Source organism: Humulus lupulus, chromosome 8 (assembly GCF_963169125.1).
Source record: "Humulus lupulus chromosome 8, drHumLupu1.1, whole genome shotgun sequence".
Classification (NCBI taxonomy): Eukaryota; Viridiplantae; Streptophyta; class Magnoliopsida; order Rosales; family Cannabaceae; genus Humulus; species Humulus lupulus.
This window is the reverse complement of record NC_084800.1, coordinates 123,564,255-123,636,343: the sequence shown is the minus strand read 5'-3', so window position 1 is coordinate 123,636,343 and position 72,089 is coordinate 123,564,255. Positions and strand designations below refer to the sequence as shown.

Below are 72,089 nucleotides of genomic sequence, written 5' to 3'. Positions count from 1 at the left end.
GTGAATAACAATCCTAAGATGATAGTAGAACACTACAAAACCCTAATTAGTGGCCATCTAAACAAGATTTTACAAGATTCATAACATTCAAATAGAAAATCATCAATGCATTAAAGATCTCATTCTAGGGTTTTGAAATAACCCTCAACTATAAAGAAAACTACTCCATAATCACATTCATATTCACAAACATAAATATTCAATGAAAATAAAAGAGTTTTGAGAAGAAAGAAAAACAAGATTGAAGAATGTTTATGTTGATGTCTTTTCTCCTCCTCTGCTGCTCTAGCCTCTAAAATTTGCAATCCAAATTTGTTTTCAAATTTAAATCTAATCTCTTTTATAGCCCATTAAAAATTACAATTAAAAATTAAAATTTTAAGAAAAATGCTATCGCAGGCCGCGACCACTGATTCCTGGTGGCCGTGGCCATGAGATGTTTCTAGGCAGGCTTCGCATGGCTGCCGCGGCCAAGAGATTGTGGTGGCCGTGGCCATAGCCCAAAACATGCTCGCGCACTTTTTCTTCATAATCTTCAACTTTAAGCTCGAACTTCGGGTTTAGGGACTTCTAAAACACTTCAAACTTGTCCCAAAATTTATTTTCCCGAGTTCTATCATTACACATCCATTCCCAACCACAAAATATATCAAATTCATCAATAATACCTTATAAAATATTTTATGGCTTAAAAATCAAAGACTCGTAAAACAAATCTAAGAACATCTAAAAATACTTGAAATTAACATTGTCTAAATGCGAAAGGATAAAAAATATAATATCCAAAATACCCTTATAAGTGGGCCAAAGAATTAACCTCGAAGTGTACCTTTTGAGTAGCTATGAATTGTATTAAGAAGGCGATGGAGAGTATGAGCCAGGAATGAATGGATCTTGGTTGGTGATTCTTGAACCACTTATCTGCGGGTCCTGTCAAGGTCAACGGGAAAATGTGGCGTTTAGCGTCCTCGGAGACTCGGTGGACCGACATCAATATGTTAAACTTAGACAGATGGTTGGAAGGGTCTGTGCCTCCACTGTAGGGAGTGATGCTTGACATCTTGAAGCCTCGAGGTAACCGGGCTTCAATAATGTGTGGATCACAGGGCTTCCTATCCTCTTCTTTCGAGTCGGAGTCATGGCCTTGTCTCTAGGACATCTTCAGCATTATTCTCTTAAAAATCTCCAATTCTGCATGGAGAAGGTAATAGTCTTGGTTGGCACTCTGTGCTGGATGTGCCCTTTGGTCGGGCATGGCTTCTCTCCTCCAAGCATTAAGATTGTCTTGAAGGTCTGGCTGTGCCTGTCTCCCAGGGAGGCCCTGGTTAGCAAAGATTGTTACAATGTGTATTTTAAACAGTGCTTAACTCGCTAAACGAGTCATTAGGCTGTAAACATGCATCTAAGTGTGATTAACGGTCTAGGGTTAAAAATTTCAGTCAAAAGGAATGTATATTTCATTATAACATTAAATTGTACATGGGATCCCATAATAACATTTACAAAGTTGTTTACAGTTCCAAAATGGTTAGTACAACTCAAAAGTTACAATCCGCTGACCTAAGTGGCAAAAATAGGGTTAAACCCTAGTTCCTCTGAGAAACCTTGGCCATGGTGGTCAAGCGGTCGCATATGTACACGTCGCCACCTAAGCTCTCCAACTCATGGCTGATCCAACTTTTCTTTCCCTCTACCTGCACCATGTAGCACCAGTGAGACAAGGCCCAACAAGAAACTTAAACATGCTCACAAGCAATGAATAACACAATTCCATATCATAATAATCATGCCCAGCAGTAATAACCCTACTCATGCATGTATAACCTTCATATCAATGACTACAATGTCATAAGGGACCAAATGCCCTAAATAAATGATTCAGTGATTCATATCGGGGCCCATTGCCCAAGTACATGACTAATAAGTCACACTGAGGCTCAACACCCTAGAATCTGGGACTAATAAGTCACCCTGGGGCCCATTGCCCTATCCTCTGTATAACCAGCCTTGAAGCTGGTCCAACGTACATGGCGCTATAATTTTCTACGACCATTTGGTCATACAAGCGTTTAATGTGCTTCTGATTAGGTCTAATCATATCAACCAACATTCAACGTGCTATTTCCGCCCTTGACTCATTAATCAATGCTTTATGACCAGCGCTCAACGCTATTGTCATCCTTGACTAATAAGTCAATGCTTTTCTCAAGTATATAATGCTAACATGCATTCGTCATATAACCAACATCCATATATAGAGCAATCAACATGCATCATCAATAATCATAGGCATAATCATAATCATGCACATTTATAGGGGCCAATGCCCAATCAAGACTATATTCTGCATTCGGGCCAAGCCCTAATCATGTACATCACACAATGGGTGCAGTTTTGTTACCTCAGATCCGAGTATAATGTAAAATAAGAACGACCCTCGAGCACGATCCTAATCTTGAGCCCTTAGCGATAACCTAGTCATAAGAAAATATAGAGCCCTGTTAATTACAAATAAATAAAGGCTTTCGAACCAAGTACTAGCCTTCGGGACCTCGAATTCTACCAAACTAGGTAGAAGATTCGATCCCGAGCCTATAGGTTTAAAATCCGATCATAAAAACCTGAGCTGACCAAAAAGGACCAGGTGGGCCGCGACTTGCCCCTAAGGGCCGCGGCGTGCCTCCCAGACAGAAAGCAAAGGGTCGTGACACGCCATTAAGACAGAGCCCCCACCTTAGGCCCTGGGGTTCGCACGGGCTGCGACACCTAGGAACACAGTTGTAGTGCGCCCTTGTGAACCCAGCCATCCCTGTTCTCCTCAGCCCAAAACTCACCAAAAATCAAAACCAAACAATCCCAAACATCACACCTCAATCCCAGCAACAAAACCCAGGTTTTAACACATTCAAAACACTAACAAAAACCCAATTCACAACCTTAAAATTCCAAGCTTAAGAACAATCAAAACCATAGCAAAATACCAACCAAAAATAGAGTTTATAAACTTTACCTCAGTTGTGAATCACACTCCTTAAGCTTCTGTAATTCAATCCTAAACCCCAAGCTTGAATTCTCTAGCCTTGCCCCAAAATCAAACCGAGAGAGAGAGAGAATGATCGATGGAGAAAGAGATAACTAAGAGTTTTTCAAAGCTTACTCCACTAGATTCTGAATACATATCCTCCTTTAGGCTAGGAAATGACCATTATACCCCCTAAACCAAGCCTAGGTCCTTTAATGCCCCAAGGGCAAACTTGTCATTAGCTAGTTGTCCCGTTAATCATAATTAACATCTCAAAATTCCCGTCACTCCCAATATCCTCAAATAATTACCAAATAATTTCCCATTACTCGCTTAGTCCCAGTAATGTACTAAGTACCAAACTATCCCTAGGATCACCCCAATCCCGGTATTTGACATCGTTATGATTAAATTGCTAACTTGCTTCCTAGGATCGCCTCATGCCGAGTATCTTTAATAGATCCACATAATAATGTGCTCTCACACATATATCATATATATATACACAAACATACAAATGCCCTCAATGAGCCAAAATTACGAAAATGCCCTTCTTATAAGGAAATGACCCACATGCATGCAAATACAACAATATAATAATATAACTCACATAATCATGCATATAATCACATAATAACACAATAAACCAATTATTTCCCTCCTGTCCCCCTAATCAAGGCACTAAGCCACATTAGGGAATTTGGGACGTTACGACTGCTTTGTTCCTACGAGCGTTCAAATCATCATGGAGGTCAGGCTATGCATTGTGGCTACCACTATCCTCAGGGTATCATACCTTGATTTCCCCCTCAGAGTCAGCGTATTCGTTATTAACCCAGATGCTAACTCCTTGCCCTCAGTTAGCGAAGACGTTTCTCCTATTAGCCCTTTGTCCATGGTTCCTTTGGGGTTAGCAAGGTATCAGATGAACACCACCTCCAGGCCTGGCGCAATTTTTCATGGGGCGCCTAGAAGAAAGGCACTGGGCTCTACAAACACTAGCGGATTGGTGGTATCCTCGGGTGCCATGACATTGAGAGTCACTGGCCCTCCTTGAGACATGAATAAGCTCAGAAGCTCAACTAGTCCTTTTTCTCTTCTGAGAGGGCTCAACTTTTTCTTTCCCATGAGCTTGAGGCACGGGGGGTGCTCTAGCTCCATCTAGGTGCATAGGTGGCATGCCAGTTGACGAATCTTGCGCTATGTCAGTGTGGTTCTTGGGAGGCACGCTCACTAGTGGAGTAGGTGACACTCCACCTGGGTGTGTGAGTGGCACGCCAGTTGGCTGCCTAGGTGGTACTTCGCCATGAGGGTCCACTTATAGCCCTTGAGCCACCAAAGTGACCTTCATGGCATTAACCACCTCCTGTAAGACAGCGATATTCCCCTTCTGGGCCTCTATTTTTTGTTATTGGAAGTCTATTTGGCCCTTGAGGGGCACCACTTCTGGTGGCTTCTTTGTGTAAAATGACTGCGTGTAACGACCCAAAATCACTAATATGGCTTAAGGGCCTTGATTAGTGTGCCAGGATGGCATAATTAGTTTATGTGTGAATTTATTGATTTAATACATGATTATATGATAAGAATGCATGTGTAATTATATGAATGTTGAATTGTGATTAAATATTATAAATGTGAGAACCACATTATTATGTGGGTAAATTGGCAGCGTGCGACCTGAGGCGATCCTAGGGGGCTAGATAGCGGGAAAAGTCACAACGAGGCTTAATAGTGGACTTTGGATAAGGTAGGGGTATTCTAGGTATTGGTTAGTGATTTAGACTATCGGGTTATGAAAATAAATAATTGGAGATATATTTGAGGTTAGGATGTCTAGGCGGGAATACTGGAGAAATTTACTATTTTGCCCTCAGGGACGTTTCCGGTACCCCGAGCTTTGGGATTAGCTTAATAGCCTAAGGATAGACTTGTGAAGACTTTAGAAAACACTAGATAGAAATTAAACCGACTCTTTCTCAGACTTCTCTCTTTTCTCTCTCTTAAGGAAGAAAAAACACTAAAATTTCAAGGGAAATCAGCTGAATCTTGGGGAAATTGAAGGGATGAATTAGAGGTTTAGCTCAAGAGCCAATCAAGAACTAAAACAGAGCTAAGGTAAGCAATGAATTTTCATTTTCATGGTTAAAAATTTTGAGTAATGGCTGAGTTTTAAATATTTATGGTTTTGGCATTTAAGGTTGAATTTGAGGCTGGAATCTTTGAAGTTAGGTCAGGGAACTCTTGGAGAAGTGATTCTGCAGCTGAGGTAAGCTTTAATCCAAGGTTTAATGGTTGAATTCTAGTATCTCCATGGCTGGTTTTGAGTTCTTGAGTTAGGAAGTTTCAGTAATCGAAATGGGTTTTTGATGGGTTTTAGTCTAGTTTTCAGCTGGGTTGTGTTGTTGGGATCTTGTGGGAAGTTTTTGGATAATTGAGTTGTAGATTTGGGGTGGTTTTGAGTGAGTTTGCATGAGGTTTGGGAGTTAAAAATGGTGGTTTTTCTGGGTTCGAAGGGGTCGGGCTGCGGCATAGTTCTTGGTGAGTCGCGACCCTTCGAAGCTGATGGATGCTGAGGAAGGAGGACGGGCGGCGGCATGGCCTAAGTAATGCCGCAGCCGTTACCTGTTTTTGGGCATTGAGTGGTCTCTGATTGGGATTTTGGGATTTTGAGATTCTAGGCTTAGGAATTTAACCTAGGGTGCTCGAGATTGAATCTTTTACCATGCTTGGTGAAATTTAATGTTCCGGAGACTAGAACTTTGTCTAGAAGCTCATTTAAGGTTGTTGATGGTATCCTTTACCTTGGTTGTGACTAGGTGAAAAAGGCTTACGCTCGGGAACGGATCGTGCCTGAGGAGCGTTGCTCGTAATCCGAAACCGTAAAGATTAAAGGTAAGAAAATTGCACCTGGTTGAATATATGTGATGGGACTAAGAGTTCCCTATTGAGTATGCTTGAATAGATGGTATTATGCCATGCAAGCTAATTAGTGAACCAATGGCCTAAGGGTGCCAAGGGTTACACTAGCGCACAGGGCGCGGCTTGGCCACTGGTAGCCAAGGACAGCTTGATATGCACTGAGCTCGGTTTAAGCGGGCCGGAGTCAGTGGGGTAAACAGGGGGTGCGGCCTAAGTTGTCGGCCCTGATTATTATGAGATATAAATGTTATAAGTGTTTGTTTGCATCCATGATTCTGAGTTTATGCTGAGTGGTCAATGTGGATTATGTGATGAGAGTACATGCTTACTGTGTTTGCTATCTGTTATTACTGTTTATGTTGCACATGTTTTCTTGCTGGGCCTTGGCTCACGGGTGCTACGTGGTGCAGGTAAAGGCAAGGGCAAGCTTGATCAGCCTTGATTGGAGAGCTCTGTGAGCGGAATGTACATGGCCAGCTGCTCAGCCACCACAGTTGAGGTTTAGGCAAGGACGCGAGACCCAAAGATTGTCTATTTTGCCTTAGTATGGCTAATATTTGTTTATGTACTTTTGGAAGTCTGTAAACCTACTTTTAACTCTGTTTCTTTTGGGATCCCGTGTATATAACAGTTTAATTTTATAAAATGAAACTTTTGAGACCAAAACCTTTTTAACCCTAGCTCATACATGTTTAGTGACACGTTTTTAAATTAATGACTTGATTAGCAGGTCTTGCACCTTTATAAGTACACAGTGTAGCGGTCTTGGCTATCCAGGGCGTTACACTGAGAGTATACAATGTCATAGTAGTCGCCTCCGTCCTCACCGTCATATCCATTATCTTCACCACAGCCGTTGTCATGGGCAACCTCCGGGTTAGTTGGTGGAGGTGGTTGGTTGGGCTCTCCTCCCTCAGCGATGGTGGGAGGCTGGATTTTTTTAGTGGCATTCTGTATGGCAGTCACCAAGTCTAAATCTTCGAAGCTTTCTTCAAGCTCTCAATGAAAACACCAAAATGTTGACTGCCTTTTTTGCTATCAACTAATTAAATAAAGCTTAAAGAAAATGCAAGAAGAACACATGGATTTTACATGGTTCAGGTTATTAATTAATGCCCTTTAAAGCACATGTATTGAACAATGTTTTATGAAATAAATAATTGAAAGCATATGTGTTGAACAATGATTTTTTTGTATATATTGATTATTTATTATTATAGTTAGAATAATATTATATGAATATCTGAAAATTCCCATGTTCGTTATTGTGATTACAATCTTGTATTGGTACGAGAGGATTAAGATTGTAGGGAACAAATTTAAATAGTTCTCAGTAGAACAAAGTTATATGGAATCTTTGGATCAAATGCTATAAGTCCGGTTCACAAGTATTATGAATACATATAATCTAGATCCGGATTACTAGTGTAGTAGGACATCTTAGTGGAGGTACTTTATATAAAGCGGTTATACATGAACATGACTTGGTATGTTATTGATACTTAATAATATCGTAAACTTTATAAGTATTAATTAAACATATCAATAAGAAGATCATATACAAATTGATCTTAATCCTGAAGTTATTATGAACTCCTGTTTATGTTATATGAGTTCTTTGATTCACTCGTTATGGTTTGTCAAAATGATCAGGCCAAAAACTTTTATTTTGGGAACTCATTGATGTAAATGGCTAGGAACATAATATAAAGATATGGAATCTATATCTTTCCAAGAGGAATTGAATAATGGTTCTCTTAAGGGTTGACTTTTGGAGCTGAAAGGTTATTGTGCTCAAATTCATAATTCAGTTTATGAATTAACATTCACTAGTAAAGTTAATGGCACTTAAGGAAACAAGATGTAATTAAAGAGGTTAGTCATTTATTAATTTCTACTATAATTATGAACCACTAATAGAGGATTGAATTGTATGTAATGATTAAATCGATGGACGCTTTTTATACTTAAAAGTACTCAATAAATAAATGTCTATAATTACAAGAGTGCACTATCATATTTTTAGTAGAATAATATTGAGATTAATAAATTAAGGTTATTATTTTAACGAGTTTTAATTAATAATCTAAGTTTATTGGAGCTTGAAATTATAGGTCCATAGGTTCCCGAGATGACTCTATCAACACTATTCAAGGTAAGCGTTGAAATTGGGAAAAATCAAGGAAATGACATATTTGGAAGAAATTTGTAATTCGGGGTCAAATATGCAATTGAGACAAATTAATTAATTTTAAAAATTAAAAAATTAGTTAATATAATTTTCTAAAATAAAATGGGAATTTTAGAAAATAGCATTTAAATAATTAAGATAATTAATTTTAAATTAATTAGTTTTATTTATTTAACTAATATGAAAAGATATTTCTGATAATTCAAATTGGATTTGAATTTGAAATGATATTTATTCGTTAATTAATCTAATAAGATAAGTTATCAGGTTTAGATATTTTTGAATAAATAATTAAATAAAAGTGGTTGGAACACATACCTAAAATCAGGGATCTGTTACATGCCAGATACAGTGCATGGATTGTAGTTGGCGTGTAACAGAGATTCAAGAATTGATATTGATTTTCTTTTATTTATTTAATAATTGGTTTATAATTTGAATTTTGAATTTAGTTCATTCTTTTATAAATCTACCAGATAGAAATTGTTTCAAGAAACACTTAAGTGAGAGAATATTCTAGAGGGAAAATTCTAAGCTTTTCACAGAGGGAGAAAAATATAACGTAATATTTTCCTATCCCTGAAAATTGTCTCAGACTTAATATTCCAAGATCTCATGAGTTGAGAACATCTTATGAATCATAAAATTTCCCACCATTACTCTACATACCCACACACATACTGAGGTGTAGAGATACATCTTGGAATATCTGGTTCTAAGTATTCACAAGGCTACTTTGGATTGGATGCTCGTTGGAGTTACTAAAAGATAGAGAGGATTCTTGATTGTTCTACAACTGGTAAATCCTCATCTTTTTCTCTCCTTGATTAATGTTTTGCATTTTAATGGATCCGATTATTTAAAGACTGTTTAAATAATTTTTTTTTGAAATCTCTGGGCCCACCACCCTGTGCTTTCCGTTGCGCATATGGTAAACCAATTACCAATAATTGGTACTAGAGCAGTCATTAATATCTACATACATTAATTTCGTTGCAAGTATAATATGCTTTCTTATATTATTGTAATATGTGATGAATGGATGGATGTTTTTTTTGATGAATGCTTGTTCTTAAGAGACGTTAATTATATGGTATTTTGGGTTTAGGAATTGTTCTTATTTTTTTCTAGATCTACAAAATTGTAAACCATATGGGCTATAGAATTTTTGTAATTTAATTTTCTGTATTTAAAGTTATTTGCAAAAAGTTGAATCTCGAGCCCCTAAGCTTTATGAGTGCTCGAGCCCTTTTGGCACCCTGAGCGCCTACGGCTGCCACACCTCAGTGCCACCCTTGTCGCACCCTTGCTCCTGCCTAGGCATGCAACAACTGCACTTATCACCTTTGTGGCTTAGTGCGTTGGTGGCTCTTTGAGCCACCCCACCAACCCAAGCCCCAAAATTGCAAATCATCACCACTTGGGTCCTTACCCGAGCCATAAGGTGGTTGGTGGTTTCCTTGAAATTGTGGGCTTGATCCAAATAGTTAATTGAAATTTTAAAATTCTAATTAAATTTTGAATTAAGTAGTCCAAATTCAAAATGGACCTAAATGATCTACTGGTCTTTAATTAGCCAAGTTCAGTATTTTTAAAAGATTGTTTAAAAATTATTGAAGTCATTTATAATTCAAAATTGGTCTTGATGACATAAAAATAATAGAAGGCCCAAAAGATGGAGATCAAGCTTCTACATGAAGCCTTGGTATTATTTTCTAATTTATTGCAAGTGCTGTAATTTTTCTAAAAATACCCAAAACACCCGGCTTGCATTTATTTATTTAAATGTTTGAATGTATTAAATGCGTTTAATATCATTTTCATGCATTATAGCATGCCATACATATTACCCACACAATATCTAATTAAAGCATGCATTTCATATCGAGTAGAAACATGTTTTGATTAGGAATGTCATATGTGATTATATGCATTTAATGAATCATATAATTAATCTGGATTAATCTAGAACAAAGTGATAAACTCATTTGAAGTGTTAATTTTAAGACCTATTTGATAATTAATTTTATTAGATAGGAAAATGATATTCTAAATAATTTGAGAATTTATTGACTAGATAGTTTAATGGCCTATTTAGTAGTCTGATTAAATATTGTTTAATGATTAAATGCTTAATGGGATTAGTACTTATTAGAATATCATTTGGTCAATTAGTTGGATTAATTTAATTAATTAAAAAGCATAGGAAGTTTTGAGAAAACACATGTTCTAAAATAGTTAGTGGGAGAAGGAGTCATAACAATAACTCCTATGGTTTCCATTATTAAATAACATCGATGTTTCATGGAATGGACCAAGAGGCACCTTTGTTTGCGTCCCCCTAAGGATGGTTTCTGACTGCGTTATTATTCAATGTTAACTTCTTTAAAGAATATGATTGAATGATGTATTTCTAGTCTGACTTACCCTAAGGCACACTTTTGAGTTAAGTCGTTAATCTAAAATAATGGGGTTACATGGACAAAGGTTTACGAGGCTTTCGAGTAGACTGTTTCATCTTGACCAAACTAGCGGTTGTTCGTAAGTCAAAATAGAAAATAGTTGATTTTAAGTTTTTACTTATGGATTTGAGAAGTGCCTCAAAATTAATTTGAGATTAGTCTGACCTACCCTAATACTGGTCCATTAATTTTCAATTTAATTTATCGTGGAATTAATAATAATTTTTTTATGTGTTATTTAAATTTGTTGCATTCATGCTGATAAGGGTATTTTGGATATTATATTTTTTATCCTTTCACACTTAGATAATGTTAATTTCTAGTATTTCTAGGTGTTCTTAGCTTTGTTTTGTGAGTCTTCGATTTCTAAGCCATAAAATATTTTATAGGGTATTATTGATGAATTTTTGTGGTTAGGAATTGATGTACAATGATATAACTCGAGAAAATGAAGTTTGGGACGAGTTTGAAGTGTTTTTAGAAGTCCCTAAACCCAATGTTCGAGCATAAAGTTGAAGATTATAAAGAAAAAGCACGTGAGTAGAAATTGAGCAGTGGTCTGGCTAACTTTATTCCAGGTCGCGGGCTGGGAGTCAGAGACTAGTAGGCGCGACCACCATAAAATCCTGGCCACGGCCAGCGTTCGTATTATGCCAAGAACAGTCCCGTGGACGCGACCACCAAGAATCACTGGTTGTGGCCTGCGATAGAATATTTCTTAAATTTTGATTTTTAGATGTAATTTTTAATGGGCTATAATAGGGATTAGAGTTAACTTTCATAATAACTTTAGATTGTGAATTTTAGAGGCTAGAGTAGCAGAGGAGAAGAAAAGACATCACCATCTACATTCTTCAATCTAGTTTTTCTTTCTTCTCAAAACTTCTTTATTTTCATTGATTATTTATGTTTGTGAATATGAATGTGATTATGAAGTAGTTTTCTTTGTAGTTGAGGGTTATTTCAAAACCCTAGACATGAGATCTTGAATGCAATCATAAATTTTATTCCTTCTATTTCCTTATATTAAATTGCTTCTATTTTTCTAATTCAATGCTATGAATATTGTGAGATCTTGTTACGTGACCAACTAATTATGGTTTTGCATTATTCTACTATCATCTTAGGATTTTTATTCACATAATAGTGTAGGATTCTAAGTAGAGTGATAAATTGCAATTAGGGTATTGTGACAGATATCTTGATTGTGATGAAAAATAGAACCTAGGTTAAATGAATTTCAAATTTGTTGGCTAGATTAACTTGTTTTCATAGAGTGTAATGCTTTTACTAGGTTAAATATATTGTATGATTAATATGTTTATTGTTTGGTGAAAATGATTAATTAATAGCGTTTAGCTTTAATTAATTATAATAGGGAAACTGAGATAATTGACTGCTTAAGTGTTATCTACGGGGTTAATAGTTTAATTGGGAATATGGAATATTATTTGTCATTGTTGATAGATTGATTATCGAAGGTGGAGAGTAATTCTTGACTATTTCTTAAATATCATTTTATCCTTAGTTATTAAATCTTTAAGCATTATTTTATTTTATGTTTCAGTTTTTTAAACTAAACCCCATATTTAATTTCTGTTTAGCTATTATTTTGAATAATAATTTGATCGTAGTCCTCATGGGTTCGACCCTTATTTACCGCTATATTGAAGTAGTTGGTATAAGTAATTGATAAAATAAATATTGAAATTTGATACGACATACGACACACATAATTTTTTTGGCGTCGTTGCCCGAGACTATTGTAAGTCTTTTTATTATTCAATTTAATTAACTACATACTAACTAGTTTAAACTTTTGATTTCAGGTGTATATGTCTGGCGACGATACTCAAGAAAGACCGCAAGCCATAAAGAAATATCTCGAGACATCGTTGTTCCGCTCTTCAATGACTATCACTGACAATTCACTCTTTCAACATTCAAGGAAAATCAATCCAGTACAAAGACCATTACCATCTGATGACAATTCTGACTATGAAACATTAGTTAAGTCTCATATGGCTCAGGAAAAGACGTTTAAAGAGTTGGCAGCACTGAATCTAGACCATCAACCTCTGTGTATTCAATATTCAACGTTGGACGTTAATTCTGAACTTAAGTCGGGCTTCATACATTTGCCACCCTCATTCTATGGGATACAAAGAGGAGACCCAAATAAGCATCTGATAGAGTTTCACATAGTTTGATCTAGTATGAAGCAAACGTTACTAACTATAGAACACACAAAATTAAGAGCCTTTCCATTTTCATTGAAGGATGGTGCAAATGAATGGCTCTATTACCTTCCTCCTGGAACTGTTAATACCTGGAATGAAATTAAGACGTTGTTCTTGGAGCGTTACATCCTAGCATCTACGGTTGGTAGTATAAGGACGGAAACATGTGGCATTCGCCAACAGATTGGGGAGTCATTATATGAGTATTGGGAGAGATTTTAGAGGCTATGTGCTAGCTGCCCCCACCACAAAATAAGTGAACAACTCCTAATCCTATACTTTTATGAAGGACTATTTCCATTGGATAGGAGCGTGATTGATGTAGCAAATGGGGGAGCAATGGTGGACAAGACTCTTGCTGTAGCGAGGAGATTAATTTCTAATATGGAAACCAATTCCCAATAGTTTGGAGTTCTTCACGAGGGTTCAGTTAAGGGAGTAAATGAGACAAACTCTAAAGTATAGCAGCAGCTTGCGCAGTTGACTAGTATAGTTTAACAAATAGCCACAGGTCAGTAAGTGAGACCTTGTGGCATATGTCGGTTGGTGGGGCATCCTACTAATGCATGCCCCACACTTCAAGAGGACGTTAGTGAGCATGTAATTACAATTGGGGGGGGGGGGGGGGGGGGATTCTAAGGGAAACCTAGGCAAAGGCATGACCCTTATGCTATAACTTATAATGAAGGGTGGATGGAACATCCTATTCTTCGATATGGGAATCAACAACAAGCCGTACCTACTAGACCACCAGGGTTTCCTCACCAACAAAGGCCTCAACAAGTCTATGCACCTCATCCTCATCAACCCCCTATCTCATAAGCTTAGGATCCATCAATGGAAGATATGCTAAAAACGTTAGTGGCCTCCAATATACAGACTCAAGTATTTCTTCAAAGCGCTCAAGCATCCCTGAAAAATCTAGAGAATACTACGGGTCAAATAGTCACTTCATTAGTCAAAGTGAGCTACAAAATCAAGGAAAGTTACCTTCACAACCTGTTAGGAATCCAAGGGAAAACGTTAATGCCATCACATTAAGAGACGATAGGACTTATGATCCACCTACTATTCCATCAAGTTCAAACAATGCCATTGCCTCCTACTCTATCTTCCCAACAAGACAAAGATGAAACCCCAACCACAACACCAAAGCCTAAACCAAATATTCCCACGTATGTCACTACTCCTCCATTTCCTAGTCATTTGAGAAAGACAAAGAAAGATGAAGCTGAAAATGAAATACTAGAGACTTTTTGCAAGGTTGAGGTAAACATTCTCTTACTTGATGCCATTAAACAAATACCTCAATATGCAAAGTTTTTAAAGGAGTTATGCACCAATAAGAGGAAGCTAAAAAAGAATGAGTAGGTTAGTGTGGGGGAAAATGTTTCGGCGGTTTTTCAAAAGAAACTTCCACCAAAGTGTAAGGATATTGGAACCTTCACTATTCCTTACACTATTGGAAGTAAAAGGATTGAAAGATGTATGTTAGATGTATGTAATGCCTTACTATATTTATACCTCTTTGGATTGGGTACCACTTGAAGAAACAAGGGTGATCATTCAATTAATTGATCATTCTAATGCCTATCCTGTAACGCCCTGGATAACCAAGACCGTTAAACTGTGTGTTTAAAATAGTGCTTAACCTGCTAAGCAAGTCGTTTAAACTTAAATGTGTAATTAAAGACTAAGTCAAGGTCAAGCAATAAAAGATTTGGTCAACAAAAATATTATTTTTCATTAAAATATTAAGTTTGTACATGGGATCCCAAAAATTAGTTTATAGACTTGCAAAAGGTAATCAGATATAATTTAGCCGCCTTAAGCGCCAAAAATAGGGTTTAACCCTAGTTCCTCCCAAGTTATCTCGACTGTGGCAATCAAGTAGGCTGCATATGTACACACCACCCTAGAAGCTCTCCAACTAATGGCTGGTCCAACTACCAACTCCCTTACTTGCACCACGTAGCATCCATGAGCCAAGGCCCAACAAGAAAACATAAAACAACATGCACAACTGGGAAACAATATAACAACAGTAATATAATTCACCAGATTCAACTAACAATAGAATATACGCAACAAACTCAATATAAATACTCAGCTTAATCAAACGTATAAATACATATCATCAATCAATACAAATAGTTAAGCGTGAACCACACTTCTGTTTATTGTATAATGTCCAGGCCCAACGCCCTTAGGCCGAGTCCCCTAGCTTATAGCCAACCTCGGTACCCTTAGGCCAGGCTGTGTTCCGCACGCTTGCTATCGGCTCTTGGCACCCTTAGGCCGACCTATAAACAGATATAATCACTGATGCACAATGCATAGCAAGTAATCATTGGCATCGTATACAGGCATTCCAATAAGATATTCTCAGCTACTGATATGTTCATGTTCATAATATATTCATACAAAGGGTTTAAGCCCCAATCACAACTCGGGTGCAGTTTTCTTACCTCAAGTCCCGAGCAGTTAGCATATGGTAGCCCCGAGCCCTTGCGGTATAACCTAGTCGCAATGCGATAATGGATAACCATAAGATCATAAACCATTTAAATGCTTTGGATTCAAATACTAGCCTCCGAGACCTCGATTTCTACTATTCTACTAATCTGGGTAGTAGAAATCATCCCGAGAGCTTAAGTTTAGGTTTTCGAGCCACCTCGAGCCTTAAGACAAACCTAGGCTAAAACTCTCTAGGCGGGCCGCGACCTGGTCCTGAGGGTCGCAGTGTGCCTCAAGTCAGAGGTGTAACCTCTGATTTTGGGGGGACGCGGGCCGAGACTTGTCCCCTAGGGTCATGGCGCGCCTAAAAATTAGCAAGCCCTCCCAGGGCATTCTGTGCACGCGGTTCGCGATGCCCCTGCGAACCCAGAATTCCCTAGGTTTCCAGTATTTTTTCCAACTTCAAATGCCTAGAATCAAATTTAATTATACACCCAAATCCATACCAAGTCCAGAATCCTTATCTCTATAGCATAAACATCATAACCAACCTATAACACCAGTTCATTCTCCCTTAAATTCTAATTTCTGAAACCTACCCAAGCTCCCTTAAACAAAATCAAACTCAACAAAATTTCAGCAATTAACATCTAAAATCTTACCTCAATTGTCAGCCTAATCACCTCAGAAATTCTTGACTGACCCTAGCTTTGATTCTCCAGACTTTCCCAGCTCAATTTCCAGCTTAATTCCTTGAGTATTCTCCTCCAAAACTTCAAAGGCCCCTTAGGCTCTAGAGAGGAAATGAGAGAATGTGAAAGAAGAAAGGGAGAGAGAGTTTGAGGTTATCCTAATGATTTTGGTGGGTTTTGGTTACTCTTAGAGCCTCAGCTGAATACACCCTTTAACTAAAAATGACTAAAATACCCCTTAGTTAACTCAACCTCTCCTTTTGCTCATAAGGGCAATATGGTCATTGACCCCAATTCTCGCTAACTCCTTGAGTTGTCCTATAAATTCCCAATTAAATCCCGACATGCCCATTTAATCACCAAATACTTACCCACTACTCAATAAACCTAAAATATACATTAAATTCCCAAAATACCCCTAGGCTCGCCCCGAGCTGGGTATTAATCCCCGCTGTGATTATTCTGCCAATCCGCTCACTAGGATCGCCTCAAGCCATATACTGCAAATATATCCACATACTAATGTGGTCTCAATCATTTACTCACATATATTAACATTTATGCCCACATCCAACCAATATTACAAATATGCCCCAACTATCAAGAATGGGCCACATGCATATTTAATACTCATAAACATGCATATAATTATACTCATATTATCATATATATCATGCATGCCACATAGTCACGCATTTAATCACTTAATCACACATATATCCAGTTATGCCCTCCTAGCACACTAATCAAGGCACTAAACCTATTAGCATTTTTGGGACGTTACAACTATCCATCCTTATTGAAATTTTTTCCTCAAAATTTATTCAAACACTCTAGGATACAAATCCCGTAAATCTGACTGTAACCAAAGAGTCTAGTTCTTTACCTTTTATCCTTCAGTAACACTCTCATTTCAGTGACAATCTTATTCCATAGAACCTTACCTCATTATCATAATTCCATTAGCTTTTCCTTACGCAATAACTCCCGCTGAAATCCTAGGGTCTCCTCACCCCATCAGCAGTGATTATCATACATTTCATTCCTTGACATTGGCACCAACAACATTCAAAAGCCACCACCCATACTAGGGTAAGGCTAATCTGTAGGCCCCTGACCTAGTCCTTGGTAAGATCTCATAAGCCTTATTAAATCAAGAGTCAAAACTCCTCTTTCTTTCCCAAAATATCTTATCCTTTCTTGTCTACAATATTTGGAGAAATACAAAGTCTCCTGTCCTGGAACTTCATGTTCCCATGCTTGAAATTTTTGAACTCTTATGTCATTTTAGATAGGCAGACACTTCTTCCCTAACAATCCTAATAACCTCATTGGTTTCTCCGAACCAATACTGAACCACAATATTCTTTGTCTTTCATTTCATTACTTGGAACAAGCATTTCTTGCTCTCTACCTTACTGTATTTTATGCAGAGTCACCCTAGCCTTTGACCGACATTCACCACTGTGACTATTCAATCAAGGGATTGTCCTTATCTCAATGCTCCAAACACTTGCACATTCGATGTATAATTCTTCAAAATCTGAGTCACTTCTTCAAATTTCCAGTCTATATAAAGGTAACCAACAATTCTAGGTTTCAATCTTATACTTTTTTTCTTCTACATTCTTTTCCAAAACATGGAAAATAAAGGGTCTCAACCTGACACTATCAACTTCGGTGTTCCATGGAAACATAGTCTTCTGTCGCCCAAATGCCTTATTGTGTCACCCGTTCACGCAAACCAAAGTGTGTTAACTTAATCTGTTGAGTCGCAACCATTCATGTCCAACCTTCTTAAATATCTTTTTACCTTCCAATATATGAATTTTAGATCTTAAATTGTGGTACTTTTGCATAAATTCATAGACTTGTTCATATAGTAACATGATTAGGCTCATTCAATTATAACATGTCTGTTTGCACTATATGTGGTATTTTTGCAATTGGGCTTAGATGCATATAGTGGCCCATATGTTTGCTATATATATGGATTTTGCCAAATAAAATATTCATAAAATGATAGGTTTTATTTGGGCCCATTAAAAAATGTAAAGTTTAAATTCCTCTCTTGTGGGTGATTCCACTTGTGAAGGCTTATTTGCTTTGCATGACTATAGTGGGCCTAATCAAATAATAACAATTAATGAAACGAAGGTTTAAATTCCCGTCTTTTGGACCTTGTATGGAAGTATAAGGGCATTTGTAGTGGGAACGACATACTGGACCCAACCCTCCTCCATACAAGCCCAATTGTTAATGTCCATTTACCTGAGTTGGACTTAATTGTATAAGTTCATTATATTAGTTGAACCTAAATATTGATTAGCAACAAATTAATTCTAAATTAATTGAATTTGTTTCAATGTGACACTTTAGAATTAATAGGAAATTATAGGACTTTGGTTTTAAAAATTTAATCTTTTCAATTTTTTGGAGAACCATAGTCATTAATTTTCTAAAAATAAATAATAAAAATACTATTTTTAATTTTATAATGAGCTTATTTTAAGAATTATATTCGATCTCCACCGTTGGTTTAAGAAGGTAATAGCTTAATGGGGCCTCGAGACACTTTGATTCGCCCCCCTGCGGAAGGTGTTCATTAGTTATTTTGACAGTTAGTGTAATGACCCACTAATCTAGACTATTTAGACCATTAACGAATCTATACATAAAACTTACATTTTTGCGGAAATACCATAATTTATTGAAACTTGTAGAAACAAAGGTTACTTTCATAAAATAAGTAGGATATGGGTACCCATTGTCTTTAAAACAAAAATAACTTAAAGTAAAAAGAGTTACATAGAAAATGCGGAAAATACATTTAAAACCATAAAAACATAAACAAGACTACATCCTCGAATCGAATAACGCTCGGCCCCTTGACTCCATTCACCATCGATACACATCCTCTAAGCGTCACGAATCTTTCCGCCTCTAAAGCTTATTTCCTGCACATAAACAGAAAGGAATGAGCCTAACGCCCAGCAAGGAAAAAAAATCTAACACATAGTCGTACACATCAATTTCATAATAACGTAAAGACATATCATAACACATAATACACTTATTATAATGGCCATTATTACTTGGGGTCCCATAGACTAAACAAGCATATGCCCATGGGATTAGTGGGGTCCTACTAGCTAAGTAGGTCATATGCCCATAACCCATTTGGGGTCTTGTTAGTCATATGGGTCATATGCCCAAGCCTACAAACATACATACATGCATAACATATTCATAACATATTCATAACATATCATAACATAACACATAAGATAACATAAACATAAACATATAGATTCTAGCCTATTTTCCTTACCAAAGTTACCGGGATAAAATGGACTGAGTTGGGACTTTTTGGAACACTCCTAAAACCATAAGAAAGAGTAAGTCTAAAGAAAGGAGATGAAATGAAAGAGATGGAAAGACTAAACCATAGAAAACATACTTACCGACTTATATGCTTAAAAGCTTGGATTCCCTAACCAAAATAAGAATAAGGTTAGGGGACTGAGTAGAAGGTTTTGAGAAAGGAAATAACATAAAATACAGAAAGGAACTAGAGTTTTGGGTTTACCTCAAAGATTGCAAGATCAATCTAACATCCACCGAAATACTATAGCACTCACTTCCCAAAGTTTTTGATAAGCTTATGATGTTTAAGCTTATAGTTTTTTTTCCCAAACCAAGTGTTTACACTCTCACACTCACTTAACACTAGCAGCCTCTGAACTTAGAGCAAATGGTGAATAATGGCTGGGTACTAGGTCCTATTTATAGAGTTTGGGAATGAAAATATCTTGATTTTACTTGAATAAAAATAATGGCTTTTTAGGTGAAAATCATTTGAATAATCGTTCAGCAGAGGCTGAAGACTCGTTTGAAGGAGTTTGAATGGCTGAAAGGAAAAGAATTCAAAAGAGTTTGAATTCATGCTGAAGGAGGCGATATATCGCCCCCTGTAGGCGATATATCGCCTGGGCCAGTATGCCCGAGGCGACCGTGCATCGTTTCGTGTTTTCCGTATCTACGTGCTGCGACATATCGCCCCCTATAGCTGCGATATATCGGCACTCGCTGAATAATGAAACACGAAATTACACATTTTTAGCTAAGTTTGAATGGAGTAAACAGCCTTGACTAAGCCTTTAACGTATTCAAAGCTGCTGACTGACCCTATATCATTCAAACTTTACCTTAATTTAATTAAATCCTCAAAAATACTTAATCCTTAATTACCATTCATAACATGTGCTTAAAATCCTATTGGTTGATGTCTAAACCTTATAATATAATAAATATAATCTTTAATATCAGTCACATTAATCAAACCTTAGGTTATACTTAATATTCTTAAACTATAGATTAAACTTAGAAAATCTATAAGTACTACTATGAGTGTCCAAATAATTCCCGGTCTGAACCAAAAATCCACAGTAACAAAGATAATGTTATAAATACTATCATACTATTATCTATCTTAGCTAAGTAAAATTCTTGGACTCTACAGTTAGATTTCGAAAGATAGATAATTATAGGTCAAATTCTACTAGACTCACCCCTACGGTGACTACTAGGACTAAATCTGTGATTATCGAAACTGTGGGTCTAGCTCATAAAATAAGAGAATTGTTCTCTTATTTTGATCAAATAGTAGGTTGTTAATAATGGTGTCCATTATTAAATAAGTTTACAACTTTATCTAACTAGTGGTATTTTTGACTCTCACCAACCGAGACAAGGATATCATAGATTTGTTAAAAACCTAAAGAAATAGAGATATGATTATTTTGGTATTTTTTTCTCATATCTTACATACTTCTGGTATATGTTGTGATATTTCTTGAAATTTGTTTGAATAAGAGTTTTATTGAGCAAAGTGATTGATTTCTATTTTATTGATAATAAGTAGCTTTTAAGTATGGCTGTGTCTACTCCCATCCTTTCTCAACTTTCTATGGAGAAACTCACTGGAGAAAACTTCCTTAAGTGGAACCAAAACATCAACATTAGGTTGATTGGTGACAACTCCAAGTTCGTCATGATTGAGGAGTCCCCAAAAGTTCCAGCTGAAGGAGCTATCAAGTCTATGAGGGATAAGTATGAGCATTGGAAATCGGCTAACAACAAGGCAGCGTACTACATGTTGACTAGTATGGTCGACACTCTCAAGACAAAGATGGAGAATGTCGTGATGACCTACGAAATCATGGATAATCTCCAAGACATGTTTGGTGCAAAGTCTGCGCAGACTCGTTTTGAGGTCACCAAGAAATATGCTAATGCTCGGATGGCACCTTCTCAACATGTCCACGATCATCTTATCAACATGACAAACTAATTTCAGGAAGTTGAACTGCATGGAACAATAACAAATGAGGAAACTCAAGTTGGCTTAATCCTCAGCAGTCTCTCTCCAGCTTTCCTGCCGTCCACCACCAACTATGTGTTGAATAAACTCAACTATGGTCTGACGCAGCTCATGAATGAGCTTCAGACTTTCGAGTCTATCAGGGGTGGACTTAGTAAGGGAGGAGAGAATAAGACTACTGCTGTTGCTTTTGATCCAGCTAAGGCTGAAGCTAACCCAGCTTCTTCTTCGAAAGCTGGAAACAAGAGGAAAGATGGAACAAACAACAACCACAAGCCTACAAAGGCTGCAAAGACGAGTGCACAACCTAGTGCATAGACGCCTAAGGGGATAAACAAGAAAAAAAATAAAGGTAAAGATAAATGCTTTCACTGCAAAGAAAAGGGGCATTGGAAACAGGATTGCCCCAAGTTTCTAGCAGCAAAAAGCAAAGGTAATGATTATAGTTCATTTATCTTAGAAACATGTGTTTTAGAGAGTGATAAATTTGTTTGGATTGTTGATTCTGGATCTACAAACCATGTTTGTAACTCTTTACATCTTCTTGAATCGTGGGAGGAAGTGGACGAAGGCAGCTTAAGGATTAAAGTTGGGAACAGAGCATTCGTTGTGGTCCAAGCTAGAGGAAGAGCTCGTCTGAAGTTCAGAAATAAATACTTAATTTTAAATGACGTATTTTTTATTCCAGATTTTAGTAGAAATTTAATTTCAATTTTCATGTTGCAATTAGAACGATTTGTTATGACTTTCGTAAGTTTTATTATATCTATTTCTTTCAATAGATCACAATTATGTATTGCATGTTTCGAAAACGGGCTTTATATTCTATGACCTAATGAACCCCTCGCTCTTAACAATGATTTATTCAAAGTAACTGAACCTAGGACCGATAAACGTCAAAAGACCAATAACAATAACATGACGTATTTATGGCACTTGAGACTAAGGTCACAGTGGCTATGATGGAATTCAAAGATTTACAAAGGACGAGCCTTTGAGGGAACTCACCTTAGGTGAATTACGTGTCTGTAAATCTTGTCTAGAGGGAAAATTGACCAAGCGTTCATTCTCTGCAAAGGGTGATAGGGTCAAAGAACCACATGGACTTGTGCATTCAGATGTTTGTGGACCTTTGAATGTACAAGCCAGGGGTGGTTTTGAGTATTTTGTCACTTTCATTGACGATTACTCTAGATACTCATGTCTTTACCTAATGCATAGGAAATCATAAACATTTTAAAATTTTTAGGAATTCCTAGTGATGGCTCTAAACCAATTAGGTAAAACGTTAAAGATCTTGCGATCTGATAGGGGTGGAGAATATTTGGATACGCAGTTCCAAGACCATTTAACTAAACTTGGGATTTTATCACAACATACTGCCCCAGGTACTCCGCAACAAAATGGTGTAGCAGAACACCGGAACAGAACTTTATTGGAAATGGTTAGATGCATGCTTAGTTACTCAACTCTACCAACTTCGTTTTGGAGACATGCAATTGAAACTGCGAAAGAAATTCTTAATGTCGTGCCGTCTAAATCAATCCCGAAAACTCCTTTAGAACGCTGGAATGGTCGTGAACCTAGTTTACGCCATTATAGAATCTGGGGTGTCCCGCCCACGACCTGAGAAAAAAAGAAGGAAAGCTAGAACTGCGAACTGAAGTTTGCATGTTTGTTGGTTATCCTAAAGGTACTTGGAGTGGACTTTTCTATAGACATTCTAAAAATAAAGTGTTTACTTCTTCGAATGCTACTTTTCTAGAAAATGACTATGTCCAAAACTTCAAACCACTCAACAAAGTAGTTTTAGAGGAGATGGCTAAAGAATTGACTCCAACCAATGTTCTATCGTCATCAATGCGAGTTGATGATGAAATTCCCACTCTTCATGTCCAACTGATGCAAGTCAAATTAAATGAAGAAAGTACCACTGTTCCTGAGCAAACAGTCACAGAGCCTCATCGCAGTGGGAGGGTTTCTAGGAACCCAATTCGCTATGATTTGGATGGTGAAACCAATATGGTTGTTGGTGACACTAGTGATGATGATCCATTGTCTTTCAAACAGGCAATGGCTAGCTCTGAAAAGGAACTATGGCTCAAAGCCATGAAATAGGAAATGGCGTCCATGTACTCAAATTCCGTCTAGGATCTTGTGGAAACACCTAGTGACTTTAGGGCCATTGGGTGCAAGTGGATCTACAAGAAGAAACGAGGTGTTGATGGAAATATCGAGACTTATAAAGCTTGATTAGTGGCAAAGGGTTATACCCAAAGAGAAGGCGTGGACTATAAGGAAACATTTAGTCCGGTAGCCATGCTCAAATCCATTCACACCCTCCTATCCATAGCAGCCACTCTCGACTGTGAGATCTGGCAAATGGACGTCAAGAAAACTTTTCTTAATGGAAAGATTGACGAAGTCATTTATATGGATTAGCCAGAAGGATTTAAAGTAGTTGGACAAGAAGGAAAAGTTTGCCAGCTGAATAGGTCCATCTATGGACTTAGGCAAGCTTCTCGTTCCTGGAACCTTAGGTTTGATGAAATAATCAAAACTTATGGCTTTGAACAAAATATTGATGAGTCTTGTGTTTACCAACCGAAGGCAAATCATATAGTGGTATTCTTGGTTCTTTATGTAGATGATATCTTACTCATTGGAAACAATGTTAAGAAATTATCAGATGTGAAGAATTGGCTGAGCACTCAATTCTAGATGAAGGATTTGGGTGAAGCAAGTTATGTTCTAGGTATCCAGATCATTAGGAATAGAAAGAACAAACTCTGAGCTCTATTTCAAGCAGCTTACATAGATAAAGTGCTTGAACGTTTCTTAATGACAAATTCCAAGAAAGGACATTTACTGTCCTGCCATGGAATTCATCTTTCAAAGAAACAATCTCCTCAGACTCCAGAAGAGGAAGATGCAATGAGAAAAGTTGCTTATGCATCTGCAGTTGGATGTTTGATGTATGCTATGTTGTATACTAGACCAAATATCTACTATTTAGTGGGAGTAGTGAGCAGGTATCAGTCAAACCCAGGACCGGAACATTGGATAGCAGTTAGGCATAACCTGAAGTATTTAAGGTGGACTAGGGATTATATGTTAGTCTACAAGGGTGGTGTTCTGAACCTTGTAGGCTACACCGATTCAGATTTTTAGACTGATGTCGATGACAGGAAGTCTACTTCTGGAATGGTGTTTACTCTTGGGGGTGGAGTTGTGATATGGAGAAGCGTAAAGCAGACTGCAATCTTAGATTCCACCATGGAGGCCGAGTACATAGCCACATCAAAAGCAGCTAAGGAAATAGTCTGGCTAAAGAAGTTCTATTCAGATCTTGGTGTTATTCTAGAAATTGATAAACTGCTTGTGTTGTTTTGTGACAATACATGAGCGATAGCCAACTCAAAAGAACCTCGTAGTCACAAGAGGAGTAAGCATATAGAAAGGAAATATCACATTATTCGAGAACATGTGGCCAGGGGGGATGTGAAGGTTATGAAGATTGCATCAGAAGACAATCTTGCAGATTCGTTTACAAAGATACTACCAGAAGCTACATTTGATAAGAATATCAAGGAAATGGGATTAGTATAATTAAGGCATTAGTTTCAATTAGTGCAAATGGGAGTTTGTTGGGGTTTTATGCCCTAATTAAAACCCAATTTCATTGTAATGTCATTTATTATCAATATATGAATAGATATCAATTTTTGACTTGGTCAATCACTTTGTTCACATGTTTTATTGTCATGATTATTTGTTTAATATAAACTTCTATTAAATCCTGAGCATATAGTTAATCATATTTATAGTGACGTAATCACAATGGAATATAAATATGATTATATGATCAAAATAAGTTAGTCCTAAGATTAGTTAGTGCACAGGATTTACACTGCTTGCCAATCTACGATATGATCTACTTACACATTACAGTGTTATGTTCTTTCCAGAACATTAGCAAAGTAGATAAGATCGGATGTATTTGTTATCGAACAGGACCGATATTGACAATAGATAGGATAAGTGAACATACCGTTATTATCTATTCAATTCATATCATATAGTTGACCATAGGTCAATTCAATCTCAATTTTGAGTGGTTAGTTTTCTAACTGATTGTATTATTTGAGTTCTTTGACTTGCTCGTTACCATCTTACCCTACGGACTAGCCCATACTTACATCTTGGGAGTGTTAATTATAGATATGAACATCTATAGCATCTGATGATGAAATGAAACGATGGTTTCCTTTTAGTTTGGTTCAAGGTGCTAAATGATAGAGATCTCATTTCAGTAATTAATTTTAGTTTATTGAAATATCATTTACAAGGAACTAAGTGTTTTAAGGATAAAATACAATGAGGGGTAAAACAATATTTTTGTCCCATCTCATTGTAGAAAGTCTATAGAGGATTGAGTGACAATTATGGTTGTAACAATGAATAATTAATAACGTGTCTATATTGCTTATAGAACGTTCTATGAATTCAAGAGTGCAATTCTAAGTCTTTAGTGGAGTCACAAGGAATTAATAAGTTAGTAAATTTATTAGTTAGATTTATGATAACTTATTGGAGCTTGATTTCATAGGCCTATGGTCCCCACTGTACCTTGGATAAAATCATCTTAATAGTCTCAATTAATTGATTTAATTATCAATTAGAATGATCAAAGTTGACCAGGTCAATTTTGGATAGTTTCATAGAGTTATACAATTTAGAGAAGAAAAGAGAAATTATGGCATATTTATTAATTGAGAAAAATTGGTATCTAAATTAATAAATAAGTTTAAATCAAGGTTAAAATTATGAATAATTAATTTGATAAAGGATTTGAATAATTATTTAATTAATTAAGTCAATAGAAAATAATATAGGCCTTGATTTTAAGTCCAACACGCTTATAATTAAATGATAAATTTCACGGGCCTAAAGCCCATGATAATTTAGACCTAGGGCTAATATTATCTATTATTTTATTAATTTTTAAATTAAATTAAATGGCTTAATTTAGTCTATAAAAGGAGTGCTAAGTGAGAGATGAAATCAGATTTCTGAAACACAATTTTCTGATAGGTTTTAGATTTCTCTAAACATAATTCATTTACTAAGCCTTATTGTTATTTTCTCTTCTTCTCTCTATATCTATCTCATGTGTTGAGAATTTCCCACTCTAGTCTAGGTGATTCTAAGGATACTTTGGAAGGCTATGAAGAAAATCGAAGATCGGTTTAGTTTCTTGGTAATACTCTGCAACAGAAATGATACAAGGGTTAGAGAAAGTGAAGGAAGAACTCTATTATTCTGCTGCGTATAATGTAAGTATTCTTATCATTATTTATCTTTGAATTCAATTTTAGAAATATGTTCTAGGTTGTCTCATATTAACTTGTTTAATATTAGATCTACATGAAAATAAATAAAGATCCTGTATAAGTTTTCCTAACAGACCAGTCCTCCCTTCTCTAATCTCAGGCAATCTGCACTAACGTGCTTAACTATTCCATGTAGAAAACATGCATTATATTAGTGTCCTTCCAGATGGTGTCTCTCACATCAGATGTATACTAAATAACTTTACTAGGCCTCATCACCGCCTTGGCAGCTAACTGTAAACTATAACCCTTCCTGTCAAAACCAGGAATAGTAGAACTATCAGGGGTCCTTTTCTAGTTACTGGGCATCTGCCCTTACATAATCCCACAAATGGGAATACTATTACCTGCACTTCTTTCCATACGACATTCACACTCCATATCTCATCCCTTATGTCTTTAATAACAAGGCCCTCCCTATTGCCCGAGCATAGATGAAAATCTCATGCACTGGAGCGACCTTGATGCTCTAATCCATCCCAGAGTTCAGCCCTTTAATAAATCGTTCTTTCCAGCTACATCTGCTTGTATCAAATCAGAAGAAGATTGACCAACCCATCAAATTCATTGACATACTCTGTCATTGTCATACCATTCTGAACTGAATTCATAAACTCATTAGTCTTCTCAGTTCAAACTGCATCACAATAGTCTCTTCTATCAAATCACTGTTTGAATTCCTCCCAACCCATCATGACAACATTCTGGGTCTGGGGCATAACTTCCCACCATATCCGGGCATCCTCTTGCCACATATGCATGGCGCAACTACTCTATCATGACCTACCATTCTCATATCATCAAGGACAAAGTTAATCACGCCCATCCATTGATCAGTTCTTGAGCAAACCCAAACCTTCCTCAAGAACTAGAGGATAATGCTTTTAACGTTGTTCATACGATAACTCTTATCTGTTTCCATCCACAGGTTGAACCAACACTAGTGCCCTTACTATCAAGACATACGAAGTACCGTTTCCCCGACAGAACCCGCAGTCTCAACAATCTAATCTCCTTATCCTGATCTAGCAGCCTTACCCACATACCAGGAAACATCTACTGCGAATTCCATGGGCAGATGGAGGGTTCCAACCCTAACTATCATCTGCAGCTCCCATTCTAACAATACCAGGTCCGATTAACTATCTTGAGTACATACATTCTGAATCAGTCAACAATCACCGATCTAACCCCTCAACCCTGATGTTCATACCCAGAATCATCCCACGGGCAAATCCAAATAATCACATTAATCACACACACAATATACATATCAAAGAATCAACCTACGTTACTCACCCATTAATTATCGAATCCCATTACTACCAAATATACTCATACACATCATGCTTTCTATACTATCACGCAGATAAGGCATATATGTTCAATTTAAACAATTAACCACATAACCATGTCATTAAGTACCTAACCATGAGTCGAACTTATCTTTAGCTGCGAGTGTACACACCCAACCAGTCTTTAGGAACCTTCAAACCTAGACCGCTCTGATACTAAGTTGTAATGCCCTGAATAACCAAGACCGTTACACTGTTTTTAAAATAGTGCTTAACTTGCTAAGCAAGTCGTTTGAACTTAAATGTGTAATTAAAGACTAAGTCAAGGTCAAGTAATAAAATATTTGGTCAACAAAATGATTATTTTTCATTAAAATATTAAGTTTGTACACGGGATCCCAAAAATCATTTTACAGACTTGTAAAAGATAATCAGATACAATTTAGCCGTCCTAAGTGGCAAAAACAGGGTTTAACCCTAGTTCCTCCCAAGCCATCCCAACCGTGGTGATCGAGCAGGCTGCATATGTACACACCACCCCTGAAGCTCTCCAACTCATGGCTGGTTCAGCTACCAACTCCTTTACCTGCACCACGTAGCACCCATGAGCCAAGGCCTAACAAGAAAACTTAAAACAACATGCACAACTGGGCAACAATATAAAAGCATTAATTTAATTCACCAGATTCAACTAACAATAGAATATACACAACAAACTCAATATAAATACTCAGCTTAATCAAGCATATAAATCATTCTCATCAATCAATACAAATAGTTAAGCGTAAACTACACTTCTTTTAATTGTATAATGTCCTGACCCGGTGCCCTTAGGCCGAGTCCACAGGCTTTATAGTTGACCTTGACACCCTTTGGCCAGGATGCGCTCCGCATGCTTTCTATCAGCTCCCAGCACCCTTATGCCAGCCTGTAAACAGATATAATCATAGATGCACAATGCATATCAAGTAAATACAAGAATGCCCAATAAGATATTCTCAACTAGAGATATGTTCATGTTCATAATATATTCATACAAGGGGTTTAAGCCCCAATCACAACTAGGGTGCAGTTTTCTTACCTCAGGCCCCGAGCAGCTAGCATATTGCAGCCCCGAGCACGATCCCTAATCCCTGAGCCCTTGCGGTATAACCTAGTCACAATGCGATAATGGATAACCATAAGATCCTAAACCATTTAAAAGATTTGAATTCCAATACTAGCCTTCGGGACCTCGATTTCTACTAAACCGGGTAATAGAAATCGTCCCGAGCGCTTAAGTTTAGATCCCCGAGCCACATTAAGCCTTAAGACAAACCTAGGCTAAAACTCTCTATGGGGGTCATGACCTGGCCCTGAGGATTGCGGCGCGCCTCAAGTCAGAAGTGCAACCTCTGCTTCTAGGGGGAGGTGGATCGCGACTTGGCACATAGGGTTGCGACGCGCCAAAAAATCAGCAAGCCCTCCCAGGTAATTCTAGGCACGCGGGCTGCGGCGCCCATGAACTGGGTCGTGGTGTGCCCCACCCAGAATTCATTGGGTTTCCAGTATTTTTCCCAACTTCAAATGCCTAGAATCCAATACACCCAAACCCATACCATGTCCAGAATCCTCTCTATAGCCTAAACATCATGACCAACCTATAACATTAGTTCATTCTCCCTTAAATTCTAATTTCTGAAACCTACCTAAGCTCCCTTAAATAAAACCAAACTCAACTGAATTTAAGCAATTAACATCTAAAATCTTATCTCAATTGTTAGCCTAATCACCTCAGAAATCCTTGATTGACCCTAGCTTTGATTCTCCAGACTTTCCCAACTCAATTTCTAGCTTAATTCCTTGAGTCTTCTTCTCCAAAACTTCAAAGATCCCTTAGGCTCTAGAGAGGAAATGAGAGAATGTGAACGAGGAAAGGGAGAGAGAGTTTAAGGTTATCCTAATGATTATGGTGGGTTCTGGTTACTCTTAGAGCCTCAGCTGAATACACCCTTTAACTAAAAAGGACTAAAATACCCCTTAGTTAACTCAGCCTTTCCTTTCGCCCATAAGGGCTATATGGTCATTGACCCCAATTCCCGCTAACTCCTCGAGTCATCCTATAAATTCCCAATTAATCCCGACATGCCCATTTAATCACCAAATACTTACCCACTACTAAATAAACCTGAAATATACATTAACTTCCCAAAATACCCCTAGGCTTGCCCTAAGCCGGGTATTAATCCCTGCTGTGACAATTCCACCAATCCGCTCACTAGGGTTACCTCAAGCCATAAACTGCAAATATATCCACATAATAATGTGATCTCAATCATTTACTCACATATATTAACATTTATGCCCACAACGGGTCAATATTACAAATATGCTCCAACTATCAAGAATGGGCCCACATGCATATTTAATACTCATAAACATGCATACAATTATACTCACATGATCATATATATCATGCATGCCACATAGTCATGCATTTAATCAATTAATCACACATATATCCAGTTATGCCCTCTCGACACGCTAATCAAGGCACTTGTAACGAACGCCCTAGACTAATACTTACAAAACATTCGCATAACATAGTTTATAAAAGAATACCATTCATTATCAAAGTCTCAGGGGGACTTGTTTAAAACCATGCAAGTTGGCGCCATAAGTTTTAAAATAAAACATAGATTTTTATGCAAAGTTCAAAGAAACCAAAAATTAAATAACTAAGTCCCACTAATAATTTAGGAAAGTCTCTTAAAAACAAAACATAATTTAAATGGCGTTCTACGTTGATCGTTTTTCCGTCCATAGGATTACCCCACGCCATACACCCCATGATGAAAGAACTCTTCACGTCACCACGCGTGCCATAAAGAAATCCTATTTGCTACCTGGAAGGAAAGTAAGGGGGTGAGCCAAAAGCCCAGTAAGAAAGTACAAACAAATAAGCAAGTAAGAATACAACAAAAACAAACACTAACGTTCATCTAAAACATCATGGTATAACATAACATAATCGTAACATATCATCATATCATAACATAATCGTAACATATCATCATATCATAACATAATCGTAACATATCATCATATCACAAACATACATCATACATGATGAGCATGGATCGCTAGTTGTCCATGTCACCCTATGAGGTAAACAGGAGATCACTGGTCCTTGAATAACCTCGGCGCGTTCGCCCTAGGAGTTACGTCTCAATGTCCTTAGTAACTCGTTCGAAGTATCTGACATCGTAATCTGTTTGATGTATCTAACATCGTAATCTGTTTGATGTATCTAACATCGTAACTGGTTTGATGTATCTAACATCCATACACATATCACATTCAACATATCATCACATTATGGCATTCATAATTCATAACAATTCATTCATACAACAGTCTTACCATTCATAGCACAAAATCATAGAATCTATCTAACTTCCTTACCTCAGGTCCAAGCTAAGAAATTTCACAATCTTTCAAAGAGCCTATATCATAATCAAAATAACATTTCTTAGGTTCATAAAAGTACTATTTTGCCCTTCCACACAACTCACGTGTGCATGGGCCATGCACACATAATAACAGTTACACATGACATGCAATTATTCTTAACTACACATAAAGCCATAAAAGAATAATGCTCGTTTTACTTATTTTACATGCATGATCTTTTTATAAAAACCACTTAGTTGAATAATAAACATAATTTTGGACGTAAAAGTGGAGTTGCATGTAACATGCATACGTGGGAACATTGCGTAATAGAGACGTTTTCAAAAACGATAATTCTACACTTCTTACTTTTATTATTTTAAAATCAATAGACTTATTACATGCTTTATTTTTCTTAAAATTTTAAGTTGATTAAATTTCTCAAAACATTATTTTATTTTATAAAATTATTTTATTTTAGCTCAAAAATAAAATATGTGACAAATTTCATTCATCAATCTCAAATTACAAAGAATTAACCAAAAAGCTTGGATTTAATTAAAATGCTTATTTTTAATATGTTTCTTTAGAAAAATAAATTTTATCATTGTATTACATAAATGATGTGAAAAATATATATTTTTAAGTGTGGAAAAAATATATTTTTTTATTTAAATTATTTAAGACTTAGTTTTATGTAACAAAAATCCATATGTGACAATTAAATAACAATTTTTTAACCTTTTTAAAACAAACTTTCAGCCACCATTTATTTTCTTCAAAAATCACAAATAAATAGAATCTAAATATTTTTCTCAATCAAAACAAAGGAAAAATCATAACTTATCAAAATATGCATTCATACCATTAAAAATTACAATTTTTCAATATTACCATAACTTAGGAAAAATAATTTATTTCAAAAACTCATCAAATTCATTTTAGTGAAACTCACTTCATATTTTCTTACAAAAATTCCAGCAACTATTTTTATCATTAAAAATCATCATATTCAATTTAAAAGCTCATATTTTCTCAAAAATCAATAAAAATTCTGTAGGTAATTATTTGAGTAAAATATCATTTTAATGAGACTTAAAATCCTCTTTTAATTCCATAAAATTTACATAACATCAAGGACATTACTTATGCATGCAAATCATTTTTAAATCAAACTTTTACCCAATTATTTGCAAAAATCAGCAAGCTTAATTTCTCATGAAACTCATCTTTTATCCCAAAAATTTCACATAAAATCATATATGTCCAAAATCTCATCATACTCTTATTATATACATGATTCTAATATTACTAACATATTCACATGAAATCTTATAAAACCAATTTTCTATTCCATTGAATCTACACATGAAATCCAACAACAATAACCATGGCAATAGTATACATAAATTCATAACACCATATCTCATGAACATGCCTTTACAAAAACCCTAACATAATTCTTATCATATTTCTAAAATCATCATTTACCATTTACATAAATCAAAGATTAAAAAGATAACCATAGCAATATAAACATAACATATCTCCTCATTATAAACCCTATCAAATCAATTCCCTCAATCATACCCATGAACCCTTTTTAAACAAATCATATTCTCAAAATATACAAATCATAATCATCAATCCTACAATAATCAACCATTAGCATCACCATCAAAAACCTCAAAGACAAACCCATCAAAACCAATATATAGGCTAAGAAAGACCATTACCTCTCTTGATTGTAAAATCAAGAACACAATAAGATCAACACCCAAACTTCACACCCTTGTTCAAGCCTAGGTTTTTTATTTGAAAACCACCATGAGGAGGAGAAAGAACCCAAACACACACAACAAATAAACAAGTCAATAACATATAATCAATAAAAAGAGATTAGACAAACAAGAAAAACAAGAGAACATACTCTAAGATGGGTTCCTCTTCACCTTCTTCTTCTTTCTTTCTTTCTTCTTCTCCCTCTCTCTCTACACGCCACTCTCTCTCTCTCTCTCTCTAATTTCGGCAGCCACAAGAGCAAATGGCTCTTCCCCTCTTTCCTTTCCCCTTTATCCTTATTCTCTCATAATGGCTTAATAAAAAGAAAAGGTAAGTTTCCTATTCTCTCCATATTTTCTCTTAATTTTTGTATAATTGTTTTTATCTTTAAATGGCAAGGAATAAAAAGATGATCACATCCTTACCTAAAATAACCATGGTCTTCTAATTTTAATTTAATTGAATCAAGAAAATAAATGGAATAAACCATTCTTTTCCCACTACACATACACGTCCACACTACATGCCATTTCCTTTATTTTTATTTTATTTTTCTTTAATTCCCGACTTATTAAAATAAACTACCCAAAAATATCATAATTGGCAATTATAAAATGTGTAGAAAATCCACACATGTGCACCTTATTACCATGTACTAGCACACACTAAAACACTAGAGTGCATCACTATCTACCATGCACCTTAGTGCATTCAATCATAACTCACATAATTACCTCAATTGTCACATTTATTTAAAATGTAACACTAATAGTAAAATAACACATGTTACACACTATTCACTTATTAAATTAATTAACCAAACAAACAATTAACAAATTTAAATTCAAAAGATTATACCAAACAATTCTAACAATTAAATAAAATAATAAACAATCAAATAAAACAAACAATCAACTAAATAAAATAACAACACTTAAATAAAACAATTCATCACACTTAACATTTAAATAAAATAAATCACAAAAATTTAAATAATCTAAAAAAAAAAAAAAATTTGGTGCACTACAACACTAAACCCTATTAGCATTTTTGGGACGTTACATATCCAAGGGGAGTAGTAGATCATGTATTGGTTAAAGTAAATGAATTAGTATTTCCTGTGGATTTCTACATTCCTGATATGGAAGATGACTCAGTTCCATGCTCTACACCAGTTTATTGGGAAGACCTTTTTTTAAAGACAACTAGAACCAAGATAGATGTTCATGAGGGCACTTTGACTATGGAGTTTGATGATGAAGTGATTCACTTTAATATTTTTGAGGCTATGAGGTATCTAAGTGATGTTCATTCTCTTCAATTGATATTTTCCCCTCATTTTCGCAAAGAATTCTTGATTTACATGGAGAGGACGGGTTAGATGTTGTTTTGAGGGAACTAATAGACTTGAAGAAAGAGGTTGTCACTACTGAAGTAAAGGTGACGGTGGCTGCACTTAATAGTGGTGGAGAGGTTTCTACAGAGGTATCATTCTTAGAGTTGCCTATTTCTCATGAGAAACTTCAATCATTTGTTAAATCACCACCCAAGCTTGAATTAAAACCATTACCGGAGCATCTTAAATATGTTTACTTGGGTGAGAAAGAGACATTACCGGTCATTATCACCACACACCTTACCTAAGTACAAGAGGATCATTTGATAAGAGTACTTCAGGAATACAAAATAACCATAAGGTAGACCATAGTAGACATCAAGGGAATAAGCCCAACTATGTGGAAGGTCAAAGCCTTCTAGAGAAGCTCAACGAAGGTTAAATCCACCTATGATGGAAGTAGTTAAAAAGGAGATACTGAATCTCTTAAATGTGGGTGTGATTTACCCTATTTCAGATAGCAAGTGGGTGAGTCCAGTTCAAGTAGTTCCTAAGAAATCAGACATCACCGTGGTAAAGAATGACGACGATGAGTTAGTGCCCACTAGAGTACAAACGTGTTGGCGAGTTTGTATTGATTATAGAAAGTTGAATACTGCAACTCAGAAAGACCACTTCCCTTTGCCATTCATCGATCAAATGTTTGAAAGATTAGCGGGACAATCGTATTACTATTTTCTTAATGGTTATTCTGGTTATAATAAAATTATTATTTCTCCTGAAGACCAAGAGAAGACTCCATTTACATGCCCATTTGACACCTTTTCTTTTCGTCGAATGCCATTTGGATTATGCAATGCTCCCACACCTTTTAGCGATGTATGGTTAGTATTTTCTCAGATTACGTAGAGAACATCATAGAAGTGTTTATGGATGATTTTAGTGTCTATGGTGATTCTTTTGATAAGTGCCTCTATAACTTAACTCTAGTTTTTAAACGATGTATTTACACTAATATTGTATTGAATTAGGAGAAGTTACTCCATGGTTTGCTGATAATGTTAACTATTTGGCCACTAAAGAGTTACCAGGAGACCTCACACAAGCTCAAAATAACAAGATTAAGCATGATGTTAAGTTTTACATTTGGGATGAGCCTTATTTATGGAAACATTTCACTGATCAAGTCATTCGAAGGTGTGTTCCCGATTATGAATTCCAATCCATCATTTTTTTCTCACATTCTCATGCTTGTGGAGGTCATTTTGGACAAAAAAGAACAACCCATTAAGTACTTGACAGCAGTTTTTATTGGCCTACATTCTTTAAAGAGTCATATGCATATTGCAAGGCGTGTGACCATTGTCAACGAGTTGATAATATGAGTGCTAGGGATCAAACGCCCCAAACTCCCATACTTATTATCGAGATTTTTTATGTATGGGACATTGATTTTATGGGACCATTTCCATCGTCATTCAATTTTGAGTATATTCTTTTAGCGGTGGATTATGTGTGGGTGGAAGCAAAAGCAACTAAAGCATATAATTCTAAAACAATGGTTGGGTTCATTAGGTCAAATATCTTTGTGAGATTTGGCACTCCAAGGGCAATGATTAGTGACTGAGGTACTCATTTCTGCAATAAAACTATTGAAGCCTTATTTTGACGCTATCAAGTAAATCATAAATTAACCACTGCCTACCATCCGCAAGAAATGGCCAAGCCGAGGTATCGAATAGAGAGGTCCAAGTCTATCCTTGAAAGGACAGTGAATCCAACTAGGAAGGATTGAAGTTAAGACTAGATGATGCTCTATGGGCACATCACACGACATACAAAATACTGCTTGGTATGTCGTTGTATCGGTTGGTGTATGGAAAGCCTTGTCATTTACCAGTTGAACTAGAACATAAATCTTGGTGGGCTGTGAAAGAGTGTAACATGGAGATGGATAATGCAGGCCAACAAAGAATGCTGCAATTACAAGAGCTAGAGGAAATTTGTAATGATGCTTATGAGAGCTCTAAGATTTACACTGAAAAGACTAAGGCATTTCATGATCAGAATAAAATTATTCAGAAGACGTTTGATGCAGGACAAAAAGTATTATTGTATCATTCTCGTCTTAAACTCTTTCCAGGTAAGTTAAAATCCCGATGGGTTGGACCTTTCATGGTGGTACACCATTATCCTCATGGAGTAATGGAAATTACCATCAACGGGAAAAATACTCAAGGTTAATAGTAAGAGATTGAAGCATTATTATGAGTCTATTGAGGAAGAACAAGCTACTGTAATTCACCTCTTCATTCTGGAATATGTTGATGAAGTATGAAAATGTTTTATGTCGAGCTAGCGACGTTAAACTTAGCAAAGTTTATGCATTTTATAATATTTTTAAGAAAGTTTTCGTTTAATTTATTTTTCCATGTAAGTTTTTTTTTTTTTTTTTTTTTATCAAGAAAGATAGACTTTATTAATCACAAACCAATACAACCTCAACACAGTCCAATAGGACCAAAACTCAGCTACAAAACAAGGAACCCACTAACCTCAAATACAAAGCTCAATGCCTTTCAGTTTCTTATGAGAAAAGCAACTAAGTCTATACATAATATCCTTTTTGATCAAATCAACTACAGCTTTGACATTAAAAGAGAATTTATGGACAAAACAAGTGTTCCTATTATGCCAAAGATAATAAACAGTAGCTGAGAATACAACCGCCACTAAAGAGGCATGAACCCCCTTCCTCATGTCTTCTATCCACCTGGTCCAGTCAGAGAAACATAAAGGCCATTTACAGCCTATCCAAACCTGAATATGTTGAACAACCTGCTGGGAGAAAATGCAGTAAAAAAAAAAGGCTGTGGCTCTCTTCAACTTGTTCACAAACCGGGCAAAGTGTAGATTCAAGAAGCATAAAAAATCGAAGTAAATGATCCCTTATTAATAGCTTAGAATTAACAGCTTGCCAAGCGATGAGCCTATGCTTGGGAACACTCATTCTGCTCCACACAAACTGCTGGTATTTGACAGGTGTTTGGTTAATAAAACTTGCATATAATTGCCCAATTTTAAACCTCCCTTGACTACCTGCTTTATCAATATCCTCTTGAGTAAAAATACTTCGCAATTGACATATTTTTCGCCAATACCAACTTGTATCAGCCTTAAGTTGGTAGAACCAAACAGTTTGTCCCTTTAAGTATACAGAATGAATCCATTTCACCCATAAAGACTCCTGCTGATGACTAATTTCCCAGATGTATTTACCTAGCATTGCCTTGTTCCATTTAGAACCTTCACCAAAACCCAATCCTCCAAAAGATTTAGGCAAACAAACAGTAGACCAGGAAGTGAGATGAAGGTTACTCCTGGTACCATTGTTGCCCCAAAGAAACCACATACAAAGTTTGTCAACTTCTTTGATTATACTCTGAGGCAATAAGAAAATATTCATCCAATAGTTGCGCAGCCCCAAAAGAACTGAGGAAATGAGCTGGACCCTACATGCATAAGATAAATGTCTACTAGTCCAAGTGTGAAGCCTAAGCTTAATTTTTTAAGAATTTCACCACAGTCAGCCTCTTTTCACTTAGTAGGTCTCATAGGAATCCCAAGATATTTGAGGGGGAAGGTGCCCTCTTCAAGTTGTAACAGCTGTTGTAACTGAGTCTTGTCTTGAGCTGAAATACCACCAAAAAAAACTTGTGACTTACTGAGATTGGCCTTCATGCCAGAACTGTTGCAAAAGTCATCAAAAACCTGCTTTATAATCTGAACAAAGCCACAGTTAGCTTTGCAAAAAATCACTAAATCATCAGCAAAACATAAGTTGATGATCTTGAGACTTTTACACATAGGGTGGAAACGGAAAGCAAGTTGCAAAGCTCCTAGTTGAAATAGCTGAGAGAGATATTCCATTACTAATACAAACAGTAATGGAGATATAGGGTCTCCTTGACGAAGCCCCTTAACTCCCTGAAAACCCCCCTGTAGTCTACCATTCATCATAAGCACATATGAAGTACCTCTGAGACAAACCATCACCCAATTAATGAACCTGGTAGGAAACCGCAAGCAGATTAAGTTTTTCTTTTTGAACTTAGTTTTAATTTTTTATGTATTTAAGAACCGTGAAAATCGTGAATTTTTTTTTTGGGCCAAATGCCCAGTGGTTGCGGCCATCCCTATTACAGGTCGTGACCTGGAGAAAAGAGAGCAGCGGTCGCCATCAATAACCTCAGGCTGCAACCACTACACGATTTCAACACTTGTCATTTTAAACCCCCCTCCAATTTTTTTCCACTTCACACAAAAACAAAGCCTCCAATACCGAAAACAGTCTCCCATTTTCACTAAATTCCATCATTTCAAACCCATTTTTACTCAAATTCTTCTCCAACACCATTACAATTCCAACCCTCAATCTCTATTTTCTCCCGTTTTCATCTTTTCTCACCAAAATCCCCATCATCTATAACATTTCCCCTTTCAAAACCTAAAACCCCATAATTCAGAATTTGACAATTATGGTTCTCTAAGTAGTTTCAAGGAAATTCATTGGTATAATCAAGCTTCCAAAACTCTCTATTTTCAACTACATATAAGTTGTTTCTCTTCATTATTTGATTTGTGGGTTTTGAATATTGACGAACAAGAATTGGGGCATTTTGGATTTTATGATTTTTGGTGGATGAATTGCTTATCTATTATGATCATTGGCTTGTATTGAGTGTTTATGTTGTTGTATTGGTGATAATATGAATTTCGGGGAGATTGGATTACTAGAACAATATTTTCAACTCTTGGTTTAGCTTATGCCTACCAAGTGTTTGATAATAGGTTGAAGTGAAGTGTGATTGAGTTTTTGGGAGAATTGGTTGAATATTTTAGAAGATGAAGTATTTAATTACATAGTGGATACTTAGTTGGTGTAGTTAGAGGAGTTTGGGTTGATGTTTTTGGGGTATCTTGAATTGTTCTCCTAGTGCTTGATTGTTTTTTTTAAAAGGAAGCTTGTTACTGAGTTTTGAAGGGAAGAATGACACCAAAGAGATTTAGAAAGAACACTAAAGGTGCATCTTCATCTAGGGTTCAATTTGATGCTAACAAATTTGTTTATGAGGAGGCATGTAAACACTATCAAGATGCAGTAGTAAAGCAGAAAATAATGATTGTAGAGAGGTGGTTTGATATGGAAGTTCGTCATGGGTACCCATCCATTGTGGAGCAGACTGCAAAAATAAATTGGAAGAAATTTCGTTCTCAACCTGATGCTGCAACGATTCCTATAGTAAGAGAGTTTTACGCCAATGGAATTTCTCAAGTCACGTCTATGGCTACAGTGGGAGGGGTCAATGTGAATTTTGAAGTGCAGCAATAAATTAGTTTTATGGGCTTCCGAGCATAGAATATGATGAGTATAGCCAAATAAAGGATAATCCTAACTTTGATGAGATCATCCAATTTCTGTGCAAACCAAACACTCAATGAATCACAACTAAAACATGCTATCCTATTAAGTTCAAGTGAGAGGCGATGAGAGTTATTAAAAAAGAATGGCATAAGTTTATCAATGCAAAGCTCCGTCCAACTAAACATGTCAGTGATGTGAATGTGGATACCGCCATACTTCTATATGCCATCTTGAAGGGTAAAATAATTTATGTGAGACCCATAATCAAGTCATCCATTCATAATAGCTTCAGACATGTGTCTAAGGGGTTCCATCATCCCCATCTCATTACCTCCATATGTGCTCAAGTTGGTGTGACATGGGGTCCTTCTAAGCCTTTGATGTAGCCTATGCATGTACTAAGTAGATCATCCTTCACTCACTTCAAGGGCACTGATAGTGCCACCGCCATCTACCAAAAATATGACATTGGCGGATCGTATGACACTTGTGGAGGAATATTTGAACAATACCTCTCAAGAGTTGCATGCTCACCGCATTGAATTCCAAGCACACCAGCACTAGATGATTGAATGGGCCAGCTACCAGGATGCTTGTTTCAGGATGAATGCCATGCACCTAGGTATGGAGATGGAAAACTATCCCCATGCACCACAGTGGTTTCAGCCGTATCCACCACCTATTCCCTTGATGTAAGATGACGAGAACGAGGAGGAAGCTGAAGATGATCAGGCATATATGCCTGAAGAGTGAGCAATTACTTTAGTTGAGGGAGTTTTTCTTTTTCTTTTCTTTTATTTTCCATTGAGGAAAATGTACTGTTTAAGTGTGGGGGAAGGGGAAAACTACCTTGTTTTTATTATTGTTCATTATGTTGTGTTGTTTTTATGTCGTTTTTTTTTTTAATTTTTAGTTTGTTTTAGGTTGTCATAAGCATGGTTGTGTTGAAAGTTGTTTGTTAATGACAAAACATCTGAGTGAGATAAGAATATGATGAGGAACTTGATGAATTCTGCATGAATTGTGCACTTAACTTGTGTGTTGGTTGTCATTTAAGTTTGATCTTTGATTTTTAAACATAATGTTTGTACAATTAGATTTACCTTTTCACTATTGTTTGGAGATATTTATGCATGCTACTATTTATATAGTCTCGACCACTCTAGAAATCATTGATTAATTGTTTGAGGTGAAATTATAAGTACACAAGATTAGGAAGTGATTAAGGCATGTTCTTTGGATCGTTTGAGCCTTTCAATCTTACCTATGAAATTGAATATCTTAGTTTCCCATTTTTGAGCCGTAATGACTAATCTTTTTCTTTCATAAGCCAATTTCTAAACCTTTTGCAGCTTAATTTTTTTACCCTTTTTGTGACCTATTACACCATAGTTTTATATGAATATTTACTTTTGTGGGTGGGATTATTGATTGTAAGAAGGTGAATATATAAGATATACTATTTCTCCCAATGAAGTTGAAAAAAAAGAGAAATTTTGCATTGAAAAAAAAAGTTTGCAAAAATATAAGTGGGGGAAAATAGTATGATCAATGTGAAAGAGAAAAGGGAAAGATTACGTATTTTTTTTTAATTGTATGGGAAATTTATGGAAAGATTTAAAGAATAGAGAAAAAAATAGGCTATGGTGTGATTTAAGCTTAAATATTAATTTTTCATCTACCGTCAACTTTAGCCTTACATTACAAGCTTTTAAATACCTTTCGATTCTTGATTATGTGTGTTTACATTAGAGGAGAACAATTGGTAAATGTCTATAAAGTGGATGTTTTTCATGAAAACATTATTATATATGAGACTTTAAAACATACTATGGTATGTATAAATTGATTCGAATGTTTGTGTTTTGGAAGATTTAATTGTGTATAATCATAAATAGATAGAGTTTAAGTGGTGACTAGGCATTGAGTTGAAATTTTGAGGAATGTGGAATTCGGATTTTTCTTATGACGTATTTGTTTGATCAATTTTTGAGACAACTAACGCTTTCGACAAAAAAATTGCTTATGTTTTTATTTGTTTAGTTTTTAGTTTTTGTTAGTTGTTTTGCTAAGGGACTAGCAAAGTCTAAGTACGGGGGAATTCGATAAGGACATTTTGGATATTATATTTGTTATCCTTTCGCACTTAGATAATGTTAATTTCTAGTGTTTTTAGGTGTTCTTAGCTTTGTTTTACGAGTCTTTCATTTCTAAGCCATAAAATAGTTTATAAGGTATTATTGATGAATTTGATGAATTTTTGTGGTTACAAATTTATGTGCAATGATAGGTTTCAAGAAAATGAAGTTTGAGACGAGTTTGAAGTGTTTTAGAAGTCCCCAAACCTGAAGTTCGAGCTTAAAGTTGAAGATTACGAAGAAAAAGCATGTGAGCAGAAATTGAGATGTGGTCGCGACCAACTTTATTCTAGGCCGTGACTTGGGAGTTAGAGACTAGTGGCCGCGGCCACCATACACTCATAGTTGGGACCAGTGTGCGTATTATGGCTAGTACAGTCCCATGGCCGCGACCACCAAGAATCACTGGCCGCGGCCTGTGAGAGAATTTTACTTAAATTTTGATTTTTAAATGTAATTTTCAATGGATATAAAAGGGATTAGGTTTAACTTTCATAATAACCGTGGATTGCGAATTTTAGAGGCTAGAGCAGCAGAGGAGAAGAAAATACATCATCATCTACATTATGTAATCTAGTTTTTCTTTCTCTTTAAAACTTCTTTATTTTCATTGAATATTTATGTGTGTGAATATAAATGTGATTATGGAGTAGTTTTCATTGTCGTTGAGGGTTATTTCAAAACCCTAGACATGAGATATTGAATGCAATCATAAATTTAATTCCTTGTATTCCCTTATATTTAATTGCTTCTATTTTTCTAATTTAATGCTATGAATATTGTGAGATCTTGTTAGATGGCCAATTAATTAGGGTTTTGCATTATTCTACTATCATCATAGGATTGAGATCTTGGAACCTTTCAAAGAAAGGCATGTTTATATAAATATGTCAAAGGTAAAGGGGTGGTTTTCTTAGTTCATTTTGTGGATGGCATTCTTATAATTGGAAACGATGTAGAGACATTGTCAAACGTGAAAAAATGGTTAGCTGAAAAGTTCCAAATGAAAGATTTGGGCGAAGCCAGTTGTGTTCTTGGAATACAAATCCTAAGGGATAGGAAGAATAAGCTCTTGGCACTTTTTCAGAAAAATTATATAGATAAGGTGTTAGAATGGTTCTCAATGGAGAATTCTAAGAAAGGTTAGTTACCGACTAGACATGAAATTACTCTTTCCAAGGAGCAATGTCCAAAGACACCTCAGGAAGAAGAAGGCATGAGAAAGTATCCCTATTCTTCAGCAGTTGGGAGTCTTATGTATGCTATGTTGTGTACTAGGCCCATCATATGCTATACAGTGAGAATTGTGAGTCGTTATCAATTAAATCCTAGTTTGGAATACTAGATTGAAGTAAAGCACATTATCAAGTATCTAATCCACTCATCTAGATCCAACTTCCTAAGAGGTTTGGCTTAGGAAGTTCCACACTCATTTGGAAGTAGTTCCAGATACGGAGAAACCACTAATCCTATAGTGTGACAACAATGGAGCAGTAGCTAACTCTAAAGAACCTAGAAGCCACAGGAGAGGAAATCTTATAGATAGGAAATACCTTATGGTTAGAGAAATTGTGCATTGAGGTGATGTGACAATTATGAATAATTTGTATAAATATCAGAAAGTTCCACATTCATTTATGAGAATATGATCTTGTATGCATACAAGAGAATTAAGATCATATCGAATGAATAAAATAATCAGCAACATATTAAAGTACATAATCTTTAATGAATGATTGTTAGCACAGTTTACTAAGCATATGAGAAGCGCGTAATCTAGATTCAGATTGCTAAAGTGGATAGATATCTTGGTAAAGGTGTTGGATATAATAGTGATTATATATGACCGATATGAATTAATTATTTTTATAAACTTACTGTTTTCCATAAAGATTTAATTCATATCATAATAGATGATCAGTCTAAATCATGAGTAATCATGAACTCCTATTTATGTTTATTGGATCTTTTGATTCATTCGTTAAGGTCTCTTGATGTAATGAGGCTAGTGACTTTTGTTTTGGAGATTCAATATCATGAATGGTTGGGAACACGATTCTATAATTATAGAATCCATGTTTTCCTAACAGATTGAATATTGGTTCCCTTAAGGGTTAATTCTAGGATTGAATAACACTACTACAAAATACACTTTACGGGTCACTTTTTTAGGACACACACCTAAATGCAAGTCCTTAAAAATGTTTATGGAGTTTTTGGGACACTCATTGAGAGTCCTGAAAAAATACAATTTAGGACTCGCAATGAGTGTCTTAAAAAAAATATGTGAGTCCTAAAAAAATATGAGCTGAAAAATTAGGAATTATGACTTTTAAGGACTCGCTTTGCAAGTCCTAAAAAAGTATTAACTACTCCCAAAGCAAGTCCTTAAAATTGGTAATTAAAACAATTATAAACTATCCCCAAAGTCAAAATAAAAAAAAACCAAGAATCATAATTAAAAAATAACTAAATTATGTAAATATATTTATAAAAATATGTATTAATTAACTTTTAAAACAATGCAACAATTTTAACTAAATATTACATTAAAGTATTACAAAATTTAACAAATGTCATTAATAATGGTTTATTAAAATATGTGAGAAAAAAAAACGTGGAAATTTTTTTGTAACAAAACAAAATTATAGGCGGCAAATGAAATAATAGGCGCATATGAAATCAATGCATACATTTGTGTTTTCTTTTTATTATTTTATTTATCAATCTCTCAAACCTATCTAACCTCTTGGCTCTCTCTAGGTATCTAACCCTTTTCTCTTGTAGATGTCTGACACTAAAAGCTCGACGGAGATGACGACGGGGCTCGACGGCACGAGGGCTTGACAATCTGTCTCGCTGCTTTCATCTTTCCAAGTCCGATGGTGTGCGGGGTCGAGGTTGGGTGAACGGTAGTGCACGAGGTCGGGATTGTGTTCATTCAACCCCTCATTTGCGACAGTGGTACCGAAATGGTGAAGGTTTCCATTTCAAATTTTGGCATCGTCTGCGGTCACACGGGTTCGGAGGTTGGGAAATCGATTGCTTGGGTTCAGAGATTGGATTAAGAGATTGAGTTCAGAGATTGGGAATGGTGAAGGTTAGCATTTCAAATTTTTGTTTTTTAATGCATTCTTTGATTAGTTTGCTTTGGCAGTATCACCAATGTGTCTTCTTATAACTCATATATATGATTTGAGAAGCTGATTTTGTGCTTATGCAGTTCTATTTAGTATTTATACTTTATTGGCCTTGAAAATGGCAGAGAATTGGGGATGTGTCGAAGGAAATAAAAAGAGTGAGGGCATAGATGGAAGAAAACGAAGAACTGGCGATACTAATGAGAGGTCTTCGTGGACAAGCGATTGTAACCTCTTTGGGTCCAGCTTATATCAAACTTGGGCAAGCATTGAGCATTAGACCTGATATACTTTCACCAAGTGCAATGACTGAGCTTCAAAAACTCTAATAAGGTAGAGTTATTTGGATTTTTTTGTCTTTCTGTTTTGAACGAACACTACCAATTTAATTCTAAAACTTCTATTTTTTTTCTCTTGCATAATTTCCCAAGCGAATGATCAGATTCCATAAATACCTCGTGCCTGCACCAGACCATAACCCAGAAAGATCGAGAGAATTACAGAAGGAAAAATAAAATAGAGAGACAGAAACCTCAATGTAGATTATACAAAAGAATATACTAGTACAAGTACTAGTGAAGAAAAGCCAGTTAGTCAGGCTAGGTAATTTATTATTACTTATAATCTCTATTATGGCTTTGATGGATTACTTTTTTGTCGATTCAAACTTTCTTCCTTTTCTGGCAAATAATTACACTCATTATTACACGATATAAATATATATAATTAATTAAAGAAATAATTAAACCAATATGACTTTTGAGTCTAGTAAAAGTTAGTAAATGATTGAGTAATATCACGTTAGTTAATTTTTTTTTTAGTAATAGAGGAATAAATAATAATATAATGTATTAATTGAATTATCAATCCAAAATTATTTGAGGTATAAATATAATCCATCCATTTTTATTAATTGTAATTATTCCAATTTTTTTCCCTATATTATCAAATTCAACGAAATATATATATGTATATCGTCTAATTGTTATAATTAACATGGCTTAAAGATAAGATAAGATAATATACTTAAGTATAATCTAGAATTTTTTTCATCTATTTTATAATAGTTAATAATAAAATGAATACAAGCGATTATTTAGAACTTGCTAGCTAGTTCAATGAACTTTATAATTACCTTTATGATTATATAGCTCTTTATACATATAATAGAAAGCTCAAGTTGAACAACTTAATCATAGAATTGTAGAAACGATTCATCTATATAATTATTTGGCTCCCTGAGTACAAGCCCGACTCAACTGTTAGTTATATTTAACAGCTAAAATTTTATCTCTTCTCTAGAGATTTTCACAATATTTTTCTTTTTCCCTTCTTCTACTTGTTGCTCTATTAATCTCTTACATCTTGCTCCGGTCTTTCTTTGTCTTCATGCTATTCATATCTAATTTCTCTTTCAATTGTTTAAGGTCTTCATCCAATTTGCATTGTTGAAAGGTAATTGCTTAAATTTATTTGATGCATTCGTTTTGGGTTGATTATTGTGCTTTTCAAAATAATAATTTTGCTGGATTTTCTTTTTTCAAATGAGGGATCTTTTGTCTTTTGGATCATTGTTGCTGAGTTGAAAGTTAGCTCTTCTATTCTCTTATTTGGGTTTAGGATTTTATTTGCTAATCTTTAAATCTGAAATATTAGTTTAATTATTTATTAGTTATAGAATTCATATTACGTGTAGAAATGCTTAAAATATATTTTTTTGTTGTAATTTCTTTGATATTTTTAGTCCAAATTGTAATGTTTCTGAAGAAGATTCCAAACCCTCATAAGCAGATTATTTATGGTTCTATTATAACAAGACTTTTATATGTGAAAGTTTCAAACTGAGATGCATTTTCTTGTAATTTATTTTGTATTCAACCTACACTCTACTAAAAAAAACCTTAGTTTCAGATGTGATGGAATTGGTATTTAAGACATTATTTAGGACTTAATGAGTATTAAGGACTCCCAAAGCAAGTCTTTAAAATTGTTAAGTAAAACACTTAAAAAACTATCATTTTTTTTTCGAAATTATAGGGTTAAAACACAAGAGAAAACCCATCAGCACTACACATTTGGGGATTTATTCAATCACACCATTTAGGGCTGATTTGCTTTGAACGGCAGCTGCTAGGTGAACGACGCTCGACGACACACATTTGGGGATTTTGATTGGTTTTAAAGCATTGGATTGTTAGCTAATTGCAAGAGGTATGTTGTATTTGATTTAGTTTTAAAAAAATTCAATATTTTACAAATTTGAATGATAACTATATTACTTTAGTGGAGTTTGAATATCTTAGATATTCATTCGTAGTGAAGTAGGTTATGGGAATTCTGTGTGCTACGGTGATAACAGAAGATTGAGAACTTGCATGTCTTAGTGAAGTAGGTTCTGAGAATTTTGTGTGCTGCGGTGATATATGGATGAAAACCTGTGTGTTGTTTGATTTGTTTGACATGTTGGTGTTGATTGTGACAAATGGCTAGGCTAGTAAATTAGGGGATATGCTGTCCGATTTTCTATAGATTTTTTTGTACTTAGTTTTGTGTGGAAATATGAAAAAGATGACTGCCACAATGATAAATTTGTGATCCGGATATTTAACATTTGATAGTCTAATTAATAATTAAGTTAATTATAGAATTTTAAATGCATACTTGGACCTGAGATAAATTTTTAATTACTAGAATAGGCTAAAAAAATTATGTTTAGTTGAAACCCACTATACATCCAAGAAAGGATTCAAATTAGTGATGTTTCTTTCTTAATTAATCAAGTAATTAAGTATTACTAATGTCTTATCACTTAAGTTCCTTCCCACTTGAACCATAACATCATAATAAATAATAAGCAGGCATTAAAGTTTTAACGAAATTAGAGATTAAGAGGTGGATTATGATTAAAAGGGTCTCTTAAAAGATGCTTAATTAGATGCTTAATTTAGTAAAAACTATTTGATTTGAATGCAATTTGCGAAGGGAAAAGGCAATGAAAATCTGCACTATGGTGTAGAGTCCAAGAACTTTACTTAGCTAGTTAGATAGTAGTAGTAATAATAATAGCTAGTAATAGTTGTAGTATTTTTATGACTGTAGATTTTGGTTCAAACCGGGACTTAGTTGGACACTCGTAGCAATACTTGTAGATTTTGTAAGTTTAATCTATAGTTTAAGAATATTAATTATAACCTAAAGTTTGATTAATATGACTAATTATGGAGATGATAATTATTATACTATAAGGTTTAGATAGACCCAATAAGATATTAACACTTGTCATGTGTATGTTTAATAAGAAATTAAGTATTTTTGAGGAATAAGTTTATTAAGAGCAATATTTGAAAATCTTAAGGTCTACCAGCAGCTTTGAAATCGTTAAAGGACTTACTCAAGGTTGTTTACTCAATTAAAATTAGGCTGAAAGAGTGTAGTTACGTGTATAATATTTCAGCTCATGTTGATATATCACAGCTCTAGGGGGCGATATATCGCCATACAGGGATACGAAAAACACGTAGCTTTGCATGACAACCTCGACGAGCCTTGGGAGCATGAGTCCAAGCGATATATCGGCTGTGGTGTATGGTTTTTAAATGATTTTGAAACTGAGCTCATTTTAATCCTTAACCTCTTGATAAGTCCAGAATTTTTTTGACCGAGTCTTCAGTCTCTGCTGAACGATTATTCAAATGTTTTTCAATTAAAAAGCCATTATTTTATTTAAGTTAAATGAAGATCTTTTCATTCTTGAAATCTATAAATAGGACCTAGTACCCAACCATTTCTTCATTCTTCAAGCTGAGTTCAGAGCCTACAAGCTGCTAGGATTACTTTAGAGTGTTAAACACTTGGGTTGGGGTTATAAGCTTAATAAACACTTGGGAAGTAAGGTTTATAGTGTATTTTGGTTTTGAGGTGTAGTTCGGTCATAGAAGCATTCGAGGTATTCCTAATTCTAGTTCCTTTCTGTATTGTTCTTATAGTTCTTCTCTACTCAAATCCTAACTCAGTCTTCTCTATTCTTGGTTAGGCATCTAAGATCTTGAACTTGAGGTTCTTGTTGGTAAGTATCTTTTCAATGGTGTAGTTCATTCTTTTATTTAGTATACTCACTTCTCTATTATGGTTTTTAGGAGTGTTCCAAAGTCTCGATCTTGTTTTCACATTCTGGTTTTTGGTAAGGAAAATATGGTAGATTTGTATGCTTTTATGTTGTTGATATATGTTTATGTTATAAGTATGTTTTTAGTTGTTTTAGTATATGAATTGTTTAGATAACAGTCACATAATTTGTTTAGATAACAAATATATAACTTGTTTAGATAACAAGTCCCAATAGTAGATTCCTTGGGCATATGATTGTTTAGATAACGAGCCCCATAAATTTATGTGACATGTTTAGATAACTAGCCCCATAAATTTATGGGCATATGATTGCTTAGCTAGCAAGTCCCAAGAATTATGATGGCCATTGTAATAGATGCTGTATTTATATAGTCATATGATTATAGTTTACAATTTATAGTTCATGCGAATGTATATGTTTCATGCTTGTGGTAGATTTTCTTTACTGGGCATTAGGCTCATTCCTTTATTTTTTATATGTGCAGGAAAATAGTTATAGCGGCAAGAAGGTTCTTGGCAGCTTGGGGATGTGTATTGAGGGAGAATGGAATCGGTGGACTGCGCAAACGATTCAAGGATGAAGTTGTTTAAGTCTTTCAATCATATTTTCTATGTATTTTTCCGCATCTGAGTTATAATGAATTTTAAGATCTAAGTCATGTTTTATTTTATTTTTAAAACAATGGGATTCCATACCCTACTCTAAATTTTATGTTAACCCTTGTTTTACAGTTTTAATAAAGTTATGACTATTTCATATGTATGTTTTCTTAAGATTAGTATTTATGTATAGTAGTTTATTAATGGTCCAAAGTCTATAATGGTTGGGTCGTTACAGTTGGTATCAGAGCAAACAGTTCATCCGCATGAAGTTCTCCTCGATACACACACTCAAAGCTCCGAATCTGACCGCCAAGTAAGTGTTTAAGTTATAGTTATTATGCTTATAAGTATAGCTAACGATTTTAGTCTTTATGTTTTCAGTTAAGAATGAACAGAGCATTAACCTATGAGGATATCCAAGCCATTAAGGCTTTAAAGAGAATTAGAGAACCGAAAAACACCGTAGGAGTGCTAGAACGAATCACTCGGAGGCTGGTTTTGTTCCACAGAGAAATAGGTCATCTCCAAGAATCTAAGCAGATCATGATGAGAGCAACAGAGCAATACGTTTTAGTAATTAGACTATTTAGAGATTTTCATACTGTAATTGCAGCCTTAGAGGAAATATGGGAAACAATGGATGATGAAGATGAACTGCTAGTAGCAATGAGATATTATTTTCTCTTAATTAGGTTCACTTCAAAAATGTAGTTTCAGTTTACAAATGAGCAAAAGCATAGAATTTTTACGAACCTTCCTCAAGAGAATTTTGAGGCACATGATAATGAGGACTATGAAGAGTTAGAAGATAATATGCTAGATGAAGGATCGGATATAGAAGATCCCGATTTTTAGAATAATTAGTTTCATTGTTTGTTTTAATTTATTATTTGTTTTCTTTTATGGTTGTAAATATTGAAAACTTTCTTTTCCAAATTAATATCATGGTTATTTTGTTATCATGTATGAGTTTGATTTTTCTTTTGCAAACATAATAAATAATAAATAAAATAAATAATGACTAAGTTCGGTGAGGGTGGATACAAATCAATGAACCAAGTTTCTATATTGAGAGTTAGGGAGCCATAGTAGTGGGAACGATTTTACTGATCCCAGCCCTCCCTCAATATGGTGAACTTTGGAACAAAGATGAGTTTCAAGCCTGAGAATTAAGCCATATAGAATGATTAGAATCAGACTTAGAAAATAATAAAGATGGCTTATTTTTCTAAGTATAGAAACCCACTCTGATAATAAAGAAGACTTATATAATTTTCATAAGAAGTCATAACAAATAGGTCCAAGTTATGTTTGTTTAGATTAAGTTTTTGCCTTAGAGCCTATTAGGGTAAAGTTCTAACATGTTTCTCTCAACTGTTAGAACTTTGCTGCGATGTCGCTCTGAAGATTTTCTCGTACCAACGGAAAGGCCTCCAACGCTGCTCCGGTGAACAATGAAGACCCTCCAGTTCGCAGAAGGGGAGTGCGTGCTACTGCCAGCAGCAATGCCCCGCCGCCACCAGCTGACAACACTGTGGAGATTGCCAAGCTGCGGCAACAAGTCGAGGAACTATTGCAGCAACAGAGACAACAGGCTCAGCCCTAGACTCATCCTCCACCTCCGCCGTAGCCACAACCACAACAAATGGCCTCAGCACCCCAACAAGTTGGTCGATTTGGGGGATGGCCAGTGACGAATTACGTGCCGTATCCAGTACAACACATGGAGCCAATTTATGAGCGGTTCCGTAAGCAGCACGCTCCGAACATTGAAGGGACTACAGACCCCTTCGAGGCAGAAGAGTGGCTAAGAAACGTGGAGCCAATCCTGACGCACATGAACCTCGGCAACACGGACCGCATATCCTGCATTTCGTCTTTGCTCAAGAAAGATGCCAGAAAATGGTGGGACCTAGTCCAGCAGTCGCATGATGTTGCCACTATGACTTGGACTCGATTTGTGGAGCTGTTCCACAAAAAGTACTATAATTCGGCTGTACTCGCTTCAAGAGTTGAGGAGTTCGCTGGCTTGAAGCAAGGGAATTTATCAGTAGTAGAGTATGCTCGGCAGTTTGATAGTTTGGCTAAGTTCGTTAGAGGACTTCGACCGAAGATCGAGCTGGGGGTTAAGTTAGCAAACCCAGGAAATACTACTTATGCCGATGTTTTAGAGACGACAATAGAAGTGGAAAGGCTGCAGGCTAACGTTAGTAAAGAAGAAGCTAGTAAGCCTGAGTCTAGATAGCAGGGTCAATCTCAAACAAGTCGGAACAACAACCATAACAACCACAATCAGTCCAGTAACAACAACAACAACAACAACGGTCAGAAAAGAAGGCATCCTGACAACAAACAGTCCAACAACGATAAAAGGGCACAGACAAATAATGGAGGTAGTAGGTCAGGTTATGTAGAATACCCGCAATGTGCTAAGCGTCAGAAGAAACATCCTGGTGAATGCCGTGCAAACACCAAAGGATGCTTCAACCGTGGTCAGGAAGGCCACCAAAAGAGGCAGTGTCCCCAATTCAAGCCAGAAGGGAAAAAGGAAGACAAGATGGTTCCTGCCAGGGTATTCGCCTTAACCAAAGGAGAGGCTGATGCTAGCAATAAGGTGGTCACAGGTCAGGTTTCTATCCTCAATAATATATGTTATGTATTATTTGATTCGGGAGCCACTCATTTGTATATTTCGTTAGGAATGATAGAAAAACTAGACAAACCTTGTGAAAGATTTAGAACTAGGTTTGAAACCGAGTTGCCTTTAGGCAAAGTAGTTCTATCATCATGGATAGTACGAGGTGTACCAATCAAGATTGAGGACGTAGAACTAGAAGGAGACCTGATAGAACTAGAGATCAAGGACTTCGACGTGATACTAGGTATGGACTGGCTAGCAAAGCATGGTGTGACCATCGACTGCAAATGCAAGAAGGTGATGTTCAAGACTCCTGACGGCCAGAAATTATGCTTCATGGGACAAGTTTCAGGACTATGCACCCCGTTAATATCATCTTTCAAAGCCCAAAGGATGATAGAAAAAGGGTGTCAAGCGTTCTTAGCCAGCATCACAGATGTGGTAAAGGAAAGACCACTTAAGGTTGAAGACGTCCGCATTGTAAGAGAATTCCTAGAAGTATTTCCCGATGACTTGCCAGGGTTGCCGCCAACTCAGGAAATTGACTTCACAATTGAATTAGTACCAGGCACTGAGCCTATCTCCAAGGCACCATACCGTATGGCACCTACAGAACTCAAGGAGTTAAAGACGCAGCTGTAAGAACTCCTAGACTTGGGTTTTATTAGGCCAAGCCATTCGCCATGGGGAGCACGGTTCTATTTGTGAAGAAAAAGGACGAAAGTATGCGGATGTGCATAGACTACCGCGAGATGAATAAGGTAACAATCAAGAATAAGTACCCGCTACCTCGAATTGACAACTTGTTTGATCAACTCCAGGTGCGATCGTATTTTCAAAGATTGATTTACGGTCCAGGTACCATCAGCTCGAGGTGCGGGGAGAGTATATTTCTAAAACAACTTTTAGGACTCATTATGGGCATTACAAGTTCTTAGTTATGTCTTTTGGTCTTACCAATGCACCAGCCGCATTTATGGACTTGATGAATAGGGTCTTCAAGGACTACTTAGATAAATTTGTCGTAGTGTTCATCGACGACATCTTAGTATACTCCAAGGACGAAGTCGAGCATGAGGAACATTTGAGGTTGATTTTGTCACGACTAAAGGAGCATCAACTCTACGCCAAGTTCAAGAAATGCAAGTTTTGGCTTTCGCAAGTGGCGTTCCTCAGGCACATTATATCCAAGGACGGAGTTGCAGTAACCCATCTAAGGTAGAGGCTGTAAAGGATCGGCCAAGACCAAAGAGCGCATCCAAAGTAAGCAGCTTTATGGGATTAGCAGGTTATTATAGGAGGTTCGTAGAGGGCTTTTCTAAGATAGCCACTCTACTCACCAACCTGACCCGGAAACAGTAGAGATTCAACTGGAATGATAGATGTGAAGAAAGCTTCTAGTTGCTTAAGGACAAGCTGTGCTCAGCACCAGTACTCTGTGTACCAACACCCAACGATAAGTTCATAGTCTACTACGATGCGTCGAAGCAAGGGTTGGGTTGCGTGCTGATGCAGAATGACAAGGTGATAGCCTACGCCTCACGGCAGCTGAAGGAGTACGAGCAATGCTATCCAACGCACGATATGAAGTTGGCAGCGGTGGTCTTTGCGTTGAAAATCTGGCGCTATTATCTTTACGGAGAACGATGCGAGATTTATACGGACCACAAAAGTTTAAAATAATTCTTTACTCAGAAGGAGCTCAATATGAGGCAGTGTAAGTGGTTACGACTGTGAAGTCTTATACCACCCGGGAAAGGAAAACGTAGTTGCCGATGCGCTAAGTAGGAAGAGTTATGGAAGTTTAGCAGCACTAGCAGGAATAGAAAAGTCGCTACAGCAGGAGCTGATCAATGCCGGAATAGAAATAGTTGTCCGTAAGCTGACTAATTTGTCTATCTAGACAAATCTGCTAGAAGATATACGGATTGGGCAAAGGCATGACGACACACTAGCGAAACATATGGATGCAGTTAGAGAAGGCAAGGCCACAAATTTCTCAATATCTGGTCAAGGGTTATTGAGATATAAGGATCGGGTATGCGTGTCGAATGATCAAAGGATTAAGATGGCAATTCTAGACGAAGCGCACAATGCCCCGTACTCAGTTCACCCAGGGTCGACCAAGATGACTCACGACATCAAGGCAATATATTGGTGGCCAGGGATGAAGAAGGACATAGCGGAATTTGTGTCTAAGTGTCTAGTATGCCAGAAAGTGAAAGCAGAACATCAGCGGCCTGCACGCTTATTACAACCGCTTAGCGTACCAGAATGGAAGTGGGACAATATAGCTATGGACTTCGTGACAGGTTTGCTGCGAACAAGTAAGTAGCATGATTCATCTTGGGTAGTAATAGATAGACTAACCAAGTCGGCTCATTTCCTGCCTGTTAAGACTTCATACACGGCAGACCATTATGCAGACATCTATGTCCAAGAGATAGTACGGTTGCATGGAATCCCCAAGACAATAGTGTCGGATAGAGGATCGGTGTTTACATCGAGATTTTGGGGAAGTTTACAACGAGCCATGGGTACTAAGTTAAGTCTTAGTACAACTTTTCATCCTCAGACAGACGGGCAGTCCGAGCATACGATACAGATTTTAGAAGATATGCTACGCGCTTGTGTACTTGATTTCGGAGGATCATGGAATAAGTACTTGTCGCTGATAGAGTTCTCCTACAACAATAGCTACCAGCCAATGATCGAGATGACACCTTATGAGTTACTTTATGGAAGAAGGTGTCGATCGCCGCTACACTGGGACGAGGTAGGAGAAACTCAGCTTCTCGGTCTTGAAGCTGTTAGAAAAGCTCAAGAAGCAGTAGCGTTAATTAGACAGTGTATGCTTGCTGCTCAAAGCTGTCAGAAAAGCTATACGGATGCCAAGCGACGCGATGTGGAATTCAAAGTCGGAGATCAAGTCTTCCTGAAGATATCTCCTATGAAAGGTGTGAAGCGGTTTGGGAAGAAAGGCAAGCTTAGTCCCTGATTTATAGGTCCTTTTGAGATATTGGACAAAGTGGGAGTAGTTGCGTATAGATTAGCCCTACCGCCAGCCCTAGCAGATAGTCACAACATGTTCCACATCTCAATGCTACGCAAGTATGTGTCAGACCCATCTCACGTCCTCAAGTACGATACGATAACACTCCAGAAAGACTTGAGTTACGAGGAACGACCGGTTAGCATCCTAGATAGAGGGATGAAGAAGTTACGGTCCAAGATTATTCCAATAGTGAAAGTCCTATGGAGTAATAGTTCTAAACGAGAGGCAACGTGGGAGTTGGAGGAGGACATGCCAGGCCAGTATCTGGAATTATTTGGTAAGTAAATTTCGAGGACGAAATTCTTTTTAGTAGGGGAGAATTGTAGAGTCCAAGAACTTTACCTAGCTAGTTAGATAGTAGTAGTAATAGTAATAGTTGTAGTATTTTTATAACTGTGGATTTTGGTTCAAGCCGGGACTTAGTTGGACACTCGTAGCAATGCTTGTAGATTTTATAAGTGTAACCTATAGTTTAAGAATATTAATTATAACCTAAGGTTTGATTAATATGACTGATTATGGAGATGATAATTATTATACTATAAGGTTTAGATTGACCCAATAAGATATTAACACTTGTCATGTGTATGTTTAATAAGAAATTAAGTATTTTTTAGGAATAAGTTTATTAAGAGTAATATTTGAAAATCCTAGGGTTCTGCCAGCAGCTTTGAAATCGTTAAAGGACTTAGTCAAGACTATTTACTCAATTCAAATTAGGCTGAAAAAGTGTAATTACGTGTATAATATTTCAGCGTATGCCGATATATCGCAGCTCTAGGGGGCGATATATCACCATACGGGGATACGAAAAACACATAGCTTCGCACGAAAACCTCGACGAGCCTCGGGAGCATCAGTCCAGGTGATATATCGCCTAGCATGGGCGATATATCGGTTGTGGTGCATTGTTTTTGAATGATTTTGAAATCGAGCTCATTTTAATCCTTAACCTCTTGATAAGTCCAGAATCTTTTTGACCGAGTCTTCAACCTCTGCTGAACAATTATTCAAATGTTTTTCAATTAAAAAGCCATTATTTTATTCAAGTTAAAAGAAGATCTTTTTATTCTTGAACTCTACAAATAAGACCTAGTACCCAGCCATTTCTTCATTCTTCAAGCTGAGTTCAGAGCCTACAAGCTGCTAGGATTACTTTAGAGTGTTAAACACTTAGGTTGGGGTTATAAGCTTAATAAACACTTGGGAAGTAAGGTTTATAGTGTATTTTGGTTTCGAGGTGTAGTTCGGTCATAAAAGCATTCAAGGTATTCCTAATTCTAGTTCCTTTTTGTATTGTTCTTATAGTTCTTCTCTACTCAAATCCTAACTCAGTCTTCTCTATTCTTGGTTAGGCATCTAAGATCTTGAACTTGAGGTTCTTGTTGGTAAGTATCTTTTCAATGGTGTAGTTCATTCTTTTCATCTCTTTTCTTTAGTATACTCACCTCTCTATTATGGTTTTTAGGAGTGTTCCAAAGTCCCGATCTTGTTCTCACATTCTGGTTTTTTGGTAAGGAAAATAGGGTAGATTTGTATGCTTTTATGTTGTTGATATATGTTTATGTTATAAGTATGTTTTTAGTTGTTTTAGTATATGAATTGTTTAGATAACAGTCACATAATTTGTTTAGATAACAAATATATAACTTGTTTAGATAACAAGTCCCAATAGTAGATTCCTTGGGCATATGATTGTTTAGAAAACGAGCCCCATAAATTTATGTGACATATTTAGATAACTAGCCCTGTAAATTTATGGGCATATGATTGTTTAGCTAGCAAGTCCCAAGAATTATGATGGCCATTGTAATAGATGTTGTATTTATATAGTCATATGATTATAGTTTACAGTTTATAGTTTATAGTTTATGTGTATGTATATGTTTCATGCTTGTTGTAGATTTTCCTTGCTGGGCATTAAGCTCATTCCTTTATGTTTTATATGTGCAAGAAAATAGTTATAGCGGCGGGAATGTTCTTGGCAGCTTGGGGATGTGTATTGAGGGAGAATGGAATCGGTGGACTGCGCAAACGATTCGAGGATGAAGTTGTTTAAGTCTTTCAATCATATTTTCTATGTATTTTTCCGCATCTGAGTTGTAATGAATTTTAAGATCTAAGTCATGTTTTATTTTATTTTTAAAACAATGGGATCCCATACCCTACTCTAAATTTTATGTTAACCTTTGTTTTACAGTTTTAATAAAGTTATGATTATTTCATATGTATGTTTTCTTAAGATTAGTATTTATGTATAGTATTTTATTAATGGTCCAAAGTCTAGGAAAAGTTGGGTTGATACATATAGTATATTTTTAAAAGGAAGATTGATATCATATATTAGGACTAAATTAGGATTGACATTTGAATCAATTTATGCGCTCTTTTTTTCTTTTAAGATTGCTATATTAAAACAGTTTATTTGTAGTGGCCTCAAAAAGTAAAATCCTTTTGATTATATAAAATCACTTATATATCTAAGCAAGTTATACTATATGTACAATGTTAGCCAATTTATATTAATAGGTAATTGATTTAAGGAAAATAATCTTCCTTTATAGTAAACCAAACTCAACTCCAATGTTTACAAATAATAATAATTTAACAATCCTGGTTAAAACCATAGGGCAATGTAGTTAAAACCCAATTGTTCTCCGCTTTGCCCATTTATCTTCAGACCAAATTAGTCACCTGCTAATACAAAAAAGAAAGTAATGTACATCAACTTTTCTGTTTCAAACACTGGAATTGATGCAAACAAATGTAATGTATTGTTTAAACATGTTGTGTCTAAATGAAAAAGGGCAACTTCTTCACAATCCAATACAACTATAGTTTTAGAGATTTTTATGAGGTTTTGGTTTTCTGTGATAATTTTATTTCATTTATCTAGCTAAGTTTTCTTTGTCCTATAAGTGTTGTTGTCAAATCTTAGTCACAACAGATAGATTTCATGAAAATGATATCCACTACTCTATTGCCTCTTAAACCACAAAGCAGAGATTAAACCACAAAAAATCTATTTGCTTTGCTCACAGTCGAATAAGAGCCAAAATCTGAAAATGGCTATTGAGCCTTCTCCCTTGATGTTCATTCCAAGAAAATACAGGTAATGAAAGATAGTAAGGGAAATTCGAGGATCCCTTAAGCCTCCCAAATTTAACAAACAATCCACACCCTCCCTCACTATTTATTACAACTCCATAACTAACTTTCCCCACCATATTTCTGACAATTTCTTTTATTTACTCATACTAACTACTATTGAAGCTCATTCCTCCCAAATAAGCAATTTACTAACATTTAATCATCCATTTCTTTCTAATCCCAACTGAGAACCTGTCACAGACTACAAGAGAATTTCAACTACTAATACCAAATAACAAACTATAATGCCAAAAACACAATGGCATTATGCTTCCGTTATAAATACTTTTAAAGATGTTACTCTTTTGGACTGTTGTTATCTTCAAGTTAGAGCCCTTTCTGTCTGTGGTCATTTCTTTCTCAGAGTGGTCAGCCAGAGCCTTAATTAATGAGTGATGCCCAGGTGGACTTCTTATAACTCCAACAAAATTTGTTGGCATTATTAGGCACCCATGATATTTTGAAGAGGGGAGGTGAACCCCATTCTTTTTGGTTTTTTGTAACCCCCTCCATTTAAATTTCATCTTCTTTTATTTGTAATTTGTTTATATAATTTCTCACAGATTTAGAGGTTATATAGAAGAAAATAAAAACATACATATTTGTTTTTTATTGAATCCAAGGTGGGATTGCAAAGGTGACTCTTAGCTAAAAGTAAGTTTAGATTGTCCTACCTAGTGGTAAGGTTTATGTCACAAAGCTGGCTATTTGTTCTCTACAAGATCATATTGCCTAACCTAACCTTTAACCTCTACAGAAAAGAACACATATCATGTGTTCAGCCTTTATTTCCACCACAAGTTTTGCAAGACAAACAATTAATGAAAGAAAATGCTCAATATGGTTAGGAGAGAAAACTAATTGGAAAAGAAAATTAAAAGTGAAAGTACATTTTCTCTTTCATTATAATCTGACTATTTCTATTTTACATCAAACTGAACAGCTTCTGTTAACATAGAAGTATAAGATAAAGAACTTTTTTTTTAACAAGCTTTACATTATTCAAGCATAATTCCCTGTGAAAAGGATTAACTATATCAATCAACTTCCACCCAGATGTTGAATTTAAAATATAACTGACCCTCAACTTCTAATCACTTGCAACCATTGTCACATTACTACAATTCAGTGCAAAGTAATTTTTTCTTTCTTGTTTGTTTGTTTGTTTTTTTTTTTTTTTTTCTGTTGTGTGTTGTTTAGTTTTCTTTTATTTTTGTAAGTGATTTATAGCAACATACCACCAAAGCCAAAACCTATCCACACCGAAATTTTCTTTAATAGCTCTTAAAATTCTGCTAACACACACCATTAAAGCTTGAAAAAGGCAACCGTATAACTATTTAAACTTTGTGAGGGAAAAGCAAATACAGAAACTAAATTTCTTATCTTTTCACACCATGCAACTGAACAACAGTTGTTATAATATACATAATCGTGTAATTGAGAGTTTATTTACAGCCCACCATATAAAATGTTCTAGGGTAAGTGTGCAAATGCTATCAATAAAACTACATAGAACTAATACTAAAACAAAGTAATAAACATTAAACAGTCCAATTTAAACACTAGAGGTCGTTGGTGAGAAGGGACTTGAAGACAAATCCTCATTAACTGACTCAGTACCTCAAGGCGCTACACCAATGTTCAAATGAATTTAGTTCCTATTAAAATTACCTACACTTAACAATCCCCTAGCACAGGTTGCCAGCAATATAATCTTCCTTTAAAGAGCCCCTACCAATAATAATTTGTATGTTGCGGTGATAAATGGATGAAAACCTGTGTGTTGTTTGATTTGTTTGACATGTTGGTGTTGATTGTGATAGCCAGGCTAGTAAATTAGGGGATGTGCTGTCCGATTTTTTATAAATTTTCTTGTACTTAGTTTTTTTTTGTATGTTTATTTTATTTTATTTTCTTAATTTTAATGTTTTACCAATTTTTATATAGTGTCGTAAACAACCAAACAATATCAATTGCAGATATTACGTTATGAGGATGATGAAGAATGTACTTATCAATGCCCCTCATATCAAACCTTTCTTGTCGAAACAGGTAACAAACAATATATAATTTTAATCTAGTATAATTTTTGTATATGCTTTGAATTTATTACCACTAATATAATTTTAATTAAAGTTTTGTTTCTTTGTTTTTTTCAGTTCACCTCTGACAAACCATATACTACTCAAGAAATTGACGAAGTTCGAGAAGAATGGGCGATGTCATTTTTACAATTGGTTAGAGCAAAATGAATGATGTTATAGCTAGCTTATTACAATACATGTTGAGAAATTTAAATTTCTTTCTCAAAATTTTTTTGTCGTTTTTTTAGTATTTTCTTTTCAAATTTCTCTTAATACATTTTCGACAGTCAAAGCTATATATTTTTTAAAATCAAAATGAAGATTGTAGCTGCATTTTTTTAAAAAAAAATTTACTTTTAAGGGCATGCAAAACGAGTCCTAAAATCTTAATTTAAAGACACTCAAAGGGATCTTTTAGGACTCGCACTTACTTAAAGGCACTCAACCCGATTTTTTAGGACTCGTAACGCGAGTCCTAAAAAATTACTTAAAGACACTCAACCCAATTTTTTAGGACTCGCATTGCGAGTCCTAAAAAACCTTAGTTTTTAAGGCTCTCGCGAGTCCTAAAAAACCTTTTTTGTAGTAGTGTAGTTATTGAGCTCAAATCTATAATTTGATTATAGAATAATTACTCACTAGTGAATTAATGGTATTTAAGGAACAAGAGGTAATTAGAAGGGTAAAATGGTAATTTTGATCAGCTCTAATTAGCGAACCAATAAATGGACGACATAACTACATTTATTGATTACATTAATGGGCTACAAGAGAAAACTCTCTAAATTATATAATTACTTAGAGTGCAATTCCATATTTATAGTGGAGTAATAATGGAATTAATATAAAAGATTATTGAATTAAAGAGTTTAATTAATAATCTGGTTTATTGGAGTTTCGTATTATAGGTCCATGGTCTGCGGGTCGCCTATGTCCTACACTGTCAAGGGTAAGGATGTCACAAGAAAGATTGATTAATTGTTAATTGACTAATTAGTTTTTATTTGAAAAACTTTATATTAGTTCAAATTAATATTGATTATGTTTGAATTAATATTTGCGGAGAGTTAATTATTATCTTATTATAAGATAATTATTTAAAACTAATAGTTTTTAAGATCAGGTTAATTTTGAATTAACTGATATTTATTTTGGGAATAAATATGTTGTCTTAAAATTAATTAAACAAAAAAATGAGAAAATCATGGATACCACATATAGTGGCACACGCCACTCATTGTGCAAGACAGTGAGTGGTGCCATACATGTGTGCCACATCATCCCTGGGATTTGAATTTTGAATTTCAAATTTTTTTATTTATTTACTTATTCTTTTTAAATATGATTTAAATTTAATAATTAAAATGTTTATAACTGACTAGTTTTAATTTAATTATATAAAGAATATTAAAATATTTTTAATCATCTTTATAAACTTGCAAAATAAGCGATTCTTTTCTAAGTTGTTGTTTTTAGGTTATTAGACTAAAAAAAGAAACCATAGAATTTTCTCTAAGCTTGAAAAATTCTAGAAGTTTCCATAAGTCTTATTTCTTTTGAAACCTCTCTAGATATCAGGTGCTGAGAATATGTTGAGAGCCTGATAACTCCATTTTAGTGTTGTTTAAGATGTGTTTTTATTGTAATCTTGAGTATTTATGTTTGTTTTGTGCAAGATTACGCTTTTTTAGTGGTCGTTTGAATCAAAATGGTGCTAAGGATGAGTTAAAATAAGTTTTTGATGAAGGAAGGATGTTGAAAGGCTTACATGTGAAAATAATGGAATTAGAGTCGCGACATGGGCTTAAGGACCGCGACTCTAGTCAAGTCAGAAGCTCAAGGTTGTTGAAGGGAATTAAAGCCGCACCTTGCTCTTATAAATCGCGGCACTAGTGGAAGTTAGAGGCGAACCCAGGAGGACATTAAGACACAGGCCGCGATTGGGGTTTAGAGAGTCGCGGCACCTAAAGACCTAAATCAAACTTTAAATCACTTTAAAAATGACACGAGCCACGACCTAGGAAAAGCCAAGTTGCGACCCGCCTATGAAAAAAAGGAATTCGTGTTTTTTTCTTAGTATAAATTCGGACTTTATGTTTAATTATTGTTAGGTCAGATTTTAATTACGAGTTCAGAGATTAATTTTGATTCTGAGATTAGTATTTCTACACTTTCATACTTTTTATTTCTTCATCAAGACTTTGAATTTTATGTTTATGAATAATTATTTTCTTGTTTTAGTCATGTATGATATGAACTAAACACTTGGATTTCTATTTAATCTTATTATGATGTTCTATTGATTCTTCTTCTTTATTCTAATCTATATAATGTTTGCTTAATGTTAGTAAATACCTGATCAATATATTCTTGATTTGTGATTTATGATTTTGATTCAAAATTCGAAAGATGAGAATTGAATATGCTATCATTATATAGACATATGTTACATATTGGATCAAAGTACCTGTATGGCTTGTGTAGTAATTAGGTTGCTATGCTTAATGCCTACTATACGTTTAAGTTTATCATAGAGATGTAGAAAACCTGCATATAGGTTGAGATCTTATATCTTGAAAAAGAATAGGAATCAATTTATATTAACTTGCTATTAGAATAGGAAGAAAGAAATTTAGAGTTAATTAATAAAATTAATAGAATGAAAAGTTGATGAAGTTAACACCCTAGGCTTTTAATTATTGAATCAATCTTTATTTTTACAAAGTTTATTTTAGTTTTAAGACTTAGTTTAGAAATCATTCTATTTTCGACAGCCAAATAGAAATTTAAAAGCATTTAGTGGTAATTGGTTGATAGTCCTTGTGGGAATGATACTGTGATAGTCAGAATCTCGTGATCCGTAGGGGGAAAGACCTGGTAAAGCTGTTGTTGACGGTGAGAACTCGTCAACTAAGTTAAGTTGGAAAAAATTGCAAAGTAAAGATTGTCAATAGAAAAGCCTTAGAAATTTAAGTATCAACTCAAGAACAATTGCAGAACAACAATGGAGAAATCAATTTTCATTCACTATGATGCACTTGCTACAGTAAATTTTCCAACCCCCTTCCATGTGGAATTGGGGATCATTTTATAGTGGGCTCTAATGGCCCTGGTTACATGGTGGCCCAAGGGACCAATTCGTACACAGGTACACTGTCAGGAGAGTGGTTTTAGAAGTTGTGGTGTCTGCTCCAGTACATGATCAGGGTTGGTGGGAGCACCTCCATTCTAGTACTTGACTGTGCCTCCACTACTAGCCCAGTACGGGTGTCAGAGGCGTGGTGGTGGTGTTACCATTCCTCGTACTGTTCCCAACCGCCACTATTTGTCGGGTACAGGTGTCAGGCCTGTCCCTTGATCCTTGCAGGCATGTACGTACCCCTTTAGAGGTACCTTGTTCGTACTCTTTTTGTCTCTTGTGGGCCACCTTGAACACTGGCATCATGCGCGCAAGACCTTCGGACGAGACCCACTGGGGCGAGGCCGCCATATACGCGTGGCCCTTTGGGCGAGGCCCTTTGGCATGCTTAGTCCTTGGGTGAGGCCACCAGGCAAGCGCGGTCCTTGGGCGAGGCCCTTTGGTGCGAGGCCACTAGGCACGCGTGGCCCTTGGGCGAGGCCCTTTCGGGCAAGGCCACCCTATGCTTGCATGTTCCTTGGGCGAGGCCACCCTATGCTTGCATGTTCCTTGGGCGAGGTCCTTGAGGGCGAGGCCACCCCGCGCGCGGATCAAGTGTCGCGCGGCCAGCGCGCGTAGATCCTGGTGGTGCCGTGCGGTCAGCGCGTGCGGAGCAGGGGCGTCGCGCGGTCAGCGCGCGCGGGTCCTTGGTGGCACGCGATGGGCTCTTGGCACTTGTTTTGGGTCTCCAACAAGTACCAGATTTTTAGCATCCACAGCTGTCAATCCCACACCACCTGGGAAAGGTCAAGTGTGATGATTCTAAGACTGATGGCTTAAATGGATTGATGGGTACTACTTACACCAAAAAGATGCATCTTCTTTTCTTTAGCCCATCACTTGAGAACTCCAAAGTTAAGTGTGCTTGACTTGGAGTAATCTAAAGATGAGTGACCTCTTGGGAAGTTTTCCCAAGAAGTGTGCGAGTGAGGAAAAAGCACACTAGAAAGACTCGTGTTGGTTTGTAGGGCCAGTCGTCATTCCAGGAAGCAGCCATAGTGACGTGGGGCGTTACAAATGGTATCAGAGCCTTGACCCAGCCGAAAGTGTGGCCGACGGGGACGTCGGGCCCGTAAGGGGGGGTGATTATGACAGTCAGAATCCCGTGATCCGTAGGGGGAAAGACCATGTAAAGTTGTGCAATCCCACGCTGCCTGGGGAAGGTCAAGTGTGATGATTCTAAGACTGTGTAGGTATGGGACTACACAGTTGAAGATGGCTTAAATGGATTGATGGGTACTACCTATATCAACAAGATGCATCTTCTTTTCGGTAGCCCATCACTTGAGAACTCCAAAGTTAAGTGTGCTTGACCTGAAGTAATCTCAAGATGGGTGACCTCCTGGGAAATTTTCCCAAGAAGTGTGCGAGTGAGGACAAAGCACGCTGGAAAGACTCGTGTTGGTTTGTAGGGCCAGTCGTCTCTCTAGGAAGCAGCCATAGTGACGTGGGGCATTATAGATACTTTATTTACTATCTATATTACTTGAATCGATTACGTATACTTGCATATCATATTTTCACGATCAATGACTTGGAAGGCTTGGTGTGAGCTTTCACTTGGATAGGAAGATCATTGATTTTATGAAAAGACCCAAGGAATTTTGATAGGCTTCAAGAGGTAATCTTTGTTTCCTTGTATGTATCAGTTTAACGTATATGTATATGTATGATCTTGGTTGGTATTAATAAATTTTGAAAATCCCCTCCCCTACCTTCCACTGCGTATTTTGGTATTTTTCTATTTAATACCAACACATAGCCCTGCAGTTGGCGCCAATCATAGTCCAAATGGATAGTGGCCCACGTATAGGTCCAATGAGATTAGAGCTAGGTCTTATTTTGATTATTCTATAATTAGAACATAACTTCAACAGAGAAGACAGAAGATGCAATTTCATGTTATTTTTTCCAAAAGAGAAAAATAGAGAACTTTGTTCTCTATGTATTGTGAGAAGGACACTCTTTCATGTGTTGAGATTCAAAAGTGTGTTATTGTGTATCCTACCAAATAGCATAGACATCCACCTATCTCATTCTCTTTGTGCAACCATAGTATGGAAAATGGTCGGTTAGGATGCAAAGACACTATTTTATCTACACGTGTTCTACATTTAGAAAATGTATTTGTTATTTTCTATTTTATTCAAATTCATGTTGCATGAGAAATATCTCATTCTAGTTATGGTTCCTAGAGTGATTCATTCTTATACTTTATTAATTATTATTATCGCATTAAAATATTGTCACATACTTCGGGTGCATTGTCAACCATGTGATCAAAAACCAGCATTTTCCACATGAATATACTTTTGGGCTCACCCGTAGAAGTCCTCTAGGTCCCTAAGCTCTTACTAGAGCATGTTATTCTAGAGTTTGTTCCAAGCCTCACTCTCGCTTCTATAGCTATTTTTAAAGTATCTTTGGATAATCTTCCTACTTAAGCAACATCAACTTTAAAGTATTGAATATAATTTTTGAGCGACTTTCGCTTGCCTTGTTTAATGTTGTAAGACTAGTTCAATAGAACATTATACTTTCTGGATGTGTGGTGCTATTAATTGAACTTGTCTGTAAGTTGTTGCCATGAGTGGATGGTAATATTTGGATACACACATTTTAATTATTGTTTATTTTATTTTAATTTATTTAATTGTTGTTTTATTATTTTAATTTATTTATTTCACTTATTTTTAATTTAATTATTTTATTTTAATTTTCTTATATATTGTCACCTTATTTACTATAATAGTTATTCTTCTATTTATTTATGTAGTTATTTACTTACTTTTATTTTATTTACTTATTTATACCTTGATATAATTATATGATAATGTGTGCACATGTGTGTGTGACCAAGCCTTGGACGTATGGTGTGAAATGATCAAGAGGTTATCACATTGATTTGTTTGATAATCAATGAGAAGCAAGCATGAAAATCTTGATGATTTTAAAATTAATTGAGGAATTAATGTGATAATGATTTGATTGAGAATTTTCCTAGTTGGATTAGGATATGAATTGGAGAAATCAAAGGTGACAATTAATGCTTGATTTTCAAAATTATGAAGAAGATTAAGAGAATGTGTGTGGAATGAATGATTTAGAGTGGTGAAAACTAGTGAATTTCGAATTTATGAGTGATTAGAAAATCAATAATAATTGATAGATTTAAGAATGTTATGACAAGATAATGAGTGATTTTATTATTGATATTCTTTCCATTTAAGTGGTGATTTCAGCAATAAAGGTAATGGAGAAGAAGTGATTTCGAAATTAAAAGGTGATTGGATATTAATAAAGAACTTGGAGCAAGATCAAGCCTAGGTTTGCGTGTTTATAGTGGTGATTAGGATTATAATCAATTAGGTTTCATGGTGATTGATTTTAGAAAATCATGGATGATGATAATCTTTGATGAACATGGCTAGAATGAGGACTAGGATCATGCTAGTGTGAATAGGATATGATCAATCAATGGTGAGTAGGAATCAATTAGGCTATAATAATAGTTATCCCTAAAAATTCAAGAGATGACATGGCGAATGAGAAAGCGGCACGTGGCATCACAAGTCATTGAAAAAAATGACAAAGTATTTAAAAAGACTGATGAACAAAGATGGATAGGTTCAGGACCTATAGGGAAGTCGACCAAGCCTAAACCCCCATTGGGGTGGTTGGCCTGACCCCAACCCCTAGGGGCGGTCAACCTAGCATACCTAATAACCACATGGGGTGGTCGGCCCACCCTAAACTTCAGTGTGGTCGGCCTAAACACCCAAATACACTTCCCTGGATAAAGTTCACGCTCGTTCAAGCTAAAATCAACAAGCCTATTACCAAGAAGATCAACAGGCCTAGCATCTAGAAAAGCAACATGCCTAGCACCCAAGCTCTCAAGGGTCCTCGGGCCTAGCACCTAAGTCTCATAGACCAACCAAGACTTAGCGTTTTCTCGAAGGTTTCAATCGTGCATGGTCAACCACGATCTAGAGAAATGATGAGAAGACCCATAAACTCATAATCATGGGAAGGTGGACACATATCTCCACTCCCAATGATCGTGTGCCAAACCACGATCCCCAGTCTTGCTGATCATATAACAGCCCCTGGGTACTATAAATAAAGGACCCAGGGCTTCATTTAAAGAGGATGGTTAGAGGATTTTCTGGAGAGACTTTTGGAACGATCATTTGATTATCTGCTGGGCAAATCTGTGATGAGTGAACTCTTCATTTCATCTTTGTAATTGTCAATTGAGTGATTCAATACTAAATACTAAGTGGATTAGGTTATTACTGTTCATCAGAACAAGGCTGAACCACTATAAAATTCTGTGTGTTTTGTTTAGATATTTATACTCTGCCGTATATTTACATTTGTATCATTCAAAAGGTGTCATATATCATACATACGACCGTTGGCCAATTTCACAGGTCAACATTTTGATGCTTTTGTTGAGAATACAAAATCAAGAAACACACTTTCATCAGTTTTATGATGCTTCCAAAACTCAGTCAGACAAAGAAGATGACTCCCAGGGATTCCACCACTCAGGATCCCGTTAACAAACCTTAGTTGGTGGTTGGAGATCAACCTGATGTGGAGAATCCACAAGATGCTCACTAGGAGGAGATGGCACAATTTCTAGCGAGGCAGGAGGCCCTTGCTAGAGAAATTTCCCACCAGAGGGTGACTATGGAACAGAAATGATGGGAGATAGATGACTAGGTCCAGAGGATGATCCAGAGGAAGCAGGAAGCTGATCGGAGACACCAGGAGGCTATTGTGGCCCTGGAAGCAGCTACCCAGTTAGCCTGAGCTAATGCTGAAGCTGCTGCTCAGGCGGTGAGGGAGGCTCAGGCCAAAGCAGCAGGGATGAGTGACATCTGTAATAGGGAGTCCCAGTGGAGAATTCAAACCCCAAGGATGCTCTCAGAGCCACTTTCCCAGAGACAGGATGAAGAGGTGCAATCCAAGATTGCCTCCTCCATGACTAAGAAGAATAACAATTCCTCTCAGAGTAAGAGTGTTACCAACCCGAAGGCCCCCTCCTAGGGGGACAGAAGAAACATCACAAGAGAGGAAGGTAAGACATCTGAGAGGTGTGATAGGAACATAAATGGTCACTTAAAGTCTCAGAGTCATGTAGGAGTAGAGGCTCGGGGGCAGGATCGCAACGACAAGAGCAAGGCGGACCTACCACCCGTACACCCTCAGTCTCGCAAGGGAAATGAAGCAATGAACAACACCAATATCATGTTCGATAGGCTTGAGAGAGATGCACAATCTCAGGATCTGAGGGAAGTCATCAATAAGAGAACTAGAGCTTAGGAGGGGGTACTGGGGCGTCTACCCCACCTAGAGCAACGATCCCACCAGCAGTGCAGGCTCAGATAGATGCATTCACCATGGCTGTTTAAGGCCTGACAAAGAAACCTTCCGATATCGAGTTGGCTCATAGATGTGGGAGTCCCTTTAGTGTCAAGATCCAAGCTGCTCAACCACAACCGAAGTACAAGACCCCAAAACTTCCAACATTCATGTGATGAAGGACCCAGTGAGACACATTGGAAAGTTCGAGCATTAGATGGAGTTACTCGGTGTGGAGCATGATTATAGGTGCAAGGTATTCCCAACCAATCTCTCTGACTCATCTCAGGAATGGTATTGGAAATCCAAACTGGGATCCATCACTTCTTGGGAGCAATTCCCGAAGGAATTTTGCAAGGTCTTCAGTGCCGGACGAATTCAACCAGTTTATGCCAATCAGCTAGCTAACATCAAGCAAGGGAAGGATGAATCCCTGAAGGACTACATCCAAAGATTCATGAGAGAAGCAAACTGAGCATCCACTGTAGGAGATGAAGGGAAGTTCCTTTACATCTCAGATGGAATCATTTATTGTAGTCCCTTGTGGGATAACATCCACATGAACCCCATCAAGAGCTTGTAGGAGTTCATGGACCGAGCAGACAAATACATGAAGCTAGATCGCAATCATGAAGGAAGAAAAATGCATAAACCATCCGAACACTATTAAGGCAAGCAAGAACGTAGGAAAGCCTCAGGGAAGCAATGGGGGTAACAGTAAGAAGAGGAGTACATCAAGCGCAGAGAAGAGTGGAGAAAAGAAGGCTAAGTCAGTACCAACCGAAAAACAGCCTAAGCACCAGCCCTACTAGCCCAGGCTCACCAACTATATTGTCCTGACTGCAACAAGGGTTGAGATTTACTTGACAACATACTAGGCAGTACCATACCAAAAGCCACCACCCTTGCACTCAGAAGGAAAAAGGGACAGGAACAAGTTTTGTTGGTTCCATAATGATTATCGGTACGACACAAATGAGTGCAAACATTTGAAGGATGAGATAGAGTTTCTCCTCCAATCAGGAAAACTCTCGAGATACCGAGTCAAGACCAAAACCCCAAGCAGGCATCCAGAGTTTCGAAGGGAAAGGAGTCCACCACTGGAGCCAACGGCAGTAGACTTCACATTTTAAACCATATGTGGGGGGGCCCACATAGCAGGACCTGACACCTTGTTCCCAAGTGATACATGGGTTTACAGGAGAATGCCTAGCACCAACAGGAACTATCAAACTACCAGTCACTGTGGGGGATGCCCCTAGGCACGAGACTATGATGACAAAGTTCCTGGTGGTAGATTGCTCATCGTCTTACAGCATAATGCTCGGGAGATCCCTCCTGATGGAATTACACGCAACAGTGTCTATCTGGCATCTGTCTTTGAAGTTCCCCACAAGTGCATGGCATGGATGTGTACAGGGTAACCAAAGGGAGGCACATGAATGCTATAATGCGTTGGTGGTCAAAGCCAAGAAAGGACCATGCGTAAACAACATGGTGGTGATCCATTGCGAAAGAAATGAAGGAACCGATGAGGTTGTCAACATGGAAGTTAATGTTGAAGGAAACACACTACTTGAGTCAGGGGCTCCTTTTAACGAAGATTTGTTATTGTACCAAGTTTCTCAAAGCGAGGGAAATGACATCGATCCTCGCTTTGGGGATGATGTCATGGGGTAGGACCAGTCGCAGATCTTGACAAAGTCCTACTAGATGAGGAGGACCCGACTAAAGTAATCAAAGTCCAAAAGGAACTAAAGGTGGAAATTAAGGCACAGTTGGTAAATTTTTTGAAGAAGAACCAGGAAGTCTTTGCCTGGTCACATAAGGTCATGGTTGGAATTTCTCCATCCGTGATAAGCCATGTCCTCAATGTGGACAAAAACTACCCACTAGTGGAGCAAAAGAGGAGACTGCTTGACAAAGACCAATCTCAAGCCCTGAAGGAGAGGAGGTCGAGCAGCTAAAGGAAAGAGGCCTACTACCCAGACTGGGTATCGAACCCCGTGCTGATCCCAAAGCCAAACGGCAAGTGGAGAACATGCATGGACTTCACAGATCTGAACAAGGCCTGCTTAAAAGACTGCTTCCCACTACCCAGAATAAAACAATTGGTCGATGCAACTACAGGTCATGAAATAATCTCATTCATGGATGCATATTATGGGTATAATCAGATAAGTATGCACCCTCTCGACGAGGAACATACCAACTTCTAGATAGACAAGGGATTGTACTATTATAAGGTAATGCCATTTGGCTTGAAGAACGCAGGAGCTACCTACTAGCGTTTAGTGAGTGGAATGTCCATAGACTTGATCGGCAAAAATATGGAGGTATAGGTTGATGACATGTTGGTCAAGTCCAAAGAAGCTGGAGGGCATGTTCAAGACTTGGAGGAATGCTTTGCATTAATTAGAAAGTATCGCATGAAGTTAAATCCTATCAAGTGCTCATTTGGAGTTTGTTATGGGAAGTTTCTTGGATACATAGTCAATTCATGTGGAATCGAGGCTAACCCCAAGAAGATCAAGGCATTGATCGACATGAGGTCACCTACCACAATC

General features: G+C 36.4%; 2 long non-coding RNA genes across 17 annotated transcripts; one reads left to right on the top strand and one right to left on the bottom strand.

Moving 5' to 3' along the window:
* Nucleotides 1-30,835: 30,835 nt before the first annotated feature.
* Nucleotides 30,836-33,506, bottom strand: LOC133794068 (uncharacterized). The gene is made up of 3 exons (XR_009875109.1): nt 33,420-33,506; nt 33,226-33,291; nt 30,836-30,942 (listed from the first exon to the last, which is right to left on the bottom strand). It is a non-coding gene; the product is annotated as an uncharacterized LOC133794068 (long non-coding RNA).
* Nucleotides 33,507-44,880: 11,374 nt separating this feature from the next.
* LOC133798398 (uncharacterized) lies at nt 44,881-61,206 on the top strand. 16 transcript variants are annotated; one of them, XR_009875865.1, is made up of 7 exons: nt 44,881-45,270; nt 45,436-45,643; nt 45,742-45,913; nt 46,738-46,765; nt 47,438-47,521; nt 60,867-60,939; nt 61,047-61,206. It is a non-coding gene; the product is annotated as an uncharacterized LOC133798398 (long non-coding RNA). The 16 variants fall into 16 exon arrangements; XR_009875860.1 differs by having other exon boundaries at nt 47,348-47,521; XR_009875853.1 differs by lacking the exon at nt 46,738-46,765.
* Nucleotides 61,207-72,089: the final 10,883 nt, after the last annotated feature.